The 72,089-nt window shown below is 40.6% G+C and overlaps 2 protein-coding genes and 2 long non-coding RNA genes across 9 annotated transcripts; 3 read left to right on the plus strand and 1 right to left on the minus strand.

The window, feature by feature from the left end:
• Positions 1-9,572: 9,572 nt before the first annotated feature.
• LOC308390867 lies at positions 9,573-11,995 on the minus strand. 3 transcript variants are annotated; one of them, XR_013970511.1, is made up of 4 exons: positions 11,879-11,913; positions 11,562-11,695; positions 11,317-11,408; positions 9,573-10,149 (listed from the first exon to the last, which is right to left on the minus strand). It is a non-coding gene; the product is annotated as an uncharacterized lncRNA (long non-coding RNA). The 3 variants fall into 3 exon arrangements; XR_013970509.1 differs by having other exon boundaries at positions 11,562-11,995; XR_013970510.1 differs by having other exon boundaries at positions 11,543-11,995.
• Positions 11,996-12,560: 565 nt separating this feature from the next.
• LOC308390906 lies at positions 12,561-13,689 on the plus strand. The gene is made up of 3 exons (XR_013970521.1): positions 12,561-12,905; positions 12,989-13,119; positions 13,614-13,689. It is a non-coding gene; the product is annotated as an uncharacterized lncRNA (long non-coding RNA).
• Positions 13,690-38,605: 24,916 nt separating this feature from the next.
• Positions 38,606-46,383, plus strand: LOC308391248 (lysosomal dipeptide transporter MFSD1-like). The gene is made up of 13 exons (XM_080873808.1): positions 38,606-39,056; positions 39,513-39,613; positions 39,709-39,818; positions 39,902-39,957; positions 40,060-40,203; positions 40,301-40,459; positions 40,541-40,656; positions 41,836-41,936; positions 44,518-44,629; positions 44,718-44,855; positions 44,952-45,091; positions 45,184-45,295; positions 45,384-46,383. Exons 1-13 carry the CDS (start codon positions 39,035-39,037, stop codon positions 45,519-45,521), a joined length of 1,449 nt encoding a protein of 482 aa, XP_080729934.1. The 5' UTR covers positions 38,606-39,034; the 3' UTR covers positions 45,522-46,383.
• Positions 46,384-48,147: 1,764 nt separating this feature from the next.
• Positions 48,148-68,882, plus strand: LOC308391324 (actin-binding LIM protein 1-like; the record flags this gene model as incomplete). 4 transcript variants are annotated; one of them, XM_080873923.1, is made up of 21 exons in its annotated part: positions 48,148-48,463; positions 55,481-55,624; positions 57,302-57,485; positions 57,578-57,687; positions 59,300-59,426; positions 59,597-59,690; positions 60,161-60,248; positions 60,418-60,476; positions 60,637-60,693; positions 61,184-61,261; positions 61,949-62,131; positions 63,398-63,427; positions 63,573-63,702; positions 63,826-63,915; positions 64,614-64,664; positions 64,992-65,050; positions 65,457-65,502; positions 65,597-65,661; positions 65,856-65,930; positions 66,849-66,929; positions 67,078-68,882. In XM_080873923.1, 21 exons carry the CDS (start codon positions 48,148-48,150, stop codon positions 67,189-67,191), a joined length of 2,181 nt encoding a protein of 726 aa, XP_080730049.1. In that variant the 3' UTR covers positions 67,192-68,882. The 4 variants fall into 4 exon arrangements, with proteins under 4 accessions (XP_080730049.1, XP_080730050.1, XP_080730051.1 ...); XM_080873926.1 differs by lacking the exon at positions 48,148-48,463 and adding an exon at positions 49,758-49,808; XM_080873924.1 differs by lacking the exon at positions 63,826-63,915.
• Positions 68,883-72,089: the final 3,207 nt, after the last annotated feature.

Below are 72,089 nucleotides of genomic sequence, written 5' to 3' on the forward strand. Positions count from 1 at the left end.
GGTTTAGTGATCATTGTTGTTTTGTGTTCCTTGTAGTCAAAATGAGTGCAAGTGGAGACGGACCACAAAATAACCAAAACGGTAAGCACATGTACTCAGTCTTGAAATTGATGAAAAACAGATTTTCAGCAGATAGTTATGGATGTTAATTAAAAGATTTAATGATCTTGCAGGCCAACAGGTTAACCCACAAATGTTGGCAAATGGAGATCAGGAACCTGCTAATGGCTTCCTGAACGATCTGTATCTCGCTCTCTGTGATTATTGTTGCTATCTACATGAGCTAATAGCTTCAGTACTGGCACAATATGACAATTACCTTTACGGGGACGAAGACGATGACGACGACGACGATGACGACGACGACGATGACGACGACGACGATGACGACGACAACGACAACGACGATGACGACGATGACGACAACGACAACGACGATGACGACAACGATGACGCAAATGACGGCGGCGACGGCGACGGCAACGATGACGATGACGATGACGACGATGTTCAAAATATTCATGTGAGGGACAATAATGCCAATGGTGACAACGATGAACAGCACGGGGATGCTGTGGTTGTGATCATTTTCAATGTTGGTGGCATTGAAAATGAGGAGGCATTTGAAGGCCGCATGGATGTTCGCCAGTACATCCCAGAAGAGGACCCTCAGCCAGGTGTTTCCAGGAAGAGGTCTAGAGAGAGGGATGAAGAAGATTTAGGAGCAAACAAAAGAATGAGATGGAGCGATGATGACTCTGAAGTATTTGAAGATGCGCACGAAGAGCTTGAACACGAAACTGGAGGCTCGAGGAAGCGTTCCCGAGAGGATTTTGAGCAAGAAGAGCAATACTTGCCTGTGTGCAAACTTCAGAGGTGTTCAATTGAGTCGACCAGCAGCAATGAAGACTAAGACTACTTCGACGGGTTTTTTCAGTATCCTTTCAGTAATCTGATGGCCTACTCAGGTGATCCTGAATCCTCTATGCTGCAATAAGCTGGGCATACACTGTGCTGCGATTTTTCAGTCGCGTTATTCGGCTCCTGATCAAACTGTAGGATTGACTCGCAGGGGTGAGAAGTTTGATCAAGGCCAAACTCGGGACGATCCCCAAAACGATCGCACGACTGAAAAATCGGCTCAAAATGGGCCAAAAATCGCACAGTGTATGCCCAGCATTAGGCTGCCGGGGGATTCCCATGATGCACTGGGTGTTTCTTCTTCACCCACTATGTTTAATAGACCTCTGCACTGAATGGTACTTGTTATTAACCTCTGTCTCTGTTCCATGTCTTTATACTATTTTCCTTGCCCCTCCCCAACCGGTCGCAGCAGATGGCCGCCCCTCCCTGAGCCTGGTTCTGCTGGAGGTTTCTTCCTGTTAAAAGGGAGTTTTTCCTTCCCACTGTCGCCAAAGTGCTTGCTCATAGGGGGTCATATGATTGTTGGGGTTTTCTTTGTAAGTATATCTTACAATATAAAGCGCCTTCAGGTGACTGTTGCTGTCATTTGGCGCTCTTTAAATAAAATTGAATTGAAAATTAAATAGATGTCACTGTGATGATTTCTTCCCTGCATAGAAAGCTTAGACCCAAATGCAGATTCAATGCACATGGTTAAACTATTTATGAGACTTTAGAGAGGGAATGGAGAACGTGGCTCGAGCTAGGAGTGTCAGCAGACAGCAGGAACCAGAGGAAAAGCTATCGAGAGACTGAACACCTGGCTCCTGATGGGAACAATCCAACGGGAATTCTGCAACAGAGGGAGAAGAAGTTGCTGGACGGGTAAGGGAGTTTGAGGGTAGGATGAGTACGTTGGCAGAGGAGACCTAAACACAGGGAAAACAAGGTTAAACACAGGGAAGGAGCACGCCAGAACTGGAGCAGAGGGGAAGCCTAGTTACCACTGGAGATGGCAGAACAAACTGGCGAGGAGTAGCAGGCAGCGCTGGTTTAAGAAGCCCTCCTGCTGATTGTTTGCAGATGAGGCCCAGGTGAGATGCTGGAAACTCCACCTCTGAAGTGTGGACACAGTATCCCCATTCCAAGTGGAAAAGCCCCTCAGACACTTCCATGGTGCATGACAAGAAGGATGAGAAAGCATTCATGGTCCATCCATCCCTCCGTCAGCGTAATGCCTAAAAGTTTATTCAGATGTAAATGTATTACATTTTTAAATAAAGATCATCAGTGTTTTTAATGACGCTGCATTTCATTCATGTGTCTCTATTGGACAGTGTTGTAGAAGTTACAGAAGACAGGAATCAGTTCCAGCTTGGCCTGACATTTGATCACTAGTGATGTGTGATACCACTGATTTCCTTTCCGATCCGATACCAAGTAAAATTCAGGGTGGTATCGACGATACTGCTCCGATACTTTGTACAAAAACTTTACTCTTTTATTGTATCTCAAATTATAGCGTCATAATCATTACAGGACATCAGATTACTTGTTCTTATCACTTAATAATGCAGAATTCATCATATAGAAATCAAAAACCTGAAGTTGTGCACTATGTGAACACCTTGCCTGCCTGCAGCACTAAAGGACTCCCTGAGAGACGTCTGTCTCACCCTAGCAGCACCCGTCCTTCTCCTCCTCTTCAGTTTGCCTCAACATAAGCTCCTCATATTCTGTGATATGATTTACTTTGAGGTGTTTGACAAGGTTAGTGGTGTTGCCACAACACCTCACTTTCTTGCCACATGTATCGCAAACCACGTCTGGGCTGTTTGTGGATGTAAAATACGTGCGCACATGACTCCAGTTACGCTCAGCCATTGTTGTGAGTGCGCACGCCACAGGCTGCCACACATTTATACAGCCGTATTTCACACATGACTATAAAAGGCGGAAGAGGGAGTAGTTCTTTCCAATGTAGACAATCTGAATGATAGTTTCTTTCCACTGTGTTCCTGTTAATGAAAAACTACAATTTACCCCAAAATGATTCAAATATCGATATTTTAATGTGGAAACCTTCTGTTTCCACATCTGGACTTTCTGTTGCTGCCCACGCGGGTGAAACTTTCTTTGAAGTGGCTCATTGAAGTTGTAATTGATAATCAATTCCCACACAATGAGAGAATCCAATCAATTTGTTTATCAGGGGAAAGGTGTGATTTCTTAGGACACTGGAGCCTAACATTAACTGGTTTAAAATTAGCTTATTTCCATAAGAAGAAAAACATACTGAGAAAGAGATCACCAAAATATACATGTACAAATGTGAAATAGTCATATGTAGTGTGAAAGAGCTATTTGACATCTTTAAATTCAAAGTAATGTATAAATCCACTTACATAAAACATGAAAAGGCGGCGCAGCGATGCCCATCTCAGCCAGTGTATGATGGTGGGGCAAGATGGCAGCTTCCACAACATGACGCCAGCTCCTATGTATTTTTAGTAGATAAATGATACGTTTATGTATCAATTTGTTGGAAGATGTAATTACACCTTAATTATGTAATTAGAAGCAAAAATGATTTTTTTTTTTAATCAAATCACCTCAAAAAATTACTGTACTTACTTTCTAAATCATTCTTTACCTCTGAAAGGGGTGGCTGTGGCTCAGGAGGTGGAGCAGGTCATCTACTAATCAGATGGTTTTTGGGTCGATCCCTGGCTGCTCCAGACTGCATGCTAACTGTCCTTGGGCAAGACATTAACCCCAAGTCACTCTCTGATGCATTCATCAGAGTATGAATGTGTGTGAATGTTAGGTAGAAAGCACAGAAAAAGGGCTTCTATGAACAGGTGTGAATGAGGCAACCTGTATAGAGCGCTTTGAATGTTCAGGTAGAGTAGAAAAGCACTGTAAAAATTTCTCTGTGTTGATTTCTTTTGGACCTCAAACATTACTCACCTTGTTGCAGGTTTCTTTATTAATGCTGAAAACCCAGAATGGAAACTGACCTTACTGCTTCCTTCCTTTCCAAACTATTGCGGCTCCTCCAACCAACGGCCGCGGCAGGCTAAACATGAGGACACAGATGACGTGCAACAGTAAACACATGAGATACACCTCTGTACTATTTGCTACTTTTATTCCACATACAACTGTCCACTGTACAAATCGGCACACGGGCTCAAACCATTAAACAAATGCACAGACTGCACAAAAAACTGCACCATTTACTATGCCAAATTTCAACATTGGCCTATTGCATAACTTAGTGCAGAAGTATACATAAACCAAAAAATGCATCAAAATGATTCAAGCTGCGCTCAAGCTGCAGTCAACAGAAGGTTTCGCCTCATGCTCACCCTACCTTTCTGCTCATTAACATCAGGTGCCGTGAACAGGTGAGTGCAACCACATTTATCACACCCATTAAATCCTTTTATCTCATTGTGTTTGAATAATTGTAATTCCTTCTACTGGGATCTCAGCCAGAAGTCCATCTTTCACCTCCAGCTCATTTAAATCTCAGCTGCCAGACTTATAACAAATTCAAAGAAATAAATCATCATTCTCCTCCTCACAACCTTTTGGGTATACGATACATGGGTACAAGCCTTGTTTCAGATTTGGTCACTTTTTATGAACCAAGTCACTGCCTGCATTCTGCACATCAGACACTCTTAGCTGTCCGTGCAGCCTGGCTCAATGCAAAAAGAAAACAAACCGTTTCGTGTTTTAACTCTTTGAACTTTTCTTTTGTGTTTTTAACTAAGATTTTATTGTGTTCTTTAACACACTTTGTAACTGTTTTGAAAGTGCTAGGCAAATTAACTGTTAACTATTACTGTTATTATTGTTATTGACAGTCTGGAGCTTTGGCAGTATGGAAGGTGGATGCGAGAGGGAGACTTCATGGAAACCACCTTTTTCTTTCCCATCACCATATTCCTGAATGTTTCCAAATGCATAGGTTAAAAAAAACAAAACTCGTTGCTTTTTTAAAAATTCTGCAACACTCAGAAATCCTAGCAGCTGGCACCACCAATGGACGCATAGCAATGTGGAGGATGGTGGTGCAGTCGGGTAGCAGTAGACACTAAGCCCCAGTGGAAACTGCAGACACCAACAGAAATTGGAGGAAATGTCACTCAGCTACAGGTAATGTCTTGACCAGCATTAGTGCATTACTTTCGTTTGGTTTAATTACACTTTTATTTTAACTGGAGATTGACAGTAACAACACTGTTTTTCTTTGAGCCAAAATTTCATTGAAGGAAATTTCAATGCAGCTTTGATGCTGGATGGAGACAGCAACGCATTTTAAAACCCTGACTTGGACTGTGGGAATCAAGTCTTTACAATACGCGCACACACACACACACACACACACACACACACACACACACACACACACACACACACACACACACACACACACACACACACACACACACACACACCAGCCTGACCAATAAGAGCCAAGAGTTGCAGTGATAGGCAGGCTGAACCAGCAAATAGCCAGAAACAACTGGTCAGTGCAGCACCGCCTCAGGTACCACATACAGATTTTAACTGGCTTCTGACTTTGTGTGGTGTGGAGTATGCTAGATTTTATATAAATATGGATGAGATTAGCTGGGGATGAACAAAATCTCCTTCAGCAACTATTAAATAGCCAGAAGGGGCCAGACAGTCAATATATTAATTCAGCGTTCCTACAGAACAGACCGTAAAGCATTCCCAAAAAGTCAAAACAATTATTTTAGCAGCTGATTTCTGTACTTAAAAAAACCCCAAACAAACATTTATTATAGCTCTATTATGTAGGTAATGTAGGAGACGTGGACACAAATACACAGAGGGTTAACGAGGGAAGTGGGAGCACACGGGGAACACAGGCGACACTGATAATCATAACGAGACACGGCAGGAGTAACACAACACTGACGGGAGACTATCAAAGTAAAACAGGAAGCACACAGAGACGCAGACCAGATTGGAAGAGAACACAGACATAGCGGGCTGGGAAAACATGGAATAAAACACAAGGAGGAGAAACGAGGCATGGGGGCTGGCAGATACACAGAGGGGGCACACAGGGGGTAAAGTCACGAGGGGAAATCAAATAAGCAACATCTTAACAGAACAACCGAGGGACCCTAAAGCTGACATCAAACAACAACAATACAAGACACACAAAAAACCAGGTAGAAGTCCCAGGACCATGACATGCAGGTGGTTACATATGGTTAAAATGATTCAAATGCACTAAGTATGCATGTTTTTCATATCAATACAGTCCATAACTTGATTACTGTCTGTAGCCCACATGATTAAACACTTTAGTTACATAAAACATGTGAGTTTAGATTTTATCTACTGTATAGCCTGTATAGTAAATTAATATGTAGCCCAATAAGTATAAAATCCAGAAAGCTACACAACATGGGACGGTTCATTTACAAACACAGTTCTAACTTGAGTTTCACACAGTTTTTATTAGAAAACAATCAAATTGTTAAATGCTTCAAGTACACAAAATGTCAGAAATCTGCACCGTCATGAACAGAAATTTAAACCTAATTTTTCGTGATTTGTTGATTAACCCTCCGAGGTCTAAATCCCACGTTGTGCACATCAACATCACAGATTTGTACAAATAAAATTTATAACAAAGACATGTTAAATATTAAGCACTGGAAACAGCTTGTTGTTTTGTTGCCATAGCGTTTTGTTTTGTCTCCATTTAAAAGATATCAAAATCTGAGCAAACAACTTGATGTCAAAAGAATCTCTGCACATTCCGCAGTCTTTGCTGCTAAAGTGACATCACAGCATTTAAGCATGTTTGAATGAAAACATCAGCATATGAACACAAAACTGAAGAGACACTGCAACCGAATGAAAGCAGACCACTATTTAGTGACATTTGGACGTTTCCCTGAGGATTAACTGCTGTGTAATCTACCAAGAACTAAAGTAAGCTCAAATTTCAGTTTATAAACTCAAGATCATTTACTTAAATATATAAAGCCTGATTTCCCTGCTTGCCAGGACAGTATTTATGTACTTTACATTGTGCAAGACTAGACTATATTTTCCATCATAGAGAGGATGATGTGGATCTATTATTCAGGAAAACAAATGAAGACTTAACTATTTGTCAGCTGATGTAATATTTGACAAATGATACATAAATTAGAAAATGTTCTTAATCATATCTTAGAGTGACAGAAGCTCTTTTTAACACGATTATTTCTCAGATTATTTTGTTCATTTAGGAAAATAGAGAAGACGTAAGTTTTGTTCTCAAACAAACTATTAGAATTTCTGAGAAACTGAGCCTACGTGCACATGTACACGGCTATTTTTGAAAGCGCAGCTTTGTCTCTGCATTTGGGCCTTTCGTCCACACCTAAACAGCAGATTGAGTCACTGAAAGGTGAGATTTTTAAAAAGCACGTTTTTGTGTTCAGGTGTGGACGAGGAAAACGGACATTTACTCAGGCAATGTCAAAAGTGTGCGCCGCTGTTGAAGTCACGCTGTGGCCACGTTATTGTTTACATGAGATCAATTTCTACAATGGCAGATGTAGACAACATACTGTGTCTGTTAATCTTAGTATCTGCAGTTTTTACACGCTTACATCAGACGTGGATTCTACATTCAACACAGACGCTCTCCCAACCCAAATCCTGACGTCGGTTTGGAAGAAATGTAATTTTAAAAAATGACATTTATGTATGCTGTATGCATTTAGTCCATTCCAAAGTTGTGAGTCTGTCTTTAGTTATTAACATTTGAAACGATGAAGGCACGTGAAAGTAACACAAAATTAGCTGCTTTTCCAGAAAAAGACAAAAACTTCTCAGAAGTACGTAAGGTTTTATGAGGTTTTCCCACCCAGGCTTCTAGACTTCTGATTGGCCAACATTTCTACACGGTTAAGATTTGGCGTGTTCTTGACAGCGTTTCACTTTGTTTTTAGTGTTTAGATGTGGAAGGAGATATTTTTTCAAAACTGCACATGTGGACTGGATTTTTTTTTTTTTAAACGAAAAAGGAAAAACGTCCGTTTTCAAACATAGCCGTGTACGTTTGGACGCAGCCTAAAGTCATCACAAAAAAAGCAAATTCTCTGAACATTCTGGGTTGAGGTTTAGTGATCATTGTTGTTTTGTGTTCCTTGTAGTCAAAATGAGTGCAAGTGGAGACGGACCACAAAATAACCAAAACGGTAAGCACATGTACTCAGTCTTGAAATTGATGAAAAACAGATTTTCAGCAGATAGTTATGGATGTTAATTAAAAGATTTAATGATCTTGCAGGCCAACAGGTTAACCCACAAATGTTGGCAAATGGAGATCAGGAACCTGCTAATGGCTTCCTGAACGATCTGTATCTCGCTCTCAGTGATTATTGTTGCTATCTACATGAGCTAATAGCTTCAGTACTGGCACAATATGACAATTACCTTTACGGGGACGAAGACGATGACGACGACGACGACGACGACGACGACGACGACGACGACGACGACAACGACAACGACAACGACGATGACGACAACGACGATGACGACGATGACGACAACGACAACGACGATGACGACGACGATGATGACGACGACGACGACGACAACGACGATGACGACGACGATGACGACGATGACGGCGGCGACGGCGATGTTGGTGGCATTGAAAATGAGGAGGCATTTGAAGGCCGCATGGATGTTCGCCAGTACATCCCAGAAGAGGACCCTCAGCCAGGTGTTTCCAGGAAGAGGTCTAGAGAGAGGGATGAAGAAGATTTAGGAGCAAACAAAAGAATGAGATGGAGCGATGATGACTCTGAAGTCTTTGAAGATGCGCACGAAGAGCTTGAACACGAAACTGGAGGCTCGAGGAAGCGTTCCCGAGAGGATTTTGAGCAAGAAGAGGAATACTTGCCTGTGTGCAAACTTCAGAGGTGTTCAATTGAGTCGACCAGCAGCAATGAAGACTAAGACTACTTCGACGGGTTTTTTCAGTATCCTTTCAGTAATCTGATGGCCTACTCAGGTGATCCTGAATCCTCTATGCTGCAATAAGCTGGGCATACACTGTGCTGCGATTTTTCAGTCGCGTTATTCGGCTCCTGATCAAACTGTAGGATTGACTCGCAGGGGTGAGAAGTTTGATCAAGGCCAAACTCGGGACGATCCCCAAAACGATCGCACGACTGAAAAATCGGCTCAAAATGGGCCAAAAATCGCACAGTGTATGCCCAGCATTAGGCTGCCGGGGGATTCCCATGATGCACTGGGTGTTTCTTCTTCACCCACTATGTTTAATAGACCTCTCTGCACTGAATGGTACTTGTTATTAACCTCTGTCTCTGTTCCATGTCTTTATACTATTTTCCTTGCCCCTCCCCAACCGGTCGCAGCAGATGGCCGCCCCTCCCTGAGCCTGGTTCTGCTGGAGGTTTCTTCCTGTTAAAAGGGAGTTTTTCCTTCCCACTGTCGCCAAAGTGCTTGCTCATAGGGGGTCATATGATTGTTGGGGTTTTCTTTGTAAGTATATCTTACAATATAAAGCGCCTTCAGGTGACTGTTGCTGTCATTTGGCGCTCTTTAAATAAAATTGAATTGAAAATTAAATAGATGTCACTGTGATGATTTCTTCCCTGCATAGAAAGCTTAGACCCAAATGCAGATTCAATGCACATGGTTAAACTATTTATGAGACTTTAGAGAGGGAATGGAGAACGTGGCTCGAGCTAGGAGTGTCAGCAGACAGCAGGAACCAGAGGAAAAGCTATCGAGAGACTGAACACCTGGCTCCTGATGGGAACAATCCAACGGGAATTCTGCAACAGAGGGAGAAGAAGTTGCTGGACGGGTAAGGGAGTTTGAGGGTAGGATGAGTACGTTGGCAGAGGAGACCTAAACACAGGGAAAACAAGGTTAAACACAGGGAAGGAGCACGCCAGAACTGGAGCAGAGGGGAAGCCTAGTTACCACTGGAGATGGCAGAACAAACTGGCGAGGAGTAGCAGGCAGCGCTGGTTTAAGAAGCCCTCCTGCTGATTGTTTGCAGATGAGGCCCAGGTGAGATGCTGGAAACTCCACCTCTGAAGTGTGGACACAGTATCCCCATTCCAAGTGGAAAAGCCCCTCAGACACTTCCATGGTGCATGACAAGAAGGATGAGAAAGCATTCATGGTCCATCCATCCGTCCGTCAGCGTAATGCCTAAAAGTTTATTCAGATGTAAATGTATTACATTTTTAAATAAAGATCATCAGTGTTTTTAATGACGCTGCATTTCATTCATGTGTCTCTATTGGACAGTGTTGTAGAAGTTACAGAAGACAGGAATCAGTTCCAGCTTGGCCTGACATTTGATCACTAGTGATGTGTGATACCACTGATTTCCTTTCCGATCCCATACCACGTAAAATTCAGGGTGGTATCGACGATACTGCTCCGATACTTTGTACAAAAACTTTACTCTTTTATTGTATCTCAAATTATAGCGTCATAATCATTACAGGACATCAGATTACTTGTTCTTATCACTTAATAATGCAGAATTCATCATATAGAAATCAAAAACCTGAAGTTGTGCACTATGTGAACACCTTGCCTGCCTGCAGCACTAAAGGACTCCCTGAGAGACGTCTGTCTCACCCTAGCAGCACCCGTCCTTCTCCTCCTCTTCAGTTTGCCTCAACATAAGCTCGTCATATTCTGTGATATGATTTACTTTGAGGTGTTTGACAAGGTTAGTGGTGTTGCCACAACACCTCACTTTCTTGCCACATGTATCGCAAACCACGTCTGGGCTGTTTGTGGATGTAAAATACGTGCGCACATGACTCCAGTTACGCTCAGCCATTGTTGTGAGTGCGCACGCCACAGGCTGCCACACATTTATACAGCCGTATTTCACACATGACTATAAAAGGCGGAAGAGGGAGTAGTTCTTTCCAATGTAGACAATCTGAATGATAGTTTCTTTCCACTGTGTTCCTGTTAATGAAAAACTACAATTTACCCCAAAATGATTCAAATATCGATATTTTAATGTGGAAACCTTCTGTTTCCACATCTGGACTTTCTGTTGCTGCCCACGCGGGTGAAACTTTCTTTGAAGTGGCTCATTGAAGTTGTAATTGATAATCAATTCCCACACAATGTGAGAATCCAATCAATTTGTTTATCAGGGGAAAGGTGTGATTTCTTAGGACACTGGAGCCTAACATTAACTGGTTTAAAATTAGCTTATTTCCATAAGAAGAAAAACATACTGAGAAAGAGATCACCAAAATATACATGTACAAATGTGAAATAGTCATATGTAGTGTGAAAGAGCTATTTGACATCTTTAAATTCAAAGTAATGTATAAATCCACTTACATAAAACATGAAAAGGCGGCGCAGCGATGCCCATCTCAGCCAGTGTATGATGGTGGGGCAAGATGGCAGCTTCCACAACATGACGCCAGCTCCTATGTATTTTTAGTAGATAAATGATACGTTTATGTATCAATTTGTTGGAAGATGTAATTACACCTTAATTATGTAATTAGAAGCAAAAATGATTTTTTTTAATCAAATCACCTCAAAAAATTACTGTACTTACTTTCTAAATCATTCTTTACCTCTGAAAGGGGTGGCTGTGGCTCAGGAGGTGGAGCAGGTCATCTACTAATCAGATGGTTTTTGGGTCGATCCCTGGCTGCTCCAGACTGCATGCTAACTGTCCTTGGGCAAGACATTAACCCCAAGTCACTCTCTGATGCATTCATCAGAGTATGAATGTGTGTGAATGTTAGGTAGAAAGCACAGAAAAAGGGCTTCTATGAACAGGTGTGAATGAGGCAACCTGTATAGAGCGCTTTGAATGTTCAGGTAGAGTAGAAAAGCACTGTAAAAATTTCTCTGTGTTGATTTCTTTTGGACCTCAAACATTACTCACCTTGTTGCAGGTTTCTTTATTAATGCTGAAAACCCAGAATGGAAACTGACCTTACTGCTTCCTTCCTTTCCAAACTATTGCGGCTCCTCCAACCAACGGCCGCGGCAGGCTAAACATGAGGACACAGATGACGTGCAACAGTAAACACATGAGATACACCTCTGTACTATTTGCTACTTTTATTCCACATACAACTGTCCACTGTACAAATCGGCACACGGGCTCAAACCATTAAACAAATGCACAGACTGCACAAATAACTGCACCATTTACTATGCCAAATTTCAACATTGGCCTATTGCATAACTTAGTGCAGAAGTATACATAAACCAAAAGATGCATCAAAATGATTCAAGCTGCGCTCAAGCTGCAGTCAACAGAAGGTTTCGCCTCATGCTCACCCTACCTTTCTGCTCATTAACATCAGGTGCCGTGAACAGGTGAGTGCAACCACATTTATCACACCCATTAAATCCTTTTATCTCATTGTGTTTGAATAATTGTAATTCCTTCTACTGGGATCTCAGCCAGAAGTCCATCTTTCACCTCCAGCTCATTTAAATCTCAGCTGCCAGACTTATAACAAATTCAAAGAAATAAATCATCATTCTCCTCCTCACAACCTTTTGGGTATACGATACATGGGTACAAGCCTTGTTACAGATTTGGTCACTTTTTATGAACCAAGTCACTGCCTGCATTCTGCACATCAGACACTCTTAGCTGTCCGTGCAGCCTGGCTCAATGCAAAAAGAAAACAAACCGTTTCGTGTTTTAACTCTTTGAACTTTTCTTTTGTGTTTTTAACTAAGATTTTATTGTGTTCTTTAACACACTTTGTAACTGTTTTGAAAGTGCTAGGCAAATTAACTGTTAACTATTACTGTTATTATTGTTATTGACAGTCTGGAGCTTTGGCAGTATGGAAGGTGGATGCGAGAGGGAGACTTCATGGAAACCACCTTGTAAAACATGAATACAAGAAACCTTTAACTTGCTGCATCTTCAGACCGTCCACACCTGGAGAGTAAGCAGCCTTCGAAGTCCCATATCAAGTGGAAGAGTATGACATTTTTTTAATCAAATACTATTTTTTGTATTTTATTATAGTGATGTGGCAATGCTAGCTCGAGCATCTGTGAGAGGAGATGAGCGTGCGCTGGACAAGTTTAGCTGGAAGGGGGCACCTCTGAAGATGGGGCCACAGGAGGGACTTGGATTCTTTATCTGCACTGCAGATGGTAGGAGTTTGTGATTCCTGTTGGAGTTTGGAAAATTAAATCATTTGTTATTTCCAATGCATTTGACCATACTTTCTTTAAGACACAATTTGTTTTTTCATTGCCTTGTATAATTTTGTCTGAGGCCAGCAGTCTTCTGCAGTCACAGCCCTCAATGTATAAAGGCTGTTTATTTTATTTGTTTGTTCTGTAAATTGAATTGATGATACTTTGCTTTATTTTTGAACAGTTACGAAGAACAGTATGAGAAAAGTATTCATGGTTTTAGAAAGTCTGATTAATCCAGCAGACTTGTTGAAAATTATATCAAAAGTGTATTTTGCCTCTGTGAAGCAGTAATCCTGTGGGAGTCTCCAGAAAGGGGAAAATACAACAAGCTATAATGCTATTGATCCAGAATCCAGTCTGATCTTTAATAAATATGAACACTTTGTGGTTTGAGCTGTCAGATATTCCACTTATTTCATCTTTAATCCCATGTCTTATGCATATAGGTAAAGTCCATAGTGTGGATGAGTATTGTAAGACGAGTGTCCTTCTCAGTGTGGAGGGCTCCATCAAGAAACTTCTCTACATGCTACGTGCTACATAACTATGTTTTGTCTCTTGATGAGACTCTGGGATATGAGAGGAGAGAGATGATCAACTGTGTTTCATACTGTGCAGGCAAAGGCAAAAGTTTGCACAGAATTGTAAATGAAAAGAAGCTTTTTCTTTCCCATCACCATATTCCTGAATGTTTCCAAATGCATAGGTTAAAAATAAAAAACTCGTTGCTTTTTTAAAAATTCTGCAACACTCAGAAATCCTAGCAGCTGGCACCACCAATGGACGCATAGCAATGTGGAGGATGGTGGTGCAGTCGGGTAGCAGTAGAGGTGACACTAAGCCCCAGTGGAAACTGCAGACACCAACAGAAATTGGAGGAAATGTCACTCAGCTACAGGTAATGTCTTGACCAGCATTAGTGCATTACTTTCGTTTGGTTTAATTACACTTTTATTTTAACTGGAGATTGACAGTAACAACACTGTTTTTCTTTGAGCCAAAATTTCATTGAAGGAAATTTCAATGCAGCTTTGATGCTGGATGGAGACAGCAACGCATTTTAAAACCCTGACTTGGACTGTGGGAATCAAGTCTTTACAATACGCACACACACACACACACACACACACACACACACACACACACACACACACACACACACACACACACACACACACACACACACACACACACCAGCCTGACCAATAAGAGCCAAGAGTTGCAGTGATAGGCAGGCTGAACCAGCAAATAGCCAGAAACAACTGGTCAGTGCAGCACCGCCTCAGGTACCACATACAGATTTTAACTGGCTTCTGACTTTGTGTGGTGTGGAGTATGCTAGATTTTATATAAATATGGATGAGATTAGCTGGGGATGAACAAAATCTCCTTCAGCAACTATTAAATAGCCAGAAGGGGCCAGACAGTCAATATATTAATTCAGCGTTCCTACAGAACAGACCGTAAAGCATTCCCAAAAAGTCAAAACAATTATTTTAGCAGCTGATTTCTGTACTTAAAAAAACCCCAAACAAACATTTATTATAGCTCTATTATGTAGGTAATGTAGGAGACGTGGACACAAATACACAGAGGGTTAACGAGGGAAGTGGGAGCACACGGGGAACACAGGCGACACTGATAATCATAACGAGACACGGCAGGAGTAACACAACACTGACGGGAGACTATCAAAGTAAAACAGGAAGCACACAGAGACGCAGACCAGATTGGAAGAGAACACAGACATAGCGGGCTGGGAAAACATGGAATAAAACACAAGGAGGAGAAACGAGGCATGGGGGCTGGCAGATACACAGAGGGGGCACACAGGGGGTAAAGTCACGAGGGGAAATCAAATAAGCAACATCTTAACAGAACAACCGAGGGACCCTAAAGCTGACATCAAACAACAACAATACAAGACACACAAAAAACCAGGTAGAAGTCCCAGGACCATGACATGCAGGTGGTTACATATGGTTAAAATGATTCAAATGCACTAAGTATGCATGTTTTTCATATCAATATAGTCCATAACTTGATTACTGTCTGTAGCCCACATGATTAAACACTTTAGTTACATAAAACATGTGAGGTTAGATTTTATCTACTGTATAGCCTGTATAGTAAATTAATATGTAGCCCAATAAGTATAAAATCCAGAAAGCTACACAACATGGGGCGGTTCATTTACAAACACAGTTCTAACTTGAGTTTCACACAGTTTTTATTAGAAAACAATCAAATTGTTAAATGCTTCAAGTACACAAAATGTCAGAAATCTGCACCGTCATGAACAGAAATTTAAACCTAATTTTTCGTGATTTGTTGATTAACCCTCCGAGGTCTAAATCCCACGTTGTGCACATCAACATCACAGATTTGTACAAATAAAATTTATAACAAAGACATGTTAAATATTAAGCACTGGAAACAGCTTGTTGTTTTGTTGCCATAGCGTTTTGTTTTGTCTCCATTTAAAAGATATCAAAATCTGAGCAAACAACTTGATGTCAAAAGAATCTCTGCACATTCCGCAGTCTTTGCTGCTAAAGTGACATCACAGCATTTAAGCATGTTTGAATGAAAACATCAGCATATGAACACAAAACTGAAGAGACACTGCAACCGAATGAAAGCAGACCACTATTTAGTGACATTTGGACGTTTCCCTGAGGATTAACTGCTGTGTAATCTACCAAGAACTAAAGTAAGCTCAAATTTCAGTTTATAAACTCAAGATCATTTACTTAAATATATAAAGCCTGATTTCCCTGCTTGCCAGGACAGTATTTATGTACTTTACATTGTGCAAGACTAGACTATATTTTCCATCATAGAGAGGATGATGTGGATCTATTATTCAGGAAAACAAATGAAGACTTAACTATTTGTCAGCTGATGTAATATTTGACAAATGATACATAAATTAGAAAATGTTCTTAATCATATCTTAGAGTGACAGAAGCTCTTTTTAACACGATTATTTCTCAGATTATTTTGTTCATTTAGGAAAATAGAGAAGACGTAAGTTTTGTTCTCAAACAAACTATTAGAATTTCTGAGAAACTGAGCCTACGTGCACATGTACACGGCTATTTTTGAAAGCGCAGCTTTGTCTCTGCATTTGGGCCTTTCGTCCACACCTAAACAGCAGATTGAGTCACTGAAAGGTGAGATTTTTAAAAAGCACGTTTTTGTGTTTAGGTGTGGACGAGGAAAACGGACATTTACTCAGGCAATGTCAAAAGTGTGCGCCGCTGTTGAAGTCACGCTGTGGCCACGTTATTGTTTACATGAGATCAATTTCTACAATGGCAGATGTAGACAACATACTGTGTCTGTTAATCTTAGTATCTGCAGTTTTTACACGCTTACATCAGACGTGGATTCTACATTCAACACAGACGCTCTCCCAACCCAAATCCTGACGTCGGTTTGGAAGAAATGTAATTTAAAAAAATGACATTTATGTATGCTGTATGCATTTAGTCCATTCCAAAGTTGTGAGTCTGTCTTTAGTTATTAACATTTGAAACGATGAAGGCACGTGAAAGTAACACAAAATTAGCTGCTTTTCCAGAAAAAGACAAAAACTTCTCAGAAGTACGTAAGGTTTTATGAGGTTTTCCCACCCAGGCTTCTAGACTTCTGATTGGCCAACATTTCTACACGGTTAAGATTTGGCGTGTTCTTGACAGCGTTTCACTTTGTTTTTAGTGTTTAGATGTGGAAGGAGATATTTTTTCAAAACTGCACATGTGGACTGGATTTTTATTTTTTTTTAAACGAAAAAGGAAAAACGTCCGTTTTCAAACATAGCCGTGTACGTTTGGACGCAGCCTAAAGTCATCACAAAAAAAGCAAATTCTCTGAACATTCTGGGTTGAGGTTTAGTGATCATTGTTGTTTTGTGTTCCTTGTAGTCAAAATGAGTGCAAGTGGAGACGGACCACAAAATAACCAAAACGGTAAGCACATGTACTCAGTCTTGAAACTGATGAAAAACAGATTTTCAGCAGATAGTTATGGATGTTAATTAAAAGATTTAATGATCTTGCAGGCCAACAGGTTAACCCACAAATGTTGGCAAATGGAGATCAGGAACCTGCTAATGGCTTCCTGAACGATCTGTATCTCGCTCTCTGTGATTATTGTTGCTATCTACATGAGCTAATAGCTTCAGTACTGGCACAATATGACAATTACCTTTACGGGGACGAAGACGATGACGACGACGACGATGACGACGACGACGATGACGACGACGACGATGACGACGACGACAACGACGACGATGACGACAACGACAACGACGATGACGACAACGATGACGACAATGACGGCGGCGACGGCGACGGCAACGATGACGACGACGACGATGTTCAAAATATTCATGTGAGGGACAATAATGCCAATGGTGACAACGATGAACAGCACGGGGATGCTGTGGTTGTGATCATTTTCAATGTTGGTGGCATTGAAAATGAGGAGGCATTTGAAGGCCGCATGGATGTTCGCCAGTACATCCCAGAAGAGGACCCTCAGCCAGGTGTTTCCAGGAAGAGGTCTAGAGAGATGGCTGAAGAAGATTTAGGAGCAAACAAAAGAATGAGATGGAGCGATGATGACTCTGAAGTATTTGAAGATGCGCACGAAGAGCTTGATCATGAAACTGGAGGCTCGAGGAAGCGTTCCCGAGAGGATTTTGAGCAAGAAGAGCAATACTTGCCTGTGTGCAAACTTCAGAGGTGTTCAATTGAGTCGACCAGCAGCAATGAAGACTAAGACTACTTCGACGGGTTTTTTCAGTATCCTTTCAGTAATCTGATGGCCTACTCAGGTGATCCTGAATCCTCTATGCTGCAATAAGCTGGGCATACACTGTGCTGCGATTTTTCAGTCGCGTTATTCGGCTCCTGATCAAACTGTAGGATTGACTCGCAGGGGTGAGAAGTTTGATCAAGGCCAAACTCGGGACGATCCCCAAAACGATCGCACGACTGAAAAATCGGCTCAAAATGGGCCAAAAATCGCACAGTGTATGCCCAGCATTAGGCTGCCGGGGGATTCCCATGATGCACTGGGTGTTTCTTCTTCACCCACTATGTTTAATAGACCTCTCTGCACTGAATGGTACTTGTTATTAACCTCTGTCTCTGTTCCATGTCTTTATACTATTTTCCTTGCCCCTCCCCAACCGGTCGCAGCAGATGGCCGCCCCTCCCTGAGCCTGGTTCTGCTGGAGGTTTCTTCCTGTTAAAAGGGAGTTTTTCCTTCCCACTGTCGCCAAAGTGCTTGCTCATAGGGGGTCATATGATTGTTGGGGTTTTCTTTGTAAGTATATCTTACAATATAAAGCGCCTTCAGGTGACTGTTGCTGTCATTTGGCGCTCTTTAAATAAAATTGAATTGAAAATTAAATAGATGTCACTGTGATGATTTCTTCCCTGCATAGAAAGCTTAGACCCAAATGCAGATTCAATGCACATGGTTAAACTATTTATGAGACTTTAGAGAGGGAATGGAGAACGTGGCTCGAGCTAGGAGTGTCAGCAGACAGCAGGAACCAGAGGAAAAGCTATCGAGAGACTGAACACCTGGCTCCTGATGGGAACAATCCAACGGGAATTCTGCAACAGAGGGAGAAGAAGTTGCTGGACGGGTAAGGGAGTTTGAGGGTAGGATGAGTACGTTGGCAGAGGAGACCTAAACACAGGGAAAACAAGGTTAAACACAGGGAAGGAGCACGCCAGAACTGGAGCAGAGGGGAAGCCTAGTTACCACTGGAGATGGCAGAACAAACTGGCGAGGAGTAGCAGGCAGCGCTGGTTTAAGAAGCCCTCCTGCTGATTGTTTGCAGATGAGGCCCAGGTGAGATGCTGGAAACTCCACCTCTGAAGTGTGGACACAGTATCCCCATTCCAAGTGGAAAAGCCCCTCAGACACTTCCATGGTGCATGACAAGAAGGATGAGAAAGCATTCATGGTCCATCCATCCGTCCGTCAGCGTAATGCCTAAAAGTTTATTCAGATGTAAATGTATTACATTTTTAAATAAAGATCATCAGTGTTTTTAATGACGCTGCAGTTCATTCATGTGTCTCTATTGGACAGTGTTGTAGAAGTTACAGAAGACAGGAATCAGTTCCAGCTTGGCCTGACATTTGATCACTAGTGATGTGTGATACCACTGATTTCCTTTCCGATCCCATACCAAGTAAAATTCAGGGTGGTATCGACGATACTGCTCCGATACTTTGTACAAAAACTTTACTCTTTTATTGTATCTCAAATTATAGCGTCATAATCATTACAGGACATCAGATTACTTGTTCTTATCACTTAATAATGCAGAATTCATCATATAGAAATCAAAAACCTGAAGTTGTGCACTATGTGAACACCTTGCCTGCCTGCAGCACTAAAGGACTCCCTGAGAGACGTCTGTCTCACCCTAGCAGCACCCGTCCTTCTCCTCCTCTTCAGTTTGCCTCAACCTAATCTCGTCATATTCTGTGATATGATTTACTTTGAGGTGTTTGACAAGGTTAGTGGTGTTGCCACAACACCTCACTTTCTTGCCACATGTATCGCAAACCACGTCTGGGCTGTTTGTGGATGTAAAATACGTGCGCACATGACTCCAGTTACGCTCAGCCATTGTTGTGAGTGCGCACGCCACAGGCTGCCACACATTTATACAGCCGTATTTCACACATGACTATAAAAGGCGGAAGAGGGAGTAGTTCTTTCCAATGTAGACAATCTGAATGATAGTTTCTTTCCACTGTGTTCCTGTTAATGAAAAACTACAATTTACCCCAAAATGATTCAAATATCGATATTTTAATGTGGAAACCTTCTGTTTCCACATCTGGACTTTCTGTTGCTGCCCACGCGGGTGAAACTTTCTTTGAAGTGGCTCATTGAAGTTGTAATTGATAATCAATTCCCACACAATGTGAGAATCCAATCAATTTGTTTATCAGGGGAAAGGTGTGATTTTTTAGGACACTGGAGCCTAACATTAACTGGTTTAAAATTAGCTTATTTCCATAAGAAGAAAAACATACTGAGAAAGAGATCACCAAAATATACATGTACAAATGTGAAATAGTCATATGTAGTGTGAAAGAGCTATTTGACATCTTTAAATTCAAAGTAATGTATAAATCCACTTACATAAAACATGAAAAGGCGGCGCAGCGATGCCCATCTCAGCCAGTGTATGATGGTGGGGCAAGATGGCAGCTTCCACAACATGACGCCAGCTCCTATGTATTTTTAGTAGATAAATGATACGTTTATGTATCAATTTGTTGGAAGATGTAATTACACCTTAATTATGTAATTAGAAGCAAAAATGATTTTTTTTTTTAATCAAATCACCTCAAAAAATTACTGTACTTACTTTCTAAATCATTCTTTACCTCTGAAAGGGGTGGCTGTGGCTCAGGAGGTGGAGCAGGTCATCTACTAATCAGATGGTTTTTGGGTCGATCCCTGGCTGCTCCAGACTGCATGCTAACTGTCCTTGGGCAAGACATTAACCCCAAGTCACTCTCTGATGCATTCATCAGAGTATGAATGTGTGTGAATGTTAGGTAGAAAGCACAGAAAAAGGGCTTCTATGAACAGGTGTGAATGAGGCAACCTGTATAGAGCGCTTTGAATGTTCAGGTAGAGTAGAAAAGCACTGTAAAAATTTCTCTGTGTTGATTTCTTTTGGACCTCAAACATTACTCACCTTGTTGCAGGTTTCTTTATTAATGCTGAAAACCCAGTGTAGCATCCAGTCGAACTGAGAAGGTCAGAACTGATGGTTGTTGAATGACCTTTATTATTCCTTGCCGTGTATCAGACAACGAACCAACGTAAGAGCTAGACAAACAAATAAAACAATTACCATATTATTCATGTAACAGCATCTTAACCGCTCATTACGCTGGTCTAACCGTTTTCTATTAAACTATATAATACATATTATGCATTTCAGATTGCTCAAATTAAATCACATACATTACAAACCTTGTTCCCCTGTCGACTGTAGCTAGAACCATTCGTTTTTGTACAATTTAACTATATTCTTCTCTCCCTTTTCTCCGTTAGCATTAGTTTTCCGTTTTCTTCCATCTCTTTTGCACATCAAGTTGTTTACCGTTACATCATTCACTTCCGGTCACACAGGAAGTTACCACAATAAAAGTACGTGAATATGCGCTAGCTTTACATATCCGCCTTTACACTCCCACCAAATTATTTGCTGTTACAAACAAAATAAAACACAAATAATTTCTAAACAGGTAACTTAACAATGATAATACCTTTGTATATGCAACAACTAATTCTCATTGCATTTTAACTGCTTAGTGCATCTTGCTTTTGACAACTTTCTAACAGTAGAACCAACTTATGAACTGGGCGTTCCACTGTAGACATCTTATGCAAACGTTCACCCCTTTTACTAAGGTTTCTGTCTGCAAAGGTTACTTTGAGTCTGTTCAGTGACAGGTTGCTTCTCCCCAAGACAAGAACTAACAGACTTAAAAACTCCTTTGTCCCACACGCCATCAGACTGTTTAACTCCTCTCTGGAGGGGAGAGGGAGGGGAAACAGGAGGACAAAGGAGGGGGGAACAACTAAGCTTACATTTACTCCGTTACATTTACTTGAGTAAGTTTTTGAAAAAAACGTACTTTTAAAGTACCTTTTTTGCACGATACTTTTTACTTTTACTTGAGTACATTTATGAAGAAGAAACGGTACTTTTACTCCGCTACATTTGCAAAATTCGACTCGTTACTTTTTAAAAAATAATTCGTTTAACACATTAGATAACATGCCGGCAGTGGAGTTTCCGGTAACTTTTTTACCAGTAAGATGTGGCCATGCAGTCACATGACCAGTTTGAAACTGTGGCGGTCAGCGTTTCAAAGTAGCGGACACACGGAAAGAAGAAACACGAAAACATGGCAGAGTCTACGCTAGAGCTGAAGAGGATGAACAGCATTTTCCTCACATACAAAGAATGTTTCTCTTAAAAGCAGTACAAAAGAACAGCTATGTCTTCAGTGTCGGTGTCTTTAGTTAGAGCCAAAACAAACAAACTCGTGTAACCTGAGGAAACGGTAAGTTTTCTCTAAATATCTTTTTAGCTGTGGTTAGCTGGATGTCAGTCTTATGTTACAGCAGCTGTGTCGAGTTCGAGCTGCGAGTGAATGAAAAACATTGACCAGGCAGCTGTGATTGAGCAGCAATGTCCATCCAACTCTTTTTGTGGTTGTTGTAGTCGTGATAATTTTGTGAGGCCACATTGAAAAGCCTCGGATACGGAAGCGTAGAGCTGCCACCCAGGCAAAAGAAAAATAGAGCTATATCACGTTATAACATGAAAAGTATATTATTATTGTTCTAACAATATACTACCATGTTAGTACAATATACCTTTCATGTTTGAAAAATATAATATCACGTTATTACAATTAGGGCTGGGCCATATTATACCGTTCACGGTAATACCGGTATAATGTTAGGCAACGATAGGAAAATGAAATATCGCGATAGAATATGAGTAAAACGCGCATGCGCAGTGCCTTTGTTTTCATACGCACATGGCCGATTGCTGAGTGAAACAGATGAACCAGAATTGGTTTGTAAAAATGGTGCAACTTCAGTGATGTGGAACTGGTTTGGTGTTTGTCCGTCAGATACACAACAAAGCACATTTTTTTGCAGAACATGCAAGCGGCCGTCGTTATTGTCGTATTTGTCGGACTAAGATGCTCTTAAATCTGGGAGTAATCTGGGTCCAAAACTCCGTAATTTTCAGGTCAAACAACACTGCAGCACCACTGAGAGTTAAAAACTGTCTAAATTCTTTCATCTTTAATAAAACGATCAGCATTGCTGCTTTACCAGGTGTAACTATGAAGTTTAACTTCCAGGCATCCATGAAAACAAAATGTATTACATTTAACGGAGTTAGAAGTTAGCAGGAAGCTAGCGGAAGTTAGCTCGCTAGTTTCGCTAGTTACCTAAGCGTGATATAGCATGTTCTGACTGAGAGATTTCTGAAAAAATTCAAACGTACAGCTCTGCTATCACTTCCAACATAAATGAAGACAGGAAACTAAACAGCAGTGACGTTTGTAGGGTTACTGAAGTTGGGCTAGCTGGTATATAATGATGTGCTACGTGATCGCTAGTGACACAGCTATGTTAGCATAACATAAACAGTGAAGCTGGAGGACAAACACTAACACTTTTCCACTTATAAAAGTTAACGTTAAGGTTCCTGATAGTTAGAGACAAATGCAATCGCATGGCAGGATGCTGTAAACGGAAACTTCAGTCAGGAGAACAACTGAGATAATCCATCCACAATACGAGGTTAGTCATTAATATACTGCAACAACATGGGAATAGAGCAGCTGCCAGAGAATTCAACATTAATGAATCAATGGTACAGAAGTGGAGGAAGCAAGAAGAATGAGTTTAATAAAGTTTGATTTATCTGACTGCTTTGTTTCGCTTAATGTGCCTTATAATCCCTTGCACCTTATGGTCCGAAAAATACGTACTGCACACTGCAGTTTAATGTTGCAAAGCACCTCTTTTTAACTTCAGTGGATATTATACATGGTTATGCTCAGGATATGTCAGCCCATTTCTACTGGAAATGCCTTTTGGTTAAACTTTCAGCAAGGAATTTGCATTTGCACTGTTACATTTTTATAAAGCTTTAATGTACATAAAAACCAGCTTCTTGTTTAAGTGAAAATAAATGGAAGGTTGTCTTTTTGCGCTAGTAATTAGTGATGGGATTTCCGGCTCTTTTTAGAGAACCGGCTCTTTCGGTTCGGCTCACTAAAAAGAGCCGGCTCTTTCGGCTCCGAACCGGCTCTTCAGGTTGTTTTGTTGCTTTAATTAATTTATTATTAACAATAATATAAAATTATGCACAAAAGGAATTACTAACGTAAAAACAAGTGGTTTTATTTATATATGTTTATATATAAATATATGCGGTGGCCCCTAGAGACAAAACACGTACAAACTCCAAAACACATTTCTAGCATGAACTGAACTTCCAAAGCAGAGCTACTAGATCACTTAAATTACACAATTGAAAGCATGTGTGTATTGTTTGTGTATTTATACACAGGCACTCATATATATATTCAAATAATTTAAAAAAAAGTTCATTTACCTGTTATTACCACACACCAAATCCGGTCATTGGTACTTGCTGGCTTGTGTAGCCACAAGATAACAAAGGCTCAACACTGCGCCCAGCATCCTGGAGCACTTCTGTTGTTCTTTTGTACGTGTTTTGAGTTTTTATGTGCTTCTGAGTTTTTATATGCTTCTGAGTTTTTACGTGCTTCGGAGTTTGTACGTGTTTTTACGTGTTTTGGAGTTTTTACGTGTTTTGGAGTTTGTACATGCTTCAGAGTTCGTACGTGATTTGAAGTTTGTATGTGCTTTGTCTCTAGGGGCCACCGTAAATATACTTTTATTTATTCACTCCACATAAAATGTAATAAATAAATCATCTAATACAAAAATCAACTATTCACATTTCAAGTTTTAACTATTTACATTTTCAGCTTTTTCCTTTCACAAATTTAAAGTGAAAAGAACACAAAACACTGCAAACCACAACACAATTAAATATAAATTATAATATGAAAACTAAAAGAACATGCATATTCTCTGTCATATGGACCTGCATGAATAAACTTTCTCAATCCTTTATCATCTGCAACCGAAAATAGTTGTGGATGATTACTATACCTTTCTAATGTTGTTGTCCCTGCCTCTCTTTCTCTCTCTCTGGCTCTGTTCCTGTGCTACTGAGTGTAACTACCGCCCCTCCCCCCTCTGCCCAGCGTAAAGCACAAGGCTCGCGTGCAGAGTGAAGCGGAAAAAAAGTGCGAGAGAGAGGCTGAGAGAAAGAAAAAAAAACAAAAAACCACGTGACGGCTCGCGATAAGGAGCCGGCTCGCGTCGTTCACGTCAAAGAGTCGGCTCTAAGAGCCATTTCGTTCGCGAACGACCCATCACTACTAGTAATGTTGTGGAGTTGTATTTTGTCTCGCATCAATTATATTGTCAGTTATATCGTTATCGCAAATTTCAAATATATATCGTGATAAATATTTTTGGCCATATCGCCCTGCTCTAATTACAATATACATAATTATCACGTTCGTACAATATAAATATTATATTGTACGAATGTGATATTATATTGTTCAAACGTGAAAGGTATATTGCACGAACATGAAAAGTATATCGTTATGACAATAAACTTTTCACGTTATAAAGTAATATAGCTCTATTTTTCTTTTGCCTGGGTGGCAGCTCTACGCTTACGTATTCGGATGAGCTTGCCAAAGTCCTACAAGTTGTGCCTCCATCTCCTGTGTCCCGATCACACGCTGCACTGCCGTGCTGCTCCACCTTTTCTCTTTCATTTCTGTGTTTGTGTGAGAGGCTGCGTTGAGGCGCGACAGGATTTCAAACAGGTTTGATTGTCTTGCGACCATACGATTGATGATTGGGAGCTGGTCGTGAGGTGTTAACTGCTTTTCGTTACCCCATGTATACTACACGATGCACACACTATTAAGGCAAAACTTGGGCCGATCCCCAAAACGGTTGCGCAACTGAAAAATCGGCTGAAAATGGGCCAAAAACCTCACAGTATATGCTCAGCTTTTGGAGGCTAGCTCCAAACAAACATCTGCAGCTTGGCAGTGTATACAGCACTATAATGACCAGACCTAATTCTTTTGAAAACCATACATCTTTCCACAGGTCTCCACTTCATCAGACATCACCTAGACTCAGAGCTGGATGAGGCCAGCACAAACAGCGGCCTATTCGACGAAGATGATGGATCCATGGGGTCAGGAAAGCCAGAAGCAGGGGAGCTGGAGAGGTACCTTTCTTGTCCATTCACTGGAGGTGTGGATCTATTGCATGGCGTTCCTCACATCAAGAAGCTGTTGATCAAAGTCAGTACAGCTCTTCCTGCATCTGGAGCTTGTGAAGGACTTCTTAGTCATGCAGGACTCCTGTTCACTGCTAAACGGTTACAGCTTCACAGAAAGAACCTTGACAGCAAACTGCTGCTGAAGCTTAACCATCACCTTACTGAGTGAAGAAATGGCACATTTTTGCTAAATATGCAGAAATAAATGCACACCCATACAATTTGTGGTAAACTGAGCTGCCTTGTATGTACATATGTTGAAGATGCCTCGTTCTAATTAGTGATGGGATTTCCGGCTCTTTTTAGAGATCCGGCTCTTTCGGTTCGGCTCACTAAAAAGAGCCGGCTCTTTCGGCTCCGAACCGGCTCTTCAGGTTGTTTTGTTGCTTTAATTAATTTATTATTAACAATAATATAAAATTATGCACAAAAGGAATTACTAACGTAAAAACAAGTGGTTTTATTTATATATGTTTATATATAAATATATGCGGTGGCCCCTAGAGACAAAACACGTACAAACTCCAAAACACATTTCTAGCATGAACTGAACTTCCAAAGCAGAGCTACTAGATCACTTAAATTACACAATTGAAAGCATGTGTGTATTGTTTGTGTATTTATACACAGGCACTCATATATATTCAAATAATTTAAAAAAAAGTTCATTTACCTGTTATTACCACACACCAAATCCGGTCGTTGGTACTTGCTGGCTTGTGTAGCCACAAGATAGCAAAGGCTCAACACTGCGCCCAGCATCCTGGAGCACTTCTGTTGTCTTTTGTACGTGTTTTGAGTTTTTATGTGCTTCTGAGTTTTTATATGCTTCTGAGTTTTTACGTGCTTCGGAGTTTGTACGTGTTTTTACGTGTTTTGGAGTTTTTACGTGTTTTGGAATTTGTACGTGTTTTTACATGTTTTGGAGTTTGTACATGCTTCAGAGTTCGTACGTGATTTGAAGTTTGTATGTGCTTTGTCTCTAGGGGCCACCGTAAATATACTTTTATTTATTCACTCCACATAAAATGTAATAAATAAATCATATAATACAAAAATCAACTATTCACATTTCAAGTTTTAACTATTTAAATTTTCAGCTTTTTCCTTTCACAAATTTAAAGTGAAAAGAACACAAAACACTGCAAACCACAACACAATTAAATATAAATTATAATATGAAAACTAAAAGAACATGCATATTCTCTGTCATATGGACCTGCATGAATAAACTTTCTCAATCCTTTATCATCTGCAACCGAAAATAGTTGTGGATGATTACTATACCTTTCTAATGTTGTTGTCCCTGCCTCTCTTTCTCTCTCTCTGGCTCTGTTCCTGTGCTACTGAGTGTAACTACCGCCCCTCCCCCCTCTGCCCAGCGTAAAGCACAAGGCTCGCGTGCAGAGTGAAGCGGAAAAAAAGTGCGAGAGAGAGGCTGAGAGAAAGAAAAAAAAAAAAAACCCACGTGACGGCTCGCGATAAGGAGCCGGCTCGCGTCGTTCACGTCAAAGAGTCGGCTCTAAGAGCCATTTCGTTCGCGAACGACCCATCACTAGTTCTAATGTTTTCTCTGAGGCTGCTGCTGTTTAGATATTTATATTATTTACTGTAGATATTGGTGAAAAAAGCTTTATGTTGTGAAAAACTGAAATCTGGAAATTAGAATTGTTGTGCCTTATTTTGTTGATGTTTTCACATATAGTCCTTTTGAAAATACTAAAATTTGTATTTTTACTCTTACTTGAGTAACTTTTTTGACCACTACTTTTCACTTTTACTTGAGTAATAATATTTTAAAGTAATGCTACTCTTACTTGAGTACAGTTTTTGGATACTCGACCCACCTCTGCCTACAAGACTGCTCGAAGAAGTCCTGCCATTAATTCATGCTTCAATCTTAAATATGATCGACCTATCTCTAATAATCAGCTATGTACCACAGGTGGCAGTAGTTTAAACCATTAAACTTAAAAAAACATCTTTTGACCCAGCGGCCTTAGCTAATTACAGGCCAATCTCCAACCTTTTTTTTTTTCTCATTCCAACAGTTCTCGAAAGACTAGTTGTAAAACAGCTAACATCATCTGCAGATGAATGGCTTATTTGAAGCACAGAAACAGCTTTAGTGAAGGTTACAGATGATCTTCTTATAGCCTCTGACAGCGGACTCATCTCTGTGCTTGTCCTGCTAGACCTCAGTGCAGTGTTGAATACTGTCGACCATGAAATTTTATTACAGAGATTAGAGCATGTGGTAGCTTTTACAAATACTGTGTTACAATGTTTAAATCATATCTAATAGATTCCAATTTGTTCATGTAAATTGGGAGTCATCTTTACACACTAAGGTTAACTATAAAGAGAATGCGTTTCTTGAAGAAAATGCGAATGCTGATACGTTAATATTCTTTTAGCTGTAATTCTGTAATTGCTGAAATATTTGGGTAACTTGATAAATGTAGCACCCCTGACTCAGTACTCCACTATAGCCGGATACGCCCTGAGTTCTAGTTACCTTGAACTTACCCAGTTGCCCAGAGTGCAAGCTCCCCTGAGTTACACACGTAACACCTTTATCTTACTCTGAACTATAGATAAGAAACAGTACCAGACACAAGATCTTCTGTTTAAACCAAGCAGGTTTACTTAATGAACTGGTGAACACCCAATAAATCAATAAAGTAAGAAGTCTCTTGCAATGATAAAATATAACAATAATAACAGTTACACAGTTCTTTACCGTAATGGGCCTCACACACACACTCTCACACACCACCCAGTTTCCCAAGTCCCCCCGGTGCAGGCCTGGATCGATGGTAGGGTGCGTAGGAACCAACGGTCCTAAAAGAAAACAAAATGGTGCTCCTACCTGGAAACCTTAGTCTTTTGTCCACAATACACTCACAGCACACCGAGAGGTCCGTTCCTTAGGTCGCCGAGCTGCACGCTTACTCCTTTTAAGCAGCAGACCTGGGCGAAGACTCCTTCTGCCCCCCCCCCCCCCCCCCCCCCCCCCCCCCACACACACACACACACACACACAGGATTGTACATTAACATAAAACTTTTGTCGGAACCATACTGAATTTCACAAGAGAAACACACACATATGAAGAGAGAGAGAGAGAGTATGCATAGTATGCAAACAGCTACCAAACAGCCATCATAATTCGTCATACAATGAGAACAGGACAAATCAACAATTAACAATCACTAATTAATATTACAATCTGTAACATAATGTATCGTTTGGAGTTTAGTCTGTTACTGTTACCATTTTTACCATTTCTTTTTGGAGCAACTGTAATCCACATTATTTCCTTAGGGATTAATGAAGTATTCTGATTCTGATTGTTACAGGATGACCTGCCATTATCCAATGACACATCTGCTTACCTGTATCTTTTGCTCATTTCTCCTCCTCTTCTTTTCTCTTTTTTCTAAACTGAAGACCTGATGGCTTTGAACCCAGGATTCAAATCATGAATACATAATGGGCTTGGATTTACAACATTATGAATGAAATGTGCTCTATTTGGAAGCAGCAGGGCCCCCCTCCCCTTCCCACGGGTTGTGTGTAAGACATTAAATCATCAAACTGTAAATTATAAATTTTAAATTGTTAGTGATCCCTTTGCCTCGAGTTCTAAAGTCTGTATTTATTTTCTTACTCTTCTTATATTTATTGTTTGTTTACTTGCACTGCTGTAACTGGAGCCTCGCCGTCTCATCTCTCTATATACTGGACTGTATGTAGCGGAGATGACAATAAAGTTTACTTTGACTTCAGCAGCGAGCAGGCGCACCGAGGAAAAACAGTATCTTACTGACAGGAGCTTTTGAGAGAGGGCCATCAAATGAGCAGATAAATTAGTTTTCAATGAAAAGATAATTGTAAAAGTCATCGACTGCCTCCAACTGCCCAGATTTGAACCACCTGTCTGCTGAAGACAAATCCATCAATGAAAAATAAGCCTGAAATTAATGTGCCAATCAGAATGCTCTATCATTCCCATACATTTAAATTCACTATCTGAAAATAACTGCCAAAGAGCTTTGAGTTGGACTGCAGTAAATACTAAAATAGTGTTACTCTGTAGCAAATTCCTGTCAAATTTGTCTTGGTGCGCCTGCTTAAAAAACTGCTTCTAAATCCAAGATCTTGACTCCTATCAAAATAGTTTTTAAACCACGAGGGTCCAAAAGACTTGTTCTACACAACAGTGTATTTTAATGTTTCTGGTCTCAAAAATGTGGTCACAAGAGTAAAAACTTTCAGTCTTTTCTGCTCTTGAGACAAACTCCTCACTCAAAAGACAATGGATCACAATGGGTCAGTTAGATAGTACTTCCTTTACTTTCATCTATGAAGCTCAAAAAGTGTACATCTCTTAGCTTTGAGAGACACATCGTTAGGAAGTGACCCACGATTGGAATGCTTTGAGGGTAAAATGATGGCTGTAGAGCGAAAACTGTGGACACGGCAGCAGCTGAGAGATACGTTTTTAAGATGAATCTTTTGGTTTCTGCCACTGTGGCAGCTGATCTTCTCAATTAAACCGCCAACATTCCGTCCCATAGAGACATCCATTATAAACTGTGAAACGGGTGAAAGGAAGCATGAAACTTAAACTGGAACTGATGGAAAAACTTTAAAAGGTATTGAAACGATAAATACAACCTGAAAAGTTCAATGTCTTGGCTTTGTTTTAAACTTTGAACAGTGTCTGTAGGTGAACGTATGTGGAAGCAGAGTTAACCCTTTTGCTCCCCTTTGGGGCAGCTCCGGACCCCGGGGGTCCCAGAGGAGTACCCCTGGGTCGCATTTCACAGGCCGCGCATCAGGGTTGGCTCCCGCGCCCTGTACACCCACGTTTCCCTCCCTGAATGCCACTCCCATTTCAATTTTTCTCCTAGTTTCAGGCAGGCTCTATCACGTTCATCCATGGGAGGCCGCTGTTAACCCTTGTGCTCCCCTTCGGGGCAGCCCCAGACCCCGGGGGTCCCAGAGTACCCCACCCTCAGTAGAGACAGGTGAATGAAAATGAAAAAAAAAACCCAGAACAATCATTTGGGGTCGTCGAGTGCCCCAGAGCGATTCTAATGGGTTTCGTCAGGGGCTCGGGAAAGAAAATGTAGCACTTGGGGGCCATGCACAGAAGCTGCTGCGGCAGCGTGGGGGTCATTGATACCCCAGTACATGAAAATGAAGCATAATCACAATAATGATAATAATGATAATAAGAAGAAGAATACAACACACAGACGCTTCTGAGTTTTATTTTATTTTATTTGAAATTACACTCGCGATACAACTGAGGCAATCTGGAAGGCAAAATAAAAGTCAACAACGGGGTTGAATCAGCCTTTCAAGACAAACGAATCTCAGTAGATATGTCAAGAACAGGTTTACATGAAAAAAAAAGGTTTACATGAAAAAATATCAACAAACGGTCTGTGTTTCAGGCGCTCGGTGCTGTACAGCGCCTCCTGTGGATGAACGTCATAGAGCCTGCCCGAAACTAGGAGAAAAATTGAAACGGGAGTGGCAGCCACAGAGGGAAATGATGACCTATCTAGGGCCATACCATTTAGTGACATGCGCCCCCCCCCGGGGCTGTATTTTTGATTACAATATCAACAAACTGTCCGTGTTTCAGGCGCTCGGTGCTGTACAGCTCCTCCGGTGGCTGTGAATACATGATAAAAATGTCACCGTAGGATGCGTGCATTGAAAGAATCAGCCTTTCGTGACAAACGAATCTCAGCAATCTCCTTTGTAACACTCTGTGGCCAGCCGCAGCTGGCCAATTTTCACCACATCCTCTCCCACCAGTTTGTCGTAGGCCTCGGTGATGGCGTCGAAGATTTTCCTCGCCGATTTCAGCTCATGCAACAGCGTCTCCGCCACGGTGCCGACCTTGACGTCGCCTGCTTCCATGTTGCGGGCGATCAGGAGACGATGAATGGAAGGAATGAAACGAGGCGTGAGGAGTCTTTTCCTGATGCTGTAATAATGTTCAGCGTAAAAGTCATCGTCCAAGACTCGCAGACACTCGTGTTGTCTCTGGCTGGGGTGATTGGTCTTGCACCCGTTGCACGCTTCGGTGTGGTACTCGTTGATCACTAGGTCGAGTAGGTGATAAACCGCAGTTTTCACTGTATCGACGAGTAAAGAAGACGCCCAACCGTCAAGCTCGGCGTCTTGCCGCTCGCCCACTGCCACTTCGCGTCGGACAGTATCTCCCCCTCTTCCGAGGAACTGTCAGTTGAGCCGTCCGAGGAACGGTCCTCCTCGTCGCGACTTAGGGGTGCAGAGTCCATCTTTTTCTATTTTTTTTGTTGTTTTATAGCGACTTCATAGAACAGCTACAGCATAGGCAAACATTCAGTGAGTAAGTAAGTAAGTAAGCAAGTAAGTACAAGTAAATCTACACCGCTCCTTCAATTCGATCCTCTCCTCTTCTTCCCTTTTTCTTTGTTCTTCCTCCTTTCTCCCCTTCAGCTTTTCTCCTTCGAGTTTCTTCTGGGCCGCCTTATACATCTCGTCGGTGTAGTGGTTTCCTCCACTGAAATCCACCATTTCATCTATTTCATCCAGAAGACAGCCCCGGAGTGTCGATCACAGCGATATTTCTTCCGTCTTCGCCCTCTGCCTCTTTTCTGAGACAGGCGTCGGTGACAGACTCGGGCGAAACGTCTTCTTTGAAAGCGTTCGCATCCCCCAGGATGGTGTTTCCGGACGCACTCTTTCCCGATCCTGTTTTACCGACCAGAAGGAGTCTCAGTTCTTCACGGGTCGCAGAGCCTGCGGGGTTGGGGAAATGATGGTAACATTTGAATCATTCCAGAAAAAAACCCCCATAAAACACTACGTTACACTAGGCTTTTCTTTTGTTATCTTTGTATTGATGTTGACAGCAAGCAGTTTGTCCACATAAAGCGAGTACCACAAGCAGCACACAACCCTGGGATTGCACTTTACCTTTGTATCGATGTTGACAGCGAGCAGTTTGCCCACATAACGAGCACAAGCAGCACACATCCCTGGATCCGGCCTTTGGTCGCCAACATTTTCAGTAAGCTAATGTTAGTATACACATCCAGAAATGCATATACTGTATGCATATATATATATATTGTACATATATTTATTAGTTTCAGATTTAGCCATTCTTATATTTTGCTTGTTTTACGTTATTGTATTTTGCACAACTCTGCTGCTTGTGAAGCACACAAGAATTTCACTCACGTGTACTGTACCAGTGTACCTGCACATGTGATGTGACAATAAAAGTGATTTGATTTGGATTATAATATTATTTTATGCCATGTTAGACCCCTAATTAAAGATTGTGAATTATTATGTAGTTTTAGTTTGCATTATTCTCCTGAATTAGAAGAAGGTGATAACTATTGCATTTGTTAAACTGATTTGCATTACATTAGACTGCTGATTTATTGTGAATGAATGATATTGTTTAATGATGCATTATACTGCTGAGTTAAAAGAAATACTGTTCGCAGAAAGTCATCGCCTTATTTGTCTGATTAGAAGAGAACAGAACATACTGGAGAGGTTTTCTGCCCCATCTCAGCAGGAACAGATAAACAGGGAGCCAAGGTCATAGCTTAGGCGCTGTGTGAGAGAAAGAATGTGAATGTTTAGGCTTTTATCATTAGGTGGGGGCCACTAGAGGCTATAAGAGTTTGATCAATGCTCCACCATTTTGAGATCTGATGCTGTCTGCGTACGGTGTCCATCTCCCACGCGTGTGATCATTAAAATCATCGTTTGACTCAACCCGGCCGGACCAGTGTTGTTATTGTGGTTTTTCCTCTTGTATCCATCCCCAATATTTCAATCCGTAACCCTAAGAAAAGAAGAAAGAAAAAAGAGGTGAAATTAAGGCACATTCAAGGAAAGTATTTCAGATCAGATTAGCAAGTTAAACCACACTGAAAATACACGTTGAATAAACCATGGCCCCAAACTGGTTGGTTGTCCCATGTGTTTCCCCCGTAGCTGCTCCGGGCGCACACACAATGAGCCCTGGTTTCGCGACGCAGGCGTAGCAACGACCTCCTTCTACTCCTCACTGCCTCCTGTGTGTGTGTGGTGGTGTTCGCAAAACCCGCCCTCCCTCCCGGTGTTCGCGTACTAGGCAGGCCAAACAGCTGCGCTTTCACTAGCGAGGCACTTGAGAATGATGGAGAGAGAGCAAGGAGGACACGGAGGCACGGAAAGCCCGAGGTCCTCACCGACGGGGGTGTTCGTGAAACCGGCCCTCCGGAGACCTAAGTGTACACTAGTGAGGAGCATGAGAACGATGTAGAGGGAGCAAGGATGAGGAGGAGGCAAGGAGTTTCTGAAGTCCAAACGGAGGGCGGTGTTTGCGTAATAGGCACGCCAAGCAGCTGCTCTTTCACTAGCGAGACACTTGAGAAAAATGTAGAGGGGCAAGGAAGATGGGGAGCAACGGAGATCCCAAGGTCTTCACCGAAGGGGGTGTTCGCGAAACCCACCCTCTGCAAACCTAAGCGTACTCTAGCGAGGAGCGTGACAAGGATGTAGAGGGAGCAAGGAGGACGAGGAGGCATGGAGAGCCTGAGGTCCAACTGGAGGGCGGTGTTCGCGTAATAGGCAGGCTAAGTAGCTGCTCTTTCACTAGCGAGGCGCAGGAGAACGATGGAGAAGGAGCAAGGAAGACGAGAAGCAATGGAGAGCCCGAGGTCCTCACTTAGGCCCATTTACGCGTAACCCAAGTAATCGTGAAGTAGAGAGCACCCCCGGTCCTCACGGAGGCCTTTTATCGCGTAACCTTTGGCCCCTCTGGCTAAGCGCTCGCCTGCGAGGAGCAGGAGAACGGAGCAGAACGAAGAAGGAGGACGCTGAGGCAGGGAGAGTCCGAGGTCCTCACTGAGGCCCGTTTACGCAAACACTGCCAAAAAGGAGACGATGATGATGATGATGATGTGAAGTTGAGAGTTGTTTCCTCCGGCGGTGCGGGGTCCCTCCATACCCCAGTGTTTCCCATCCTAACTTACGAATGTGCATTGGGGTTGCGAAATACCCCATCGCGATTACTAAGGGGTCACAGTGTATCCACGTAGTAGAAAGCACCCCCATTCCTCGCGAAGGCCAGTTTACGCGTAACCCGGGGACCAGCAGCTAAGCGCTAGCCTGCGAGGAGCAGGAGAACGGAACAGAAGGAGGTAGGAGGACTAGGAGGCAGGGAGAGTTTGAGGTCCCCGCTTAGGCCGGTTTACGGGTAACCCGGGGCCCATCCTGCTAAGCACTCGCCTTCGAGGAGCAGGAGAACAGAGCAGAAGGAGGTAGGAGGACAAGGATGCAGGGGGAGTCCGAGGTCCTCGCTTAGGCCGGTTTACGCGAACACTACCGAGAAGGAGAAGATGATGATGATGATGTGAAGTTGAGAGTTGTTTCCTCCGACGTTTCGGGGTCCCTCCAGACCCCAGTGTTTGCCATCGTAACTTACGAATGTGCATTGGGGTTGCGAAATACCCCATCGCGATTCCTAAGGGGTCACACAGTACCCACGGAACACAGAGTGCCCGAGGTCCCGAGTTAGCCCTGTTTACGCGTTATTTGGGGCCCACCCGGCTAAGCGCTTGCCTGCGAGGAGCAGGAGAATGGAGCAGAAGGAGGTAGGAAGGCGGCAGGGAGAGTCTGAGGCCCTCAAGAAGGGCGGTTTACGCGAACTCTGGCCTCTGTAAAGCCAAGCGTCCAACAGCGAGGCCCAGGAGAACTGAGGAGAGGGCCAGTTTACGTGAAGACTACCCTCTGTAAAGCTGAGGGTTTGCAAGCGCAGGGTAGAAGGACCAAGGAGAAGGAGGAAGGAGACGATGATGATGATGATTTGAAGTTGAGAGATGTTTGCTCTGGTGATTCGGGGTCCCTCGAGACCCCAGTATTTGCCATCGTAACTTACGTATGTGGGGTGGGGTGGCGAAATACCCCATCATGATCACTAAGGGGTCACAGAGTACCCACGGAGCACGGAGCGCCCGCGGTCCTCACTTAGGCCGGTTTATGCGTAACCCGGGGCTAAGCGCCTCTCCAGCGTCCCTCCAGACCCCAAGGTTTGCCATCGTAACTTACGCGATCGATGGAGGGTTACAACCAATTAGGTGCCTTTGTCCGACGCTGTGACGAGACCCGCTATAGCCGGAAGTCCGCCTGATCCCCATCTGCCCCCACCGCGAACCGGAGCCCTGTTTCGTAAGCGACGAGAGGGGCTTTTACCTCGTCGCAAGCATATCCTATCCACATAGGATATGCTTGTGAAGATGGAATATGGGGGAGAGCAGAAGTGCGTTAAAGTTCCACAAAGTGATGAATGAAGGACATGCATATTGTATTGAAGAAATAAGTGATGAGAATGTTGTTATTTGCATTTACCAGCTCACCTATGTCAGACTTTTTGATAAACAAAATTCTAATGAAAGTGAGAACTGTCATGATCCTGGGCCATGTTGGCCCAGTATTCTTAGTTTTCATGTATTTTTGTATTTTGTTCCTTATTTAGGCCATGCTTCCTCGGTTGCCCTGTTACGTTGTTCCTTATGTGTTTTCCCCTTGTGACTCTTACCCCCTGTGTGCCCCTCTGTGTATCTGTGAGCCCTCGTCTCTCCTTGTGTTTTATTCCATGTTTTCCCCAGCCCGTTATGTCTGTGCTCTCCCCGTGCTCTCTCTCCTCCTGTCTGAACCTCCGTGTACTTCCTGTTTTACTTTGACAGTCTCTCGTCAGTATGCGTCATGTTGTGTTCACTCCTGCCCTGTCTCGTTATCTGTGTCAGCTGTGTTCCCCATGTGTTCCCACTTCCCTCGTTAACCCTCTGTGTATTTATGTCTGCGTCTCCCTCAGTTCGGTGTCGTGTTCTCCCTCATGACTGTGTGCCCCTCCGTGTGTTTCCTCGTAAGTCAGTTCCTTAGTACTTTCCAGTTTAGTTTCATGTTATTTTGTATCGCTGTTATCTTTTGTCATCTTTTGTCAGCAATAAAGCTGTATTTTGAGTTCAGTCCTGTTTTCCCGTGAGTTTGCGTTTGGGTCCTATTTCCTGCCTGCCACACAGCCAGTTCATGACAAGAACATGTACACTGTTACATCTTTCAGAAAATGTTTTGAAATTGTAGTGCACAGTTCAGAATAAATGTTTTTCAAAAACCATTGCGTCTTTTTAGTAAATGTTTATTTCCAAAAGAAATTTCTAAAAGTTCAAAACAAGAAAATTCACGCTTTTTAGAATTAATTAGAAGATAACTCTTATGTAGTTAAACTAAAATACTCTTTGAGAGTTAATATATAAACTCTTAACACCTAGTTAGCATTAGTAAGTGTTAAATTATCAACTCCAGACAGATTTGGTGTTTAACACTAAATCAGAGTCAACGTTCCAACTCTCCAAAAAGAGTTAAATTAACACTCTCTGGTGTGGACTGTCGCGAAATCGATCAATGTAGAGCAGTGTCACAAACCACGGAGGCCCCAGGAAAGTGCAATCAAACGTTGAGTTTATTAACAGCCCGGAGAAAACATCAACATATGTCTTCTAATAGCTATAAACAGACATAGAACTTCTCATTTTGATAACACCTTCCATACAAGGTAATAATCTTAAGCCCTCAGAGTGACTGAGGGCTGGTTATCGCCTCCAGTCATCTGTTACCAAGTAGAATAAGATGCAACAGGTTTGCAACAAGAAGCTGGAAACATTTGGGCCTCTGCTCAGGCCTATTCCTAGATTATATGTATTATATGCACTGTAAGCATGCATTGCAGTTATCCTTCTATGTTCTAGTTTCCCTCAGCATGTATCACCTGGACAGTCACGCCAGTGAAGCTTAAGACCCTTAATGAACCGAACATCAACTCAAAATAAGCACAGATATGCAATGTGTATAAAATACTTCTAACCGTACTTGTAATAAAAGTTAACATAATGGAAGGATCCTCAAATGGACATCTTAAATGTACTTACAAACAATAGCCATGTAAGTCAACACAAAAGTGCATGTTTCATAGTGCATATTTGAGGTATTGTTTTAATTTCTTTTCTTCTTTTCTTTTCATTACTATATAAAGCACCCTGAGTTGACTGTTGTGATTTTGCACTATATAGATAAATTAAAATGATTATTATTTAATGATGAAATTATGAAATTATTTATTTTAAAAAAAAAACTATTTATCGAACACTAGATACTGAACTGGTATATATTCGCTACCAATACCAGCATTGGTATTGATACTACGGATATTTGCCGACCTCTCTTATTGAGCATAATGTGATGGTCAACAGTATCAAGAGAAGAGGTCAGGCCCAAGATCAGCAAAGCAGAACATTCTCCTGCATCACCCAGCATCAAACTGTCATCAGTCCAATAAACAGCACAGAAGCCTGATTGTAATTTATGAAGTGCTTGTCCAGGAGAGCTGTCGCGTAGCCACAATCTTGGCTAAAATCTTTGCAACAAACGGTTAAAAATAGTGTTATTCCTTAAAAAAAAAAAAAAAAAAAACTAAATAGATTGAATAAACTATTTTTTGTAATTGTTATAGTAATTTTGCTGAAAATGTTTTTGGATGTAAACGTTTACTTGTCAATAAAGCTTCCAGAAAGAAAAAAAGCGGGGTACTTCCGGTCTCCGCTGCTTCGTAAACGTGCCGTACGTCATTACGTGTTCATATTTACGGCAGCAGCTCCATCCATGTGGTTTTAAGATCTGCGGTTTCTCGACGTCAGCTGCTGAAGAAGCGTAGCAGTCGCTAACTATGTTCATGTAAACAACAGTGAAGGATATGGTTTTTGACGCTTTGTTTTACAGCTAACACGATGGCGCAGCCGGCGGAGAAAGGTATGTGTCACTACAAAGTTATTTATTAAAAACACAGCAAGCCAGCATATTTTACTGAGCTGACCAAGACCTCTGCTTGTAACCCTGCAGACGCTTCCCTAAAAAAAAAGCCTCTTAGTGACCAAGTCAGCATTTTATACTTCCAGTGTCACAAAAAGAGCTCGTGACTGTAGGAGAAGTTGGCTGAACACGAAACTCAGTTCGCTCTGTGCGTAATTAGCACACATAATTCTCCACTCTGTTCTTCGTAATTCATAAGCTTAACTGAACAGAACAAGAATAATTACATATATTTTTTCCTCCTTTAAAAACAAAAAACAGTGTCAGGTCGCACAGTAGCACTTTGTTAAAAACCAAAAATATCCTCAGACATAATAAAATATTTGTTATATTGGCTGCTGCACTTTTAAATCACCTGATGTTGCCCTTTCTTTATTGTGCTTCACTGTTTTGCAGCATACTATCGCTTTGTGGTGCTCTTCTTTAACTGTCTGCTGACCTTTGGGTCCTACTTTTGCTTCGACATTCCCAGTGTGTTACAGGATCAGTTCCAAGGGGTGAGCAAGAGGCAGCGCTGCTTACAGATCGCATCAATATTGCACGACTTGATTATCAGCAGGGAAAGACTGATGTTGTTTTTAATGTTTGACAGAACCTGACGTGTCCCAATGCGACGGTGATCAATGGGACAGTGGACTGTGTGGAGGGACTGGGGATGACCCCTCAGCAGTACAATCTTCTCTATGCCATCTATGCTTGGACGTAAGCACGTTAATGCATTGATTTCACTGTGAAAATGCAGAAAAGTGGCTTATCAATGAGAAGCTTCTCTCTGTTATCAACAGGAATGCAGTAGTGGTGATCCTGGCTGGATTCCTGATTGACAAATTAGGAAATCGCTGTAAGTTTTGTTTTATGTTTTCTCTCTGCATGGTCTGCAGTTATTTTTAATCTACTGACAGTAAAATGATGGTACAACCATTTCTTTTGCTCCTCTTTGCAGTCGGTGTGTTTCTCTTCTCTTTTCTCTGTGTTTTGGGCTCATCGCTGTTTGCTCTCGGCTCCCACTTCAAGGGATCTCCCTACTTGCTGCCGCTAATGCTCACCGGCCGTCTGCTGTTTGGATCAGGCAATGGATCTCTGACTAGTAAGTTCTCTTCATGGATATGAACAAATATTCTCTGCAGCGTTGCCTTTGAGGAGCATTTCTTAACCACTCAGTTACCTTTCTCCTTCTTCATTAGTTGTTCAGAATCGCATCACAGCCTTCTGGTTCAAAGGGAAGGAGTTGGCTTTGGCTTTCGGCCTGACCCTGGCCTTCTCGCGGCTGGGCTCGGTGTTGAACTTCTTCCTCACGCAGAAGTTTGAAGAAAAATATGGCATGCAGTGGACACTCTGGGGTGGTAGGTGACGAATGCGAAGAAATCTCAAGGATTATGGTGTAGTGCCATGTGACCTGGGTTTCTCATGTTATTGTTTCTTAGGCGCACTGTTGTGTGTGCTGGGCTTCACTTCCGCTGTCATTGTCAGCACCTTGGACAAGATTGGAATGAGACAGCTGGGTCTCGATGGAGCCATCCAAGAAGAGTCTCGCAAAGTGGTACAATCAGTATCCTTTAATAATAACAACATGCATACATAGGGATGGGTATCGTTTAGGTTTCATCCGATACCAGTACCAAACCGGTACTTTTGAAACAGTGCCGGTGCTTAAACGGTACTCAAACCAGTGCTTAAAGAATAAAGAACACAAAATTGGTCCAAAAACCTCATGTTCAGCTGTTATTTTGTAAAAAGATAACAATGTTAGCCTTTTCTGCAGCTATAGGGCATATATGGTATCACTCTTGGCTGGAAGCAGTGCTTAAATAATGGAAAAAACACAAACTTTGTCCAAAAACCTCTCATGTTTAACTGTTTTCCACTTTTTCTTTGGTCATTTTAGCCTTTTTGGCCAGGGTGAAGGGAGTATCTGCCATCAAACAAGAAGACAGCCGCATGTAACTACGACTTTGTTTGCTAGTTCACCTTACATGCATTAATGTAATAACGTGGTTAGCCTACTCAACGTAAATTACGCATAAACAACATTAAGCTACTCACGCAGAGAAGAACGGCTGCTGCTGCCATCATCATCCGTCATCATTTCTGCTACACTGGCAGGGCTAGGGGCCAGGACTCTCCTCTTCGGGTTTTTGGGGGATGTTGCTAACTCCGGGTCGATAACAGGCACCACACCCGCAGTAGATGTGCTCGGTGTGAGGTCTCGCAGGAAGCGATCAAATACGGCGCATTTCTCGGCTTTTAAAAACACCGCTATGCGTCGCCAGGTGTTTCATCGGATTTGAGGTGTTACCTCTTTTGCACAGTATGACCTTAAAGCACTTGTTGCAGGCTGCTGAGTTTGCATCTTTTGCTGTGAAGTACAGCCAGACTTTTGACCGCTTCGCCTTGGGCATTTTTAATCTGTAGCTCTGCTCTAAAAGAACGTACGTACCTGGGCCCACCTACTATCCTCGGAAACGTAAAATGATTGGCTAGAATCTAAAGTGTATCACAGCTCAGGAAAAACAAGCACCGAAATGAAGCACCGAAATCTGCGCTGCTTTTCGGTCTGGTTACTACCGTTTATGTCAGAACCGGTGACATCATGGCACCGGATACCGGTACCCATCCCTATGCATACGTAACATTGATGATTTAAACCTTGTTTTTTCAGTATTATGGACACACTAGTGATCTGTGTGTGGAGCATCATTTATTGTTGTGTGTTTTGTAGAGGATTCAGGATGTGAAGCTCCTGTCAGTAACATACTGGCTGCTGGTTCTCACCATCATGTTCTTCTACAACGGCATCTTCCCCTTCATTGCTGATGCAAGGTAGAGTTCTTGACATAAAGTGTGTGCATACTGATGAAATACAGTGATGTGAAAAAAATGTTTTCCTCCTGCCTGATTTCCTGTTTTTGTTTTTTTGTTTTTTGCTTGTTTGTTTGTTTTCAAGCATTTGCGATAACTGGCAATGCGTCTTCACAACGCTGTGGAAGAATTTTGGCCCATTTGCAGATTTGTTGTAATTCAGCCACTCTGGAGAGTTTTTCAGCATGAACCAGCTTTTTAAGATCATGCCACAGCATCTCAATCGAATTCAGGTCAGGTCTTTGACTAGACCACGCCAACGTTTTTATTAGATAAGATGAATTAACTGTGGTGTGTCAAATCTTTGGAAAGCTGAGTTTAGTTTCTCTAGCCACACCCAGGCCTGATTACTTCCAGACGTTTTTATAAAAGTAACACAGCATTTTAGAAAAGGAACATTAAAATATGGTGGTGGTAGTAGAGCAGGGCGATATGGCCAAAAATATTTATCACGATATAAATTTGAAAATTTGCGATAACGATATAACTGACGATATAATTGATGCGAGACAAAATACAACTCCACAACATTACTAGCGCAAAAAGACAACCTTCCATTTATTTCCACTTAAACAAGAAGCTGGTTTTTATGTACATTAAAGCTTTATAAAAATGTAACAGTGCAAATGCAAATTCCTTGCTGAAAGTTTAACCAAAAGGCATTTCCAGTAGAAATGGGCTGACATATCCTGAGCATAACCATGTATAATATCCACTGAAGTTAAAAAGAGGTGCTTTGCAACATTAAACTGCAGTGTGCAGTACGCATTTTTCGGACCATAAGGTGCACGGGATTATAAGGCACATTAAGCGAAACAAAGCAGTCAGATAAATCAAACTTTATTAAACTCATTCTTCTTGCTTCCTCCACTTCTGTACCATTGATTCATTAATGTTGAATTCTCTGGCAGCTGCTCTATTCCCATGTTGTTGCAGTAATGACTAACCTCGTATTGTGGATGGATTATCTCAGTTGTTCTCCTGACTGAAGTTTGGTCCGTTTACAGCATCCTGCCATGCGATTGCATTTGTCTCTAACTATCAGGAACCTTAACGTTAACTTTTATAAGTGGAAAAGTGTTAGTGTTCGTCCTCCAGCTTCACTGTTTATGTTATGCTAACATAGCTGTGTCACTAGCGATCACGTAGCACATCATTATATACCAGCTAGCCCAACTTCAGTAACCCTACAAACGTCACTGCTGTTAAGTTTCCTGTCTTCATTTATGTTTGAAGTGATAGCAGAGCTGTACGTTTGAATTTTTCCAGAAATCTCTCAGTCAGAACGTGCTATATCACGCTTACGTAACTAGCGAAACTAGTGAGCTAACTTCCGCTAGCTTCCTGCTAACTTCTAACTCCGTTAAATGTAATAACTTTTGTTTTCATGGATGTCTGGAAGTTAAACTTTATAGTTACACCTGGTAAAGCAGCAATGCTGATCGTTTTATTAAAGATGAAAGAATTTAGACAGTTTTTAACTCTAAGTGATGCTGCAGTGTTGTTTGACCTGAAAATTACGGAGTTTAGGACCCAGATTACTCCCAGATTTAAGAGCATCTTAGTCCGACAAATACGACAATAATGACGGCCGCTTGCATGTTCTGCAAAAAAATGTGCTTTGTTGTGTATCTGACGGACAAACACCAAACCAGTTCCACATCACTGAAGTTGCACCATTTTTACAAACCAATTCTGGTTCATCTGTTTCACTCAACAATCGACCATGTGCGTATGAAAACAAAGGCACTGCGCGTGCGCGTTTTACTCCCATTCTATCGCGATATTTCATTTTCCTATCGTTGCCTAACATTATACCGGTATTACCGTGAACGGTATAATATGGCCCAGCCCTAGGTGGTAGTGTGATGGTCTGGGGCTGTTTTGCTGCCTCTGAACCTGGAAGACACGCTGTGGTAAATGGAACCGTGTGGCACGTCTATCAAAACATCCTGACGGAGAATGTCAGGCCATCTGTTCATGACCTCAAGTTGAAGGGCACCTGGGTGACCCAAACCACACCAGCAAATCCACCTCTGAATGGTTGGAAAAAAACAAAACAAAATGAAGACTCTGGAGTGGCCTAGTCAAAGTCCTGACCTGAGTCTGATTGAGATGCTGTGGCATAACCTTAAAAAGGCAGTTCATGCTTGAAAGCCCTCAGATGTGGCTGAATTACAACATTTCTGCAAAGATGAATGGGCCAAAATTCCTCCACAGCGCTGTGAAGACTCATTGCCAGTTAACGCAAACGCTTAAGTGAATTTGTTACTGCTAACGGTGGCCCCGCCACTTATTAGATTTAGGGGCAATTACTTTTTCACACAGGGCCATGTAGGTTTGGATTGTAATGTAATATTTACATTTGTTTGATCTGAAACATTTAAATGCGACAAAGATACAAAAAAAAAAAACACCTTTACACACCACTTTCAGAGCAACCAGTGAATTATAACCCAGCATTCCTTTGAATAGACCAGCACCAAAGTGATACTGGTGTCATAAGCATTCACATCTGCCATTTATTCTTTTCATTTGCCAGCAAGTTCATCCAGGATAAGTACAGCTACTACAGCCAGAAGGAGGCGGCTTATATTGCAGGAGCAGTCTATGACAGCTCACTGGTCCTCTCAGCCAGCGTGGGCATTCTCATCGTATGTATCTTTAGTCTACACCAAATTGTATTCCTGCATTGAGTTGAGTTGGTTTATCATGAAACACTCTCGCTGCCATGTGTTTCAGGATTATGTGGGTCTGCGGGGAGTCTTCGCAGTGGCGTGCGCTGTCCTCACGCTGCCCGTGTTTGGACTCCTGGCTTTCACTTTTGTCCCTCCTCTGGTTTCAACCATATGGCTGGGAGTCACCTACTCCTTTGCGGCTGTGAGTAAATAGACATCAGTAAAATGGTAAATTATTACTATGAATTAATGTATTTCCTAGTATGTTAAACTTGTTGCTGCCTGTGTGGCATTCCAGGCCAGCATGTGGCCGTCTATTCCCCTTGTCGTACCTCAGGCGACCCTGGGAACTGCCATGGGCCTGGCCACCTCCGTACAGATGATTGGGATCGGGATCTCCAATCTCGTTGTTGGACAAATACTAGGCACCAAGTCCAGGTGGGGAGAACCTGACATTAGAATCTCATTGCCGTGCACTAATTGTCCTTCCAGTCTTGTTTAGCTTTGCAGTTTCTCTATTTGTGTTGCAGTGAAACTAAGATCCCGCTGTGGCGTTGGCAGAGGATGATGATCTTCATGTTGGCCAACACCATCAGCTGCATTGTGACCTCAGTGCTGCTTAATGTTGTTGATCACAGACAGGTCAGACATCTGTAGAAGTTATCTCATGAGTTTATACTCTATACACACACTCAGCAGGAAGTTAATTATTATTTTTTTGTCCCTACAGGGTGGGACCCTGAACAAGACAACCAAGAAGTCAGGGCAGGAGCAGAGAGACCCGGACCGAGAGCCGCTCACCCAGGCAGAGGAAGAGCCAAATGAGCAAGATGGTGATGCTGTTCAATCTCGTTCTATTAACTCTTAAGGTTTTCATTTGCACAGTTTTTTGTTATTTGAGCATTATTCTTGCTGTTTTTGAGTGATGCAGTCAACTCAGAAGGTATTCAAGACCTTTCCTTTTCCTTTTTCATGCCATTCATTAAGTTTTCAGCAGCTCTGACGAGTATCCCTATCATACAACCATCATGCTGCACTGTAGGGATTACAGTGAAGTTTTGAGCAGGTTATGAGTCATGTCTGGTGTTGGCTAGATTATCTTTTCCTTTCCTTTGAGAAAGTTTGCTGTTTGGAAGCTCAATGAATCTGTTATGCCTTTTAGTTAGAGTAACTTCCATGTGGCTGCACAGCCGTGAAGGCGATTAGTAAGGTGCTGTTGAGATGGATATCCTGGGCTTCTCTCATCTCACAGATAACCAAACTACCGTTAAAAGAGTCTCAGGTCCTTGGTCGCCTCTTTGACCGAGATCCTTCTTGCAAGAAAAGCATACGACGAGTCCTGCCAAATCAGGTCCTTTATATCACTTTTTTTTTTTAAAGTCAAATCGTTCCTGATTGCTTCAGAAGTTGTTTTAAAAATAAAAAATTTCTTTAAAAAATCTACAGTTATAAACCATGTTTTAAATTCCCTCTGGTGGATTTCACTCAGGTTCTAGAAACATTTCCAGGATTATTAAAGAAAAAGGGATGTATCTGATGATGGTAACACAAAAGCAAACAGTCTGAATACTTTTGTAAGTTACAGATTTCTGTTCGAGTTTTAACTTTGTGTTAAAAATTGATTACAAACACTGAAACACATTTTGTCAGTCTTGTTGTGACTATGACTTTACTGCTATAAATAATTGTGTGGAAATTCCTGCAGTTACTAAATTTTATTTGTAACAACAGTGAGATTCTTGTAATTCTGCTGCTTTCCAAACTTCTATCATTTCAGTTTAGTATTTTATCTGTGCAACTTGAAACTTAATTTGTTTTCTCTCACAGTGACCACAAACACAGCACATGACAGACACGATCAGCACCTAGCTGCTACACACGGTGGTGCTTATAACTGCTAGAAAGAGTTATTTCTCTCACACATTTGGTTTCATGAAAACAGATTTAGAAAAGAGTCATCAGAACTTGCGTTTATTGAAATATGCAACATAAATGGTGATCATGTAAGTAGTGTTCACAAAATGTTTTTCTTCACACAAACATGTTAAAGATGTTCTTGCAAAGTTGCGATTTCAGCACGTCAACTTGACCTGCAGGTGGAGCGTTCGGTTGTAGTCTCTTTTATGAGTGCATGTTAAACACACAACAGCCATTAGGTGGCGCTCCTCACACATGTACAGTTTGTATCAAGATCATGGGATTGTGAAGAGTCCACTTTTCTCTTTGCAGGATTTTCACCTCAGTTGGATGTTTCCCGTATTTTAACCTTTTGAGTTTTATTGTCAATCCCCAAATATGCAATGGGCCCTTTTTTTTTTTTTTTTTTTTTTAAATAAGTGATTGTGGGAATTTTGGGGGAGGTAGGCAGAATAACAGTACTTCATATCACACCCATCAAACTGTCAACACCTGTAAGAATGTGGCCTTGGTTAAAATAGCTGCAGATAAATAGCAGCACACCCTCTTCAGTGAATACCACAGAGTCTTTAAGGCGTTCACTGATTTTCCCCATGCCGCCTAATTCTGGACATGCTACTACTTTTTATATTGTTAGTGACATCGGTGTATTTAATTCCGTTTTCCATTTGTATTGGTCCAGTGATACTCGGTCTTGTACAAGTTTTTTCCATTTCTAAAAGACAAAACATCAATGCTACTAAATAAAATCTAAATGCAAATACTTGTGCAAAATGCCTTTTGATTCTTGAGTCATAACTTACAGTATCAAGGAGTATGACAGGAGGAAGAAGTAAAGTTGGTGAATCTGACAACATTTGAAGATTTTCAATTCATTCCTCTGTGCAGCTGTAACCAGGTTAAATCAGTTATAATAACAATAAATAAAATAAGCTGCATTTTCTTCTCTTTTGATAAGAAAAACAATCCTGCAGATGATGTAACAATCGTACTGTTCTGGATCTGCTGTGTCACATTTACTGTTCAGTCACTTGTGTTGTGCTTCATTCATCTGCTGGTTAGATTATAGCAAAGCTGAGACAGCATGAGTAAGGTGGGTTAAACGGTGTTATAAGGTTAGTGAATATCATTTACATGTACATGTGTGTCTGTGTCCAGCTGTCCTTTAGTTCAGCCATAATCCGTCCAACCATCAAACAGACTGACTTGTACAGATATGGATGGCCCTTTTTTTTCAAAGCTTCAAATACGGGCATACAGCTCATAATCTTCTTAAAAAACTGCCCCAATTGAGTAGAAAAGTAAGATTCGAATGCTGACATACTTGTGTGAAGTCAGTGTTACTAAAACTGAGGTTTTAGTAACGGAGGTTACTTGAAAGAGACTTCCAAGAACTGAGATCCTCTATTACTGTGAGGATCAACCCTAAAAATACACCTCACCTAAGCTTCTTAAGGGGTGTGCGGTGGGAGTTAGTCTGCGACTGCCTGATGGACAACACACACTAACGCTGACTCACAAAGTCGATTTAATACCTGACATTCCACACAAGGGCTTGACCTCTTCAAGTTTGCTTTATGGTTTCTAACCAGCAGTCGGTCTTCAGCCTGAACTGTTTGGCTGAAAGTCTTGACAACATGAGCGTGTCAAGCCTTCTCAACCTCAGCAACCTGGGCAAGATCTGCGGCTCCAGCCACAGCAACGACATGATAGTTCTGGACCGGGTGAAGAGGAAGAACTCCGTCAGGCGCATGTCAATAATTGAAGACGGTCAACTCGCAGAGGTTCTCTACTTGATTCCAAAGCAGTCCATAATGGAGCAGCTACCGTTCCTCAACCCTAACGACTACATTCTGTGTGAAAAGCTGGCAGGTATACCTGCAGAGCTGTCAGGTAATGACTCGTTACTTCATTAGGTGTTAGCTATTGGTCGTATCTTTTGAAAAATGAGCTGCTGCTTGATATTTCCCTCAAGTTTATAAAGTGGTATAACGTTTTCTCTAATCCATACTGGGTCAAAATTATAGATACAGACATAAACCCCTAACTAATATTTAGTTAAATGTCCCTTAGCAAGTTGTACCTTGGATCAGATGCTTTTGGTATCCATCAACAAACTTCTGACACAATTCTGGCTGAATATTTGACTGATAGAATAGGTAGAGTTAAATCAATTGGTTTCTTGGCACAGACACGGCTTTTAAGCATAGTTCACAAATTGTCCATAGGGTTGAGGTCTACATGCACTCATGATGACTGCATGCATCACAGTTTCAGTCATCATAAGTCTGCACAACCCTTGCTGTGCACATCTTGAAGCTGAAGTTTATTGAGCAACACAAGAAAGTCCTGAAACATCACAGAAGACAGCTAAAGTGTATAATGACAGAATTATTAGTTGGTTTTAGAAAAGGTTAAACATCTGAAGCCTTTGCCAGAAAACATCAAACAGACTTTGAACAGTTCTGGAAACAAAATCTGGGCAGTGGAACGAGGTGATCAGTGTTTATTGATGATGTATCTGCTGACAGAAGAAGCAGGATAACTTTTGAAGTACACAGGACGATGCTCTCTGCTCGGTTTCAGACAAATGCTGCAAAATTATTTGGACATTGCTTCACAGTGCAAATGGACAATGAGGCATGGCTTTTGCAGCGAAGCGCAAAAGCAAAATAAGAGTTTGGTGTCAAAAATGCACTTTTCTGAACACAAGAGCCAATTTAAAATAAACTATTAGCCAAACAGGCATGCAGAGATCCCCCAGGAACGTTCAGTCCCAGAATGATCTGACAGTCCCAGCTGCTGCACCAGTGTGATTGTTTTTCGAAAACAATCAAGTAATCCTGATATATGATCATCATTTATGTAATGCCGACATAGAAAAGTTTGTATGTTTTTCCCTCTAAAAGAAAACCCCAACACTAATACTTCAGAATAACACACAAGTGCAGCAGCGTTATATTTCAGAGAAACAATTACATCGTTGCAGTGAGCTCACATTCACATACTCTCCCCCTCGGAATGGATGAGGTCATAGATTAGAAGCACAAGAGAATTTAATGGCAGTCCTGCTGTCCTCTGTCATTGACACACACACACCACACACACACAAACACACACCCCTGGCCTTTGTGTTGTGGAACCACCCCTTTCTCTTGGACCAGCAGTCCAGTTAGTGCCTCTCCTCACTCACGCCGTGAACTTCAGCGCAGAAGAACAGAAACCATGAAACAGAAAGGTAGACATTTTCACGTGTGTTTGTGTTTGTGTATAGGTAACAAAGAAAGGAAAAATGTCTCCTTGTGTATATTTTTGGTTGTCTTTTTATATTTATGAGATGTTATTTGTGTTGAGTCAAAGTTGGATCCGGATGACACTTTTGGTTCTGGTAGTAAAAATGAGAAATGTGACGTTTTCATTTCAGATAAATTTATCACTGAACACCTACATCTATGCTAGATTGACACTGTGCATGTGTAAAAGTGTACGGTGAAAAGTGCAAGTACAACTGTTACAATAAAAGTAGAACATAGTTGGGAAAGAACAGCATGTGATTTCAGAAATACCTCTGAATTAAGCAGCGATTAGCCCACTGTGCAGCAACAAGGAGCATTCAGATGTGACTAAAATGTGGAGGTGACTCTTATCAGAGTGAGGGTATTCTGTCTTCCACAGCAGCAACAAGAAACATCTATAAATAATTTAAAGACATTCAACTAAATGAGCGGTTATTTGTATAATATTCTCACACATGGTGCTCTCTACTCTAGAAATTCCCATTGCTACTTTGCTCCTACTGAACCTGAAGTAATTTGAAGGGTTACACTGATTTTACATCTTTGTAGTGTTGGAATCACAGCCTGAGTGCTTTAATACAGCCTCTGTAGAGCGCAGGTAGGGTGCTTTTAAATCTGTCTGCCCAAGATAATGATGGCATCACAATACACTGCAAGACTTTGATTTGTAGTACATTACAATATCTGTGAATATGAAAAAACAGCCTTAAAAATCCAGATTAGAAATGTAAATATTCCCTGCATCACAGTTTTATTTAGGTTTAGTAACGTGTCACTTAAGTAGATCTCTGAGCTAAGGCAAAAACAGATTTTGTACAATTCTAATGAACTTGAAAGTCATTGCCTGGTATAATCACCTTTATTATTTAACACAGCCTGAACTCTGTTAAGCAAGTTTTCTCGTAATTTATCTAAGTAGTCTTCAGGAAAGTTTCTCCAGGCTTCTTGAAGGACTTTCAAAGCTCTTTTTTGGCTCTTTGTAGGCTTTCCTATTTTACTGCTCTTTAAAGATGATCCCACACTGCTTCAATAATGTTGAGGTCTGGGCTCTGGGGAGGCCACCGTGTGTTTTTCTATCCGAGTACTGTATGCTTTTACTGTTGGCAGTGTGTTTGGGATCGTTTCCACGCTTAAAAATGAGGCAGTTGCCACTCAGAGGCTTTCCAAATGGTATTAGAAGGTAGATCAAAATCTGATGTTACTTATCAGTATTCATAATTCCATTAATTTTCATAAGATCTCCACCACCACTGGTTTTACAGCTGTCTGGAGACACTCGCTGTTGTACACTGTTTTATTATCAGAATTCTCTAATTTGGACTCATCACTTCATCAGAGCTGTTGTCAGATACTTTTTAGATAATGTTTTAGGCCTGCAACATCTTCTTTTGTCCTCCACTTATCCAGTTTCCTCATGTTTTTTAAGGTCACATTGATATGCCAAATTTCCAGCTAACAGCTCTTTGGGAACCACCTTCCTGATATCGCCAAAAGTTAATTCTGTCCATGTGGACGTTGTGTTTTCAGTGGGAGAAACGTTTCGTAACTCATCCAAGTGACTTCTTCAGTCTCAGCTGATTGCAAGTTTCCTCAATCTTATAAACAGTACATTAATGACTGAAACTAGCACCACTGAAGGAACAGTGGGCTGGGAGGTCATTTCCTTGATCATTATTCAAGGATCAACTTTTGGGGAATTTCTTACCTGGATGATTGAGCATCAAGACACCTTACTGATACAAAAATACTACTTTATGCCTGTCAAACTGTGTTACCTTTGGCATTTTTCACAGATTCGGCTAAAGAATTTTCAATGTTTCATAGGTCAGTTTTAAATGACAAATGAACCAATGTCCAAAGGAAAACTTTGAAAGAGCTTCAAAAAGCCTGGAGAGCTATCGTTCAAGACCACCTTAAAATATGATAAGAAAGTTTGACTCCTTGTAAAGTGATGAGCGGTGATGAAATGATAGGCAATGAGACCTTTGCACATTATTTATTATTGTGCAAATTATATGTTATTAAAAAACAAATTCAAAGTCAGGCATTAAGGTTACTCGGATGAAGTCCCGAAGCTGATTTGGAAATGTATTTGTTTGACAATAGAGTTCTAAGAACCACTGAAGTTTAAATCTTCTGATGCCATTTTACTTCCCCCTACGTACATAAAAACTAAGCATACCAAAAATAGATGCTCCCATACTCCTCTCTCACACACACACACACACACACACACAGATACAGATTTTCATAGCTGGGCTGTGTGCGATTAGCTGTTCGGCTCGGGTTTCTCTCCATTTGCTGTCTTTCTAAATCTACCGTTTGCTAATACTTGACACATATCACATATCAGCTTCAGATTCTGGAAGAGATCAAGAAAGTGTGGGAGGGCATTAAAAAGCTTTCCATCTGAGGGCTTCAATCATTTTTTAGTTTTACCATTTAAAAAAAGACAATTAAAAGCACACAAAGGGTGCATATACTTCAGTGCAGGATGACACCACACAGTGCAGAATAGTACAGCTAGACCTGAATATATCCATCATCTAGTTTCCAGCAAGAACAAAACTTAAAGTATTTCTGACTTCAAGACAAGTGAATTGCATGAATTCGTGCTGGCAGAACATCTCTGTCATTAACAAATGTCTGAGGCGCTCTAGGACAAAGACCTGTTTCAATAGTTGTTACTGTCCTATGCCCTAATTGATGGGCTACATTCCAACTAGGATCATCCCATCTGCTCTAACACTCCAGATTTTTATGTTCAGTTTTGTTCCATAACATTGGGATAGATTTTTGATTGATAGGCTTTTTCATAACTGTTGTGCTAAATAATGTACATTTAACCATAGTGTCTGTACAATGAGCCTTTGAGATATGGTCCCTAAATGTCGCTTGTTGCCATAGTAAGAAATCTCTCCTGGTGCGGGGCAGATCGGAGCCACATACCAGCGGTGCTTGACTCACTTCAGTAACATTCACAAGCCCGTGCAAAAAACATTTCACCTTCAAGTCTGCACAAATCTTTCTGTTTGAATCAAATAAGTTTAGACCCAGCTCATTGAAATTAGTGTGACTAATAGTATCTGAGACAGATTTCCAGTTAGTGAATTTAATAAGAGTGTGTATGTGTGTGTATTATGGAGCACTGTTGACTTTTTGGTTGCCAGCAGTATATGAAAAATGAAATTCATGTGTCTATCTCTTTGTATGCAGAGTGTCCGATTACTGGATGACAGACTGCTCTCGACACAACACATTCTTTCCTCCCTCTCCTTAGATAATCACATTAAGGACGTTTCAAGAGGCTGTGATTAGATTGTACAGGCACGCTGGTGCTGCCATTCAGAAAGATACAGAAAGAGAAATTATCTTAAGAGTTTTAGTAAGATATAAGACAAAACTTTGCACAAGGGCCACTGCTCTTGTACATTATACCTACTAAAAGTGTTGTAACATTAAAAATTTTATGTTTCCATGGTGGAAAAAAAGTTTTGTGATGTTGTCTGACTTTTGTGGGGTAATATCCACCTGGCCAGCCTGTATTCAAAGTCTGTGGATGTGTAATTAAGCCAAAACATAGTGCACATGTACCCAGTTCTGAAAAAGCTGGGATGCTGTGTAAAAAGTAAATATTCTCTTGTAAATAAAAAGAGAATGCAATGATTCTGCAAGTCTCTTAAATCCATATTTTATCCACAATAGGACCTAGAAACATATTAAATGTTTAAACTGAAAAAATGTACTGATTTAAGAAAAATATTAGCTCATGTTGAATTTGATGGCAGCAAAATATCTACAACAAAAGTTGTGGCAGGGGGTGGGGGAGTAACGTTGCCCCATTCTTGTCCGATACAGGATTCTAGATGCTCAACAGTGCCGGGTCTTCTTTATTGTATTTTTTGTTTCATGTGGTGCCAAATGCAGTCCAGACCACGCAGTCCTAGACTGCACATAGGGTGGTATGAAGCCATGTTGTTGTAATAGATGTTTAACTTTGTCTTGCTGAAATATGCAAAGCCGTCCCTAAAAAAGACGTCGTCTGGATGGTCCCCTGCTTGGTGTTCTTCCAAGAAGAACTTTTCCAAGAACAAATTTTGATCTATCAGACCACAAAACAGTTTTCTGCTTTGCCTCAGTTCATTTTACATTAGATTTCCCTCAGAAGGCAGCTTTTTGGATCATATTCATAAATGGCTTTTGGATAATACACCCTTTAGCCTACATTTGTGGATGGCACAGTGGACTGTGTTTACAGACAGTGATTTCTGGAAGTGTTCCTGAGCCCATGCAGTGATTTCCACAACAAAATCATGACTGTTTTTAGTGCAGTGCTGCCTGAGTGTCTGAAGATCATGAGCAAACAAATACTTTCCAGCTTTGTCCCGTGCGCACAGAGATTTCTCCAAATTTTTGTCTTTGATGATGCTGTGTAACGTATATGATGAAATATTTAAAATGTGCACAATTTTATGTGAGGAATATTAGCTCTGCCACTCTAAGAAGCTCTTTTAACCCAGTCATGTTAAATACTTTGTCGAGAAATGTTCTTACAGCCTTTTCTTTTTAGTACCAACTTTTTAAAATGTTGCTACCATTGTATTCAAAATGCATATTATACCTTTCATGAAATAGTGCAATATTTTAGTTCAAACATCTGATATTTTTCTTTGTTCTAATGTGAATAAAATACAGGTTTTACATACTACACAGAGTCCGAACCTTTCAAATTTGGGTTGTATGTTTATCTCAGTTATGTAAAAGCTGAACTGACTGGCTGACAGGATTAACGTTATGAGCTGTTCAGGCAGAGCAGGATAAATTCCTCCTATGGATGAAAAACGATGATGACAGAGATGATTGCTTTACAGTGACTTGTATTAGAAAATGAAGTAATGTTGATTGTCATGTAATGGCACTGTGGGTGTGTACATTTGTGTACATATGAGGGGCACAGCGACACATTTTGTGTTTTAACCTCACTGGTTTGCATGGCTCCAGGGAATTAGGTTTAACCAACTGGTTCTAGACAAATAGAGTGGGAAAATAGAGTGAAACCTGTGAGAAAATAAGTAAGTCCTTTAATGATACTCTTTATTTCCCTAAAATTGAACTCAGTTTTGTTATGTTGCTAATGGTTGATAAAAAAAAAAAAGACATGATCATAAATGGGAGCATTTAAACTAGTGTTCTGAGAACCACTGGTGTACACCGTCCTAACAAGTACTGGGCAAGTTGCCTTAAATTATCTGAGGACATTCATGGTCCCCACAGGATGAATTCTGGATCAACAGGTCAAAATTTTAGTTCGTCCAATTACTTTTTAAAACACCTGCAAAAAAAATGGCCAGTCCTCATCTCGTCTTAAGCACTTATTAGCAAATGTGAACATGCTATGTTGCTAAACATGTTCACAGACTTTTGTGTCTGTGGAAGTTTCCTCTACCAACATGATGTTGCGAATATTAGTTTGCAAATAATTATGGAAGACTCTGCAATGCACAACTCTGTTGCATACAATAGACAAAAAAGAGCAGTGTAAAGCAGCAAAACTATAGCAGTTAATCGACTGATCAATACTTAACTAATTTATTTATATCTTGTGTTCATGTAGTACTACACACCCAGGATAGCTGCCACCCCTGCCCTCCAGCAGGGAAGAAGGTCATCTGCTGCTTCAGGTGTGGGGAGTCATGCAGAGGAGAGGTGCTGCGTGTTCAGAGCAGCTACTTCCACATAAACTGCTTTACATGCAAAGGTGAGTGTTGATGGAAGGACACCACTGCACTGGTATTACTGTCCTGGTAACGCAGCACTCGAGTTTTAGGCTGAAAGAGGAATCTGTTTATAACAATGTTCCTGATTGTCATTTCCATTTCAGTCTGGCTTTGTCTAACCAGACAGTGATGCAATTTTCCTGAGGACAACAGGCCAGTAATTCAGCAGTCTATTGTGAGAACCACCTGGGTTGTCAAATGGCCAATCAGTGGTGTTACTCTGCTTCGTGGAAAACATGCAGTGCTTCCTCTGCAAGCAATTGTCCCCACTAATAAGCTCTGACAAGCTTCTAGTGTTGTTGTCCTTTCATGTCATTGTGACGATGTTTACAGCGCAGGGGAAACAAAGAGACTTTCAGAGAAGAGAAGCTTGCAGTACGGAGAGAGCAGGGCGAATGAATCAATGTCTGACTGTCAGAAATGTGTCTATCAGTGTTACACTGCAACACATTGCTGTTAAAATACAGGACATTTTAAAGTAAAGTAACCACACACTGTTACTGTTATTGTTCTTCAGTCAGTCTTTTTTGAGTCTGTTGCTTGCAAAATCATACCACTACCTCATTTCGTAAACATATCTCATACAAAAATTCAAATGTCAGGAAAAAATATTGCAGTGAGCCAAAGAGGTAGTAACTCTGGTCAGCAGCTATCCCAGTAGTTTCACATGAATGTTAATATTTATGTTAAAGTAAATCTTGTGTCATATCAGATGTGTTGTGTTTAGCGTTTGATTGTATAAGATGTGTGATTTATTTTTCAGCTGTTTATGTGGCCAAGGACAGTGTTAAGCTTTCGCCAACTTGGTGCCAGTAAAATATAATATCCTTGTTAAAATGCAGTGAATTAGGGCTGTTGATATTTTGTGGAGGACTGTCATTATTTTTGTGCAAATTTAAAGAAATTTGCACAAAGTTTCTATTGATTAAAAAAAATCTCCTGCTTTGAACATGGAAGCAGGGACATGTTCAAAGATGGTTGAATTCAAAATAGCATAATTTGGAACTTGTTTACATTGTTAGAGAGTAGCAGGTGGACAGGAATAGAGCAGCACAAATCTGTCCTTGGCATTGTGTGCATTCTGTTGTGGCAGGCGCAGCAGGACAGGTTGGATGCTGCAGTATCAAATAACTAATAACAAGCAGACAGACAACTCTATATATCGCCTGTAAACTGGCACGAAGCTGATCAGTACACACGCACAATGTTTACATTGTGTGTAATGCACAAAACCACAGAAATGTTTCAGGAAGCCTTAAAAATCAGAGGGTCAGGGAGCAGAAATAGCCGATGCTTTATTAACTTCCTACTGTGACAACATCAAGAGTGAAGGTGACACTTTACGTTAGCTATGGTCTGAAAACTAAACTAAAGGGCAACAGAGTAAACAAATGCGCAAAGACAAAGGGAAAAGTAAGAAATATTACTTTTTAGACCAACTTAAAGTGGCCACTTTGGGGTCAAAGGTTTGATGGGTTTTGATGAAAAAGATGTTTGCAATGACTTAAAGATAAATGGGTCAGGCAAAGTCTCTAAATAGAGCTGGTAATAATCCTCTTTGGTGTTATCACTAGCTTTTACATCACTAACTTGTAACAGTCTTGATATAAAACATTGTAATATTGATCAGATCTTTCTCTGAATGTGTCTCTGTGCAGTGTGTGGCTGTGATTTAGCTCAGAGTGGCTTCTTCATGAGGAATGGGGACTACCTCTGCCCGCTGGACTTCCAGCGACGTCATGGCACAGCTTGCAACAGCTGTGGAGAATTTGTGGAGGGAGAGGTGGTTACGGTGTTGGGGAAGACCTACCACCCAGCCTGCTTTGTTTGCGCCATTTGCAAGTAATCTTAAAAAATATGTTTGGGAGGTTTTAGTTCTACATACATGTCTTACAAATCTGTGGTATAAGTGTGTCTCTTACTTTGATTCTCAGACAGCCTTTTCCTGCTGGGAATTGTGTCACCTTCATTGGAAGAGACTGCCTCTGCCAGCGCTGTATGGAACCTGTGTCGCCGTCTCCAAACGCCACCAGCTATTCCAGCAGTAAGAGCATTCCTGCATACTCTCTAAGCAGTGTTCATATCAAAATATTTAAAAAATATATCAAAGGTTTTGATCCCTTGTAGTTTTAATAAGACAGTGGATTATACATTGAACACTGGCCAGCTGTGGGTCTTCTGCCAGCTGCTTGTGTATTTAGTCTATCCTGTCTTCAAGAGTCATTCAAGGTCAACATCTGTTAGCAAACAGGAAGTTTAAGTCTTCACTTTTTTGCAGGTAGCACATCAGACTCTCCTGTGCTTGTGTAGAACGAATTGGATAACAAAAGTATTTGGGATCATTCATGAAATCTGCATGTAAGAGGGGGAAAGAAATCAATCATCAATTGTAAGCCTTTTCTGTGTCTGGGTAATGTCACCTTTCTTATCACTATGACGGCTACACAGTGTCACTAAATCCAGTCTAATACCCGCCTGCAGCTGTTGTGGATTTCTTTACAACCCTTTAAGTTGACTTTCCTTCATGAATCCAGTCATCCTATTGTGAACCTGCCAGTATGAAGCAAGAGATACAGTAAAACGTAACTCTTTACCTCTGCTTGACCTCATCTGTGTACTGATTATAGATAAATGGGGGATAAATCGGGGATTTGGACTCACAAAGCCTCTGGACTAAGAGGATCTCTCCGCAGGAGTGTGCGGAAAGGTGCTTTTCTCATGGCAGAGATTCATCAAGCTGCTGGAAACTTTCCTCAGAGATGTTGGTCCATATTGACATGAGAGCATCACACAGTTGCTGCAGATTTATAGACTGCACAGCCATGATCTGAATTTCCAGTTCCATCCCAAAGGTGCTCTATTGGATTGAGAGCCAGCGACTGTGGTCATTTTACTACAGTGAACTTACTGTCCATGTTCAAGAAACCAGGTGAAATGATAAGAGCTCTGATGTGTTTCCTGCTGGAAGCAGCCGTCAGAAGATGGGTAGAGTCAGGTCTTGAAGGGATGGCCATGGTCAGCAACAACACTCATGTAACCTGTAGTGTTTAAACATTACTCAGCACTAAGGTGCCCAAAAATGGAAGCTCAGAGGGGACAGGGCATTCTCTGTTGCCTCCCCTAGTTTATGGAATACATTTCTTTAAAGCTCATCTTAACACACATTTATAGTTTCTGGATTTTGACCCAACATTGGTTTTTTTGGTATTGTTCTTACTTTTCATCATTGTCATTGTATTTATTTTTAGCATACCAAATATAAATGAATGAGTTATTATTTTAGGTACAGTTGCCTTCCTATAAGCGCCAAGCAGTCCAGCCATTCCCCTTTGACCTCTGGCATCAACAAGGCCATTTTTCATCCAGAGAACTGCTGCTCTCTGGATGTTTTCTCTTATTCAGATCATTCTCTGTAAACCCCAGAGATGGTTGTGTGGTAAAATCCTAGCAGATCAACAGTTTCTGAAATACCCTTTCCTCACTGTGATGCTTGGTTTGAACCTCAGCAGGGTGTCTTCACCAAGGTCTACATGGCTAAATGTCATGTGATTGGCTGATTAGATATTTTCATTAATGAGCAGCTGAGCATGTCTAATAAGTTGAGCAGCTGCCTTCTAAGTGACCACTGAGTATAAACATATATGTTGTGTTTTCAGACTGCACTGGCTGTGGGAGAGACATCAAGAATGGACAGGCTCTATTAGCCCTCGGAGGCCAGTGGCACCTAGGCTGCTTCAAGTGTAAAACCTGCAGGAAAGCGTTGAGCGGAGAATATATCAGCAAGTAAATATAAATGTCTCATTCATGTACTCACTCATTCAATATGCTTTGTCTTCCGCTTCCTTAATCTTTTATTTCTAAATTGAGTATGATATGATGAAATGCTGCTAAAATGATGATATAAAAGTTCCACATGTACTGCTGGGTAAGAGTATGTCATGTGCATCTTTCAGGGATGGAGTTCCCTACTGTGAGAGAGACTACCAGATTCAGTTTGGGGTAAAATGTGAAGCATGTCAGAAGTTTATAACTGGAAAACTCTTAGAGGTAAGAGAGCTCGGCTTTCAGCGAAGAGTCTTTGTTTCTTTTTCTGTTGCAGTACATTTTATTACAAACATTAGTCTCAGAAGCCCTTCAGAGATTTAAATCTGTTAAATTCCTCTTTGTAGTCCGTAGCTGCCTGTCTTTAATTTTGCTGAGTGTTCATGCAACTTCTTTCCCTGGAGCGTCGCGTGTGCCGCCACTTCTTCTGTTCCTAAAAAGGTCTAATCACCTGTTTTGAATGTTATCTGTCTATTTAATGGCTATTATCATTTCCCACTCCTAACAAGTGTCCTCCCACTCTAACGACCACACTCTAGGCTGTTAACACCTCATTTAGTCAGCGGTCCAACTACACTGCTGGGCAGACGTAACCTGGTGAACTGCAATGTGATTTCTGCAGCTGTTCATTTCATGCAGCTCCTGCACATACGCAGTCTGTGAGCCACTTTTGTCTTCCTCATTATCTGACTTAGGCTGGGGACAGACATTATCACCCCAGCTGTGCAAGATGCAGCCAATGCGACAGGATGTTCACAGAAGGAGAAGAAATGTATGTGCAAGGTCAGTTTGAGATCGTAGCCTCTCTTTAAATAAACGGCCTGTCTATTCGAGACCAAGAAGCATTTTTGGTCATTGATGAATGCATAAGAACGGTCCTGTTGGTTAAAAACGGTAAAAGTCTTCTCATTTTGGTAAAAGTTGCAAAAATCAATTGTCTCTTCTTTCACAGGATCAGTAATTTGGCACCCAGATTGCAGAGAAACCAGCAGAATGGAGGACAGCTACAGGGTAAGGTTTTTTTTTACTCATTGTTAAACATGTTAGAGGCAGTTTGAGGATTCTTACTATCATTTTCTAAAACAAATATAAGTGATTTTACAAACTCACAGAGCAAAGACTTACTGCAGCTGTAAAAGGTGATTTCTTTACGAGATGTATTCCTCCCCAGGTCGGGAGACCTAAAACGCCCTGTCTTGATTTCTTCTTCCCTCAACATGAACTGAAGGTTAATACTGCGAGCAGGTCTGCGGTTTGCAGTGAGCAGGCTGCGATCTCGTGCTTCGAGATTAACCACACGTGCTTGTTTCACAATTCAATATGACAGACACTTTGCTCACCTGGCTGGTCAAATCAGAGCTTGTTTCATCTGATTCACAGTCTACATTAGATTTGTTTACATTGCACAATGATTAGCAGGACCTTTAATAAGCTACTGCTTCTGAATGAACTTTGTTGGCAGTGTTGCATGCTCGCCTTCACACTTTTTTTTGCCATCAACCACATTGAAATTGGCTGGAAATCTCTTAAATAATCACATTACTTAGTTAAGTGCCTCTATTGTACACTGAGTGTGCCATGGATTGCATTCCTGAAAATAACGCTTGTGTGTGCGTGGATGTAAAGCCATGTGAAAGGCCACAATCAACAGCAAAAAAAGAGTACCGTTTCCAAGGTAGCTCTTTCTGTTGCTTGATTTTTTTCTCTCCCATTCTCAGCAAACTAGATCATCATCTGAAAGCTCCTGTTCCAGGCCGGGCTCATGCACTCCTGGCAGCCCAGGTCGAACCATCTGTGTAAGTTCACAGGCCAGCATTTGCGTCTATGGTGTGTGATTCACCGTGGGTTGATCTGTGTTTGACCTATCCTTTATTTATACAGGGGAGTCACACGGACGGAGTTTCCCCCTTGCAAAAAAATTCATATTGATGTGAAATGTGGAGGAACACTTAGGGAAATAGAACATTAAAATCAGTAACATAATTCAACAAGTGGTACCTTGACTGATTGGAACTAGTTTCTTGGTGCTTGTTAGGCAAAATGTGATTTTAGTTGTGGCTGAATGATAAAGAATGTCAATGCATCCATAAATTTACTGAGAAAATCAGGGTTCGAATGCATTCAGACCGACTTTGATCACAAAAACTGGTGCTTTCGGTGTAAATCGTTTCCTCCACCCAGCTTTTTATCACCCACAGAAATGAAATAAACTTTACTCCCACCAAAACACTTCAGAATATAAGAAAACTACCTCTGCTGTGCACAAAAGCCTGGAAATCATTTTGCATGTTAAAACAAAAACATTGGATTTTATTCTAGACTAATGGAATCCGCTCACCTCATGTGCCTAAATCGCGGGATTAAAGTTTAATTCCTCCCTGAAATGATGTAATAAGACACCTTTGACCTTTCATAAGACCTAATCTGTTGTGTCTGCTCCTTGTGCATCCTCTTCTCTCCTTTCCTCCCTGTCCTGCTCCCAGGCCAAAGTAGATAATGAGATCATTGATTACAGAGACTTAGCAGCAATTCCCAGAGTCAAGGCTATATATGATATTGAGTATCCTGATATGATATCTTATAAGTCTGTGAATGACCACCCCTCCACTTTGGATGAGAAAGGAAACACACAACACAGCCAAAGAGTCCAAAAAAGTCCTGCAGAGGTAATTACATCCAACGCTCCAACTTGTGTCGAGTGACATGTTTGTGTGTTTATTTTATTTAGGAGTCTAACCAACTACTTGTTTTTCCTCATTCTTGTGTTTAGTTGTATTTGGCCAAGAAAATAAAAACATCTATTGTAAATACAATTCTTTAGAGGGACAGATCACCCTAAAATGAAATATGCATGTCATTATTGTGGAATGTGGAGCTATTTATCTATTTAGTCTGTTTCACTGTCTTGAAGGAAGCATGCTGTGCAGGGAGGTGGATGCTCATGACAGTGGCAGCAGTAATGACGTCTCTCTGAGCTTAGCTGTAATGTGAGGTAACTGCATGCTTCCTTTAGTTTGGTAGGTGGAGTCAGAGTTCCTACATTAAACTGCTTAAAATTAGATCAGTGGAAGCACCGATGCTGAGGTTTTCCAACATGTTTTTTGGTTCTTGCCATTTAGTTCAGTTGTATTCAAAAGAAGCCAAAACTTGGCAGCTAACATCAGAACAGTCGAGATGGATAAATAGCGCCACAGACCAGAAGAAAAAGCATGTATATTTTTGTGAATTGTCCCTTAGAGTGTGCTTTGAAGCAAGAGTGCTTCAAGTTTAAATTTTTACATTAAAATGGTCCATCAATCCACTTTCATGTGTTTATCTCACATTGAAACATGAATCTCTCGAAAGCTATTAAAGATACAAGCCTCAAATTTTCACTGGTCTCACTTGCCATCACAATGAACCAGAATCTGTAGTTGGGACATATACATCGAAAAATGTCTTCATACGGACTAATTAAAATATGAAAACAATTGAAGAAGCCCTGTCAAGTCCCATATTTGAGAGTGTGCACTAGTTAAAATAAACAACCTTGACATTGCAAAAGACAATTAGTGAGTATTTCTAAACATTCAGATTTCATAGTCATGCAAAAATAAAACACAGATTACTTGTTAACATGAAATTCTTAGTCTAAAAATGAAAAAAATCGTATTTTAATAAACCAATACTCAGATATTTTGAGATGTATCTGTCCCAAATTACAGATCCTGAGTCGTTTTAAAAGGGATTCAGGATTTGATTTTTTTTATAGTTTTTTAGATTTTCATTGTCAAGCATTGCCTCTAAGACTGACAAATGAAGATAAAACACATGGAGAAAACGTATAAACTTTCTAATTTGGGATGGAATCACCCATATGCTGTGTTACCTTCGAATTAACTACGCGATTCAGTGAATGTGCTGATTTTGCTTCTTTTCTTTGTCTGATTTAGTCACCAGAAATCAAAACTGAACCCACAGAGGTAAAACACACTTTTATTAACTTTACTTACAACAGACGCACAGAAATACCATGAAATCTGGTATCATACAGTGTGAGCCAGTCTTCCCTTTAAATCGATTTATTTTCACGTGGAGTTTCAGCTGGCTTTGTTTTCCTCTTCTCAGGAGAGTTTTGAAATAAGAACACGTGTACCCAAATCTAAAAGCCAAGGGCCTTTCGGACTTCATACAATGTATCATCGCCATAGCTACACTCCAACTTCGTCCAGATCACCACAACACTTCCACCGACCAGGTGAGATAACACAAAAGAAGCATACCAACACTCTTGTTTAAAGATATGAAATGCATCCCATGTTCAGCTGTTCTCTGTTTTACCACCACAACTCCTTCTGTCTGCACTTCCCGAAATCCAAAGGGTTCCCGCTTTCTTCCTCTTTATTCTGTGGCAACACTGGCACTTCCCCTCCTTCTCTTTTATATCACACCTTTCCCTCTCAAAGCAAAGGTAAGACCCCTGCTTCTGTGCCACCCTCTTTAAGTCTTCTCCTCTATTAGTGTGTTAAATTGCATTTTGTATTCCTTATTAACCCAAATTATTTAATGGTGAACGCAGCACTGGATTTCATTTGGATGAAGTCTGAAACACAAAAATAATACCAACAAACTATTTGGAACTAGCACGCATGGTTCACTTTATTCTTTGAAACACTGTGCCACCTAGTGGTCAAAATTCAGAACTTAAATTCTGCCTGGTTTAATTATTTTAAAATGGCTTTGATTGATTCGATAAATAAATATTTCAGTCTCTTTACAACTTCACACACAACTTCCTGTGCAGCTGTGGTTATTTATAGCAGCGTTGTGCCTTTGAGTGAAGTTTATCGTGTGCGAACGAGATCTGCCGAGCTTTGATCAGTCATCACTGGTCTGTGTTTTTGTTGTGGTAGATTACAAACTAACTGCCTTAAGGAAACCATTTTTGCATTTTTCATTGCTTGAAATGCTTCCTGATTTTGAGGGTTGATGTTTTCAATTTCAAGCAAGACGCTAGTGTTAATACTAACTGTTTAAAACACTGAGAATAAAAGTGGAATAGTTTGACAGCCACCTTCCAGAGACATACATTCATACTAATCTAATGTTTCCACTGTGCAGTAGTGAAAAAAATGAAGCATCTGCTAATACTGCATTCTTTTCTGACAGCAGACGAAAGCTTCAACGTGTACAGGAGGGCCCCGATTTATAAACAGCAAGGTACAGTATTTAAACCTGGTATAAGTTATGCTTGAATCACTCAAAATTACATTTAAGTTTCAGTTGTGTTGTTTAAAAGTATGCATTTGTATCTTTGTAAGTTAAGCTAAAGAAGCGACTTTTTATCAAGACCTTAAGATCTTGATAAAACTTTACCTCAAGTCACTACAAGATATTTTAAAGTCAGTTTTGCAGTATAGTTAGTAGTAAATGGCTGAGCTAAGAACCGGAGAAGGTAAATTTTTCTCAGTAGGTCTATTTCGGGCAAAGATCCCAGTCTAAGTGTAAATCGTCTCGTGATGAGCTTATCTGTCTGCTTTCACACAGATCCAAATTCCTTGACATCCCCAGCATCCTCTTTGCCCGGTCGGAACAGCCTCAGCCCGGTAGGACACGCGTTACTAATGCTTAAATCTCACTTTGGAAAGCTTGCATAAGCCTGGTACATGACATTCGTCTAATTGCTGAATTAATTAGATACACACTTTGATTAAGCTTTGTTTTAAAGTCAAATTAAATGAGACACATCTACAAACAAACATTTAATCTTGTACACACACACACACACACACACACACACACACACGCGCACACACACACACACACACACATATATATATATATATATATATATATATATATATATATATATATATATATATATATATATATAAATACAGTTTATTTATTTTTAATGCTTTTCTATTTGATATATGTAGGTGCTAAATAAACACTTTAGAAAAGGTTATTATATTAATATTGTGAAAATTTTGTTTTCATGTGTTTTCTAAGCCACGGCCAGCTGATTTCTCCCACTACCATGACGACAGATGCAGAGGTATCCATGTAGACAGATGTGGTTAATTACTATTTTAACTACCATTAAAATGAAATTAATTACACTTTGTTGGGATTTACTCTCTCTCTTTCAGACTTCAGGGTATGTGACAGTAACCGAATGGAGTTGGTATTCGAGTCAGTCCTGGTTCCCTGTTTGGTTTGTGGCATATTTTTTTGAAGAACTGGCCTAACTCATTGTGTGAATATATCTTTATTAACTCATATTTCTACATAACCCGCTTTTTAATCATGCATATATTCAGCTTTACTCGCATTTATCTGGAAATAATCAGCAAGTCTTCAATCAGGTCATGATATTTTCCAATTGCATGTGTTTGCTTCATTTTGTAGCTCATCTATGACCATCAGTACCCATTAACACAAATGGAGAGAGGAGTGTCTATGCCTAATTTGTTGGAACCAAATGCAAGTATTATATTTTATTTTATTATATAATTTGTCTTTTAACACACTTATATCACATGAGAGTTTTAGTAGATGCACCTATGGTGTGATTCCAAAAAAGTAAGTTGGTTTGTTCTCGGGTTATTGCAATCACAAACTTGGGTCACCACAGCACCCACATGGTGGTGTGATGACAATACCACATTGGCCTTTTACGGCTGAGGGATATAGCGTCTGGTTCCATAGCAGGTCCTGAAAATATGTAAATACAACCTCAGCTGAACAGCAACATGACACATTACACCATGTTTAGCAACATAACTTAAAGTAATGATAAAGTATGACTTTTTCTGTTGTGATTTGGGTTTTGCTTGGGATCACTGTCCTGCTGCATGGACCCAGTTTTGCCCAAGCTTTAGTTGTTGGACAGATGGCCTCACATTTGATTTTATATAAAGTGCTCCATAACAAATGCTCCAAACATGGCCCAGTGCATTATTGCCAGACATCTCCACTTTGGTTTCATCTGCCCAATACATTGTTCCAGGTGTCTTGTGATTTGTTCAGATGCAACTTTGCAAACCTGAGATGTTTTCTAATTGTACAGCCATGAACTTAAACATTTAACACACTTGAATGCTTCAGACCAGCAAGCTGCCAAAACATCTGCTTTTATGCAACAAGTTCTCACATTTGTTGATGATCAATTAACAAGCGAATACTTACCCACTAAATTTCTATGGAAGCAGTAAGGGTGGACTTGTTATTTTTCACACACTGCTTCTGAACTTTGGCTTAGTTTGTGTTAAACAATGAAACTGTAACTTGTTATGTATTTTTCTTCATCTTAAGTTGTATTTACCAAATTTTAAGACCTGATGAGGTTGTGTAGATTTAATTAATGAAATGTTCTCAAATGGTTTTTATTTGTTTGTCAAGATCTATCCATATGAAATGCTCACAGTTAGTAACAGAGGACGAGTGAAGCTTCCCAGGGATGTTGACAGAACAAGACTTGAGGTGTGGCTTAAATGGTTTTCTTTAAAAAAATAGTTATAAGTTTCACTTAAATGTAATGTTTGAGCTTTATATTAAGAAATAATCAGACAGAATTACTCTGCGGCTTTATGCACAGAAACATTTAGTTCATCCTGCTTTCTTTTTGCAGCGTCACCTGTCCTCAGAATCATTCCTCCAGATCTTTGGAATGGATATTCAAGAATTTGACAGACTTCCACTTTGGAAACGTAATGACATGAAGAAGAAAGCCGATCTTTTCTAATACATGCTGTGAATATGCGATGCACGAGTTCCTTTGAACCTGTATGTTTATTCCAATGTAAAAAATAGCACAAAAAGTAAGGACATTTGTGGTTGGTTGATTTTTCTTCTTTTGTCTTTTTAATTTTTTTTGGAACAATTGCATTTGTAGATTCAATAGCAAAATAACTGGTAGAGAAGATTTGGCAATTTTTTTCATGGGCGCAACCCACAGACTGCTCAACCTACAAATACATTTTCTTACAAATGTAGCACCATTTAAGGGAGAATAAACCGGCTTTTCAGCCGCATAAGATTTGTTGCCAAGAAGCATTGTTCAAAGCATCAACCAAACAAATGTCCTTACTTTCTGTACTAAATTTATTTGGCACAGAAATATGAAATGTTTCCCTAAAAACCGGACAGTTCACAATTATCCTGGGACACTGTACCTTTATCACTTTTTTTTAGTTGTTCATAGGTTAGAGTAAGGAATAATAGCATAATTAATATTATAATATTCAAAACTTAACCTTATTTATTTGTGTTTCCACGGGCAGCCGTGTATCCTCTAGATTCCCTGCTTATATTAAACAACTCTATATTTTTATTCTTGGAATCTGCTAGAGCAGCTGTTCATGATTCACAGTTTTAAATAATTTTCCTTTCCCTCTCCTTTATGACAACTTTCTTCTGGTTCGTAGATGTCCTCACAACAGATCTGTGCCTGAGATGACAATATTAATACATCATACAGAGCCAAGGGTAGAATAAACTGTCAGTGTTTAGCGGTTTAAAGCCTGAACTTCAGACGCATAGATATTATCGCTTGGATCATTTGAAACCATGGCCTTGTTTAACATGAGCCTCCACCATAGTAACTGTATGCAACACTATATGGACAATAGTATTGGACCGTGCCTCTAGGATCACTGAATTTAAGTGTGGTACTGTAATTGGATGCCACTGTTGCAGAAAGTAATTTTGTGAAAAGCCTTCCCTTCCAGATATTGAGTGATCAGCTCTGAGACATTTTATGCTACACTCAGCAGGCACTTTGTTAGTGTCGCTCAGTTTGAACTTCAGCAGGTCATGTTCACCAGCGGTCCCCAACCAGACCGGTGTATGTTGGACAATATTTTCACGGACCGGCCTTTAAGTGGTTGCGGATAAATACAACAAAATAAAACCAGTACCAGTACCAAAAAAGAAGAAGATTTATTCATAACACACGAGAAAAGACCCAGGGAAACAGAGTTAACGATAAAAAAATAAAGATAAAAACCCCGAAAACCATAAATTTCACACCCGAGCCTCAAGTCTCATGGCCCCGTACCAAACAACTCATGGACCACTATCGGTCCACGGCCTGGGGGTTGGGGACCGCTGATCTACACCATGCCTAAATGCACTGAGTTGATGCGCTGTGATTGGCTGGTTAAACGATTGTGTTACCGAGCAGAAGAACAAATGTACCTAACAAAGTTGCTGGTGAGTATATAAGTAAAACATAAGTTTGCTGGTGAAAGAAACTGAATATGATGATGATATGTTTTCCTATTATGTTTATAGAATTTAACTCTGTTTCATACCCAGTGATATAACAGAAGTACTGGCATGCTGCAGGAATTCCTCAGACCTGAATGGATCCTTTATGTAAATCCCATTGATTTTGTTGTGGCTACTTGTTAACTGTTACAATCAAGCTCAAAATAAAGTCACTGATGCACCATGAGCAAGTAGCCTGCGATGAATATAAGTTCAGTTTTCAAACAAAATCTGAACAGTCTGCTTGCTTTTTTCCACAGCAAGTAAGCAAACAAAGAACAGAGTGCCACTCAGTTGAATTTCAATGTAATTCTATTTATGTTCTTTAGGGAAAACATACGGCATGGACGATGTTACAAAAACCAAAGGAAGACAATTTTTAAACACTAATTGGGGAGATGGGAAACATCAGGGAACACAGCTGAACAGAATCTGACTAACGAGACAACAAAACCAAAAACAGCAAAATAAAACAGGAATACACATTTGACACATTGACAACGTTGAGTCCACTGTCAGAGGCCATAAGTAATATTACTAACCCTCACTAGTTCTGTTTCTGTACTGTGACGAGTTCTGAAACCTAACTGAACTCTTCAAATATACCATTCCTCTGCAGATAATTGGTTAACTGTTTTACAACTACTTAAGAATTTTTGACATAAAATTGACATAAAAGTTTAATTACTGCCATAATAAAAGCCTGTGGTACAGAGGTCGTTAATAAAGACAGCATACACATATTCAAGACAGAAGCATTAATTAATGGTAAGACGTTTTTAAGCAGTCTTGTAGGAATGGGGTCTAAGAGACAGATTGATTATCTGCAGGAAGTAATTATACAGTTTGTGAAGGTTCTCAGTCATCCAGGTCATCGTAGTCAAAGGAGCTTGCAAAGAAGTCCAGACGCTTTTCTTTGCAAGCTCCTTTGACTAATTATACAGTTGCACATACTGTTCTTGAGAACTTTATACTTGGGCAAAACTAGCAGGTCTAATACTGAAAAGAAAACTGTAAACGCCTATTTTAAATGCAAAGAATACAGATGATTAACCATTTAATGCAACTGTCTTTTTTTTATTAGGAAACATCCACAAAGCCAAAAGAGCGATTTAAAATCTAAAGAAGAACATTTGGTGAAAATGCCCTCAATGTGTAACTGTAAGCACAAAGAGCACTGAAAATGCTGTTTTTGGCCAAATGGGAACATTTTCTTACTACCATCTTCCTGCAACTTTGAAAAGCAGCTGCACTAAAAGCATGTCGTTGTTTTTTTTTGTTTGTTTGCTTTTTATGGACAGAGTCGACTGCCGATGCAACCTGAAATTGGTTTGCAGCCTTTTAAAGTGATCCTTCAAAATCCTTTATGTTTCTATAAAAATTCCTTAACTGGAACACCTGTGCACACATGCACACCTGGGGTTGTGTATCTCTTTTTCAAAGGAGATCTGACCAAGAAGCCATGCTTTATTTGCACTTTATTATTAGACACTTTATTTATATAAAGGGTCCTTAAACATTTTTACAATTCAAGCTACACTGAGTACTCATCTAATTAAATTCTATATAAAATGCACAATACACAAAGTGTGATAGGTGCCAGCTTTTCTAACCAAACTAGGCTTTCCTTAAAACGTTTTATATGAAATTTAAATAGAAATCAAACATTGCTTTTTCCTCTGGTGGGGTTAGCAGATTTGATCATTTGTATTTGGGATGAATTTGGTAAAACAAAGATGGAGGCAGAGAAAATCAGGAAACAGCCATCTGAGTTTAAATCAAACTTCTAGACTTATTTTTTTTAACAAGGATCAAGGATTTAATCAAGGGAAATGAATGTGTCGCATGGGAATTGCCTTCGTATGAAAATAAAGTACAATAGGAATAATAAGATCACGAGGGCTCTGTAATGTTCCTGAATCCTGTTGTGGTGCGATCATTATTTTTACTGTCTCTCTACTAACAGGAAGTAGCACTTTTTTGAAATTAGCTTAACTGTTGTTGATAGCGTTGCTCAGAATGGAGTGTAAATAAGAGAACATGGCTGAAGCCGGCAACTCCAGATGATGGTGTAAGCGTGCTACCAGAAACAAAAAGCTGGCGACACAACATCACACCATAAAATCTTTTTCATTAACCGAAGACGTTAAAGCTAACTCTTAATCTGTTCCATTAAAAAAAGCAACCAATGCTGGGCCCAACTAGCTTAATAAAGCTATCTTTCAATTAGAAATTAGCTAAGAAAATAACATAATCCACCACATACTTTATCTGCAAAGACCAGCATTCATACAACACTGTGAAAAGGGGTTTTGTTACATGCTCAAGATGCTGTAACCCAGGTAATGTGATGCTGTCGTGTTTTTTTCACAATTGTGCTTAAGGTATACAGCAGGGATATAAAACTAATTTTATGTTGTGTGCTGTAAGTGGACCAGTGAAACCTCCATTTCTGTCAGTGTAAAATATTTAATCCTTGAGATATTTTATAAAAAGACATCTCAGAGATTAGAATTTCAACATGGCAAACATCCTGCATCACATCATTAAGCATGTAGAACATAGTATGTTTCTTCAGTTCTCAGCACTTGGCTCCTTCTTTTTCGTAATCAGTTCTACCCATCTTTTCTTGAATTTGATTACTTGTTTTAATCTAGGTCTGGAATAAATTGGACCTGAGGCACCATTGCATTTTATTTTGGTTAAGTTAAATGTGTGTTTGCAAGCTAATTAGTAATTAACATCCTTAGCTAGCTAGCTAAGTCAGCTGCCAGGAAAAGCCGTGTCCGTTAGCTAATCCATAGACATAAATAAATTTAAGTTAAAAATAAACACTTAGCTAAAGTTGAGATTTTGCAAGAAACTTTGATCAGAAAAAAAATAACAACTGGAAAAAAAAAAATAACAACTGGAAATGATCAAAAGTGAAGTAATTATTAAGAGTGAGAAAATACTTGAATATATACAAATGACACTCTTAAGACGACGGGACGTAAGTGATATTTCAACTTGGTACTCCACAGTATTGTAGTTTACTTACCCTAGTGTAACAATAATTGAAACATTTGATTAAAACTTTTTTTTAAACTTGTATTAAGCAATAGGCTTAAACATTAAATTAACCCTCCTGCCATCCTTTAAAAAACTCACACCCATCACCCTAGGGACCATTCTCAGCCACGCCATAAAAAGACCATATATCCATATCTTATTCCACTTTAAATTAGCCAACCTTGTAAAACTACTTCTCCCTGAAATATTCATGTAAAGTTTTAATTATATTTTCGTTGTTTTAACCCTTCAAATCCCAGTGTTATTACATGAGCGCCCTGTGTTATAAGCCCCAAAAACCAAAAAACGAAACTAAATATT

This window comes from Rhamphochromis sp. 'chilingali' (assembly GCF_963969265.1).
Source record: "Rhamphochromis sp. 'chilingali' genome assembly, chromosome: 22".
Lineage (NCBI taxonomy): Eukaryota > Metazoa > Chordata > Actinopteri > Cichliformes > Cichlidae > Rhamphochromis > Rhamphochromis sp. 'chilingali'.

What these genes read in the sequence shown, in the direction of transcription:
- LOC308391248 (XM_080873808.1), top strand. Translation starts at nt 39,035, where the DNA reads ATGGCGCAGCCGGCGGAGAAAG. An exon ending in AAGAAGAGTCTCGCAAAGTG is followed by an intron (nt 40,657 to 41,835) that starts GTACAATCAGTA and finishes TGTGTTTTGTAG; the next exon opens with AGGATTCAGGATGTGAAGCT. An exon ending in CCCTTCATTGCTGATGCAAG is followed by an intron (nt 41,937 to 44,517) that starts GTAGAGTTCTTG and finishes TTCATTTGCCAG; the next exon opens with CAAGTTCATCCAGGATAAGT.